Consider the following 51,571-nt stretch of genomic DNA (forward strand, 5'->3'; position numbering starts at 1 on the left):
CAACGCAGAGTTACAGAGAAAATTCCATCAAGAAAATCATACTGTCCTAAGAAGCATGGACAAAGGAACAGCTACACTAACAAATCTCAATTGCTTCAAGGAATTTAGTGTCCATGTAAACTGCAGGACTGACAGCCCTGGGCGCTGAATGTATCCACAGAATGGGTGTGTTGGGGTCCGAGCAGAGTGGGTGTCCATATAGTGCCCCACCCAGGATGCATCTTCGTTCCAGAGTTAACCCACGTGACCTGCCTTCAAGTCACTTCCCTCACGTTAGCTCCTCGTGTGGGAGTGTGGCCCGGCTACAGAATAACAGTTTAGTTGGGTTAGTGTGCATGTCCACACTCCAGAGAGGCTGTGGCAGCAGCTGAAAAGGTGATCTCGCTCGAGGTCTGCCCAGCTCCGCTGGTCATGCCAGCCACTCGCATCACAGCACGAATGGAAGGGGTTTGGTGTGTTGGGGTAGGGGAATGACTGAGTTACAATACCGGGCAACGGTCCCCAAACTGTCTCAACTCATTCCAGAGGGGGCACCTCTGCAGGAGAGAAGAGAATTCATCCCTTAGGGCAATTCAGACCTCGAGGAGACTGCCAGCTGGGGTGATGTACACCCCTGTCCATGGGTCCATGGACTCAGAGCATCCACTCATGTGTTTCTAGTTCTGTCTAGAGTGCTCAGCATCTGAATATATCTTCACCCAGACCACAGAGGAAAGAGTGGTACCCACTTTCAACCTGGGATAGCCTCTGTGTCCCACTCCCAGTCACCTGAGCCACCCAGCCTCCCTTTTGGAGTAGTGAGTTAATGTAATGTTTAATGTTAGCTCCCCCCAACATTGTTTTTTATCTTTATTTGCTTAAAAATATAAATAGAAAAAAAATCATTTCACTGGTGTTTGTGAACTGACATCCACGTAGCACTCAGGGGGCCAGCCATGCTTAGATCCCAGCTGTATGCCGTACAACATCTGTTTACCGTAACCAGCTCTGATCTCCCGCTCTGTCCTGTGCTATTGTTTACATCTGACCTTACCATATGAAAGAACACAGTCACCCGCAAAACACAGGTGTATTTGCTGCCGCCCAGCCAGGTAGCCTCCTTTTCCTGTGGAACAATGCAAGTGGTCAAGGGGGTGGAGAGGGAGTCTTTGGTGAGGATAAGGCTTCAGGATAGAACAGTAAGAGCAGTCGCCGGTCATGCCGGATTCTACTGAGAGACACCTGTAAGGCTATTGCTCAGGAAGTTAAAAGTGGGCATGGTGCTGCTGAGCAATCGGAGGAAGGGAACAGAAGGGAAGGAGCCAAGACGTGGATAAGGAGAAGTAAAGTGGCCCTTACATTGCAGAGTGCTATGCAGAGATGGGCCCAGGCTCCGAATTCGGAGTTGGATTTTAAGCTCCTTCCCTCTCCAAAGTGTGAGGATGTTCTGATCAGAGGCATTGGTTTAGTCCCTTGTAGAAATTGGGACCAGCTCCAGCAATTGGAACCGGGTTCTGCTACTCATGCCCCCTGAAAGGTTGGGCGTATTCAGATCCAGAGTTTTGGTTCGAGCTCTTCTCTGAGGCAGGCTAAGTATTTAAGTCTTTTTGCCTGGAATTGTCAAAAAGGCCAAAAGGAGCGAAATGTTCATATCCCATGGACTTCCAATGGTAGCTGGGCACCTGTCTCCCTTCAGCCCCTTTGAAAACCCCAGCCTTCATCTCTCTGTGTCCAAGTTTCCCTGCTGCACCTTTGTAAGGAGCTTTGAGAGCTAGGGATGAAAATCATTACTTTCACTCATTCATATTTCTATTTCATCCTCTCGTCACTGCTGTTTGTAGCTGCTAGTCTCAGCAATCGCACAGCCCTGCTTGTATAGTACATTTCTAGTGACCCATTCGGGAAAGGAACATAGGATTCCTTCATCCGGCTGTTGGGTGTGAGCAATTCTCTCTCCACAAGAGCAGCTTACATGCTTGCTGGTCTCCCTGGCTGACTTGTATTGGCAGAAAAAAGATGTCTCGGTTATGGTGGGATCTCCTGTGGATCTTACCTGAGCACAGTGATGTTTGTGGGGAAAATGTCTAGTTCTGACACCTCCTCCTGGCTCACAGGCCAAGGAAGAGAAGAAATGGCAAGACTCTCATGGCTGCGTTAGGAAGCTCTCTGGGGTCATGACATGAAACACACAGAACATGTCATTCTGGCTGAAATTTTGCCCCATTCTGTAGGTGCACAGGGCCTTATTCAGCCAAACTGCTGTAACTGCATTGTGCCAGGGGGCTGTGCACCCTCTGCAAGCAGAGTGGGGGTGGCGGTGGGGGTTTGGGACAGACTGAGGCAGGGTTGGCTGGAGAGAGAACAAGGGAGTGGCTCCTGGATCTGTACCAGACACACTGACCAGAACCCAGAGGAGAAGTGGCATGCAGGAGATGCAGATGTTACTACAACCTTGCAGCTGGGGCTCAGTCCCTGAGAGAGAAGGTTCCTTCTCCTTGACCTACTAGAGCGAAATCCACTGATTCAAGCTCTCTGCAGGGGTCAAAGATTTTGTCCTAAATTAGGCTTCCTGTGCTCAGGCAAGGACTACCCTGTACTGCAATATCTACTGCCCCTAGCTTTATTTGAGAGTCCCTTACAACACCAACTTTCTGTGTTCATTCTGCTAGGACCATGATTCTGAGAACTCTGGCCCCGATCCAGCAAAACACTCATGCATATGCTTAACTTAAAGCATGTGAGTGGCCCTATTGAAATCAATGGGACTTAAGCATGTGGTTAAGTGCTTTGCTAAAATGGGGCCACAGCGCTTAGCACATTGCAGGATCTAGTCTGTAGTCCTCTGTGTGACAAGTTATCTCCCATTCTAGGTCATCTGTAGGATCTGTCACAGGCATGTTTTCAATGTAATAAATGCACAGGGTTTAAATATACAGATATTCCTTATGAGTGCTCACTCTTCATAACCCTTGTACCATTTGACATTGAGTTTAATAGTCATCTTAAAAGGAAACAAACCTTGCTAGACACCCACCCAGACTAGAACTGCTGCTGAAATGCCAGCGTGCTGGGTTTGTTTTTCCATTGAAGCAGAATGGCAAGAACTCGGATAATGTCTGAAGTGAAAGTCTCTGTGGGGTGAGAAAGAACCGAGTCAGCTGTTCAGGGCTCCCCGCTCGGTGAGTTGTCTGTACTCCCCGGGTTCCAGCACGCGCTACTGCCATCTGCATTGTGGTTCTGCCAGTGCCTCTCGAGTACATTACAGGAGCTGACGTGGTGGTATTGGAAGCAATCGTGGACTTCGCTGCTATCTCCTGCACACTCCATCATTTGTCCTCTTAGAGCTTCTCTCTCATAAATCTTTATCTTGGAGCCCTTCTGCTGCAGTGGCAAAAAGAGAAGAAAGAAAATAAAAAAGGGTGCCTGGACCTTTCCTGATACTTGGAAGCTATGCAGACCTGATCCAAAAGCCCATTGATATAAATAAAGAGACTCCCATTGATTTCAATGAGCTTTGGATCAGGGTCTAGAGTCTTGGTAAGGAAATATCCGTCAAAAGAAGAATTTAAGTCAAAAGCAGTCTGGCCCAATGGGTAGGACACTTGAATGGGAGGCAGAAAACCTGGCTTCTTTTCTCAGTTCTGCGACTGACCTCCTGAGAGGTTTTGGAGAAGTCACGCTCCGTGCCTCAGTTTCCCCACCTGGAAAATGGAAATGGTGAAACCCTCCTTGGTAAAGCACATTGAGGTATACGGCTGTGACGCACCATGTAAGAGTTAAGTGCTCTTATTACTATTATTAAGGTGATAAAAGAGGAAAGTAACTGAAGCACGAGAGATGTCTAAATATGACAGATGGGGGAAAGAGCCATCAAACACATTTTTTTCCCCCAGCTGAATCTGAATTTGTGAAACTTCCATGAAATGAATAGGAAAAATGGAGATTAATTTTTGCACGCAACAGTTTCCGCTGTCGGAATGTCTGTGAAATTGAAAAGCTCCTTTTGCTTAAAAAAAAAAAAATGGCACAGGTGAACTTTCAACCGGAAATGAAAGCAAATGGTGAGGGTGCTGGATCCAAGGTCACAGAACAAATGAGTGTCAAAACTGGGATTAGAATGCACGAGTCCTGACTGTGAGCTATGGTTAATCCACTAGATCCTAGGGAAATACTGAGACCTCACTGAGCCTCACTTTATCCATCTGTAAAATGGAAATGCAACTCAAGCGTGTTGCAAGGGATAACCTAGGCATGCAAGAATGATTCAAGGTCTGAAAAACACACCTTGCAATGGGAGACTTAAGGTACTCTGCCCTTTTATCTCATCAAAGGTTAAAATTGTCTTGGTCAAGGTAGATATGTAACTATACACAGACAGGTGATATCTGATATTCAAGGGCTCTTTAATCTAACAGACAAAGGCATCACCCTGAAGGTAGTGACAGGGCTGGGAATGAAACCCAGGGGTACTGAGCCCCAATCTAGTGCTTTATCCATGAGACCACACTGTGTTAAAATCACATAGGTACTTAAGTGCTTTGCTCCATAGGGATGAATTTAGGAATGTGCTTAAATGGTTTATTGAATCAGGGCCCTAGTTTGGAGTAAAGTATGTCCCATAAAATAGTCCATTATAGAATAGCGGGAGTCACAGCCTTAAGGATTTCAGGCCTTCATTCCATCTCTCTCGCAAAGATATATAATCTTTGCTCTAAGGAGAGGAACCCAATTAAATTTTTAGAGCCTTAATTCCTACAGGTTTCAGAGTAGCAGGCGTGTTAGTCTGTATTTGCAAAAAGAAAAGGAGTACTAGTGGCACCTTAGAGACTAACCAATTTATCTGAGCATAAGCTTTCATGAGCTACAGCTCACTTCATCGGATGCATTCAATGGAAAATAAAGTGAGGAGATTTATATGCACCCAGAACATGAAAAAATGGGTGTTATCATACACACTGTAAGGATAACACCCATTTTTTCATGTTCTGTGTGTATATAAATCTCACTTTATTTTCCACTGAATGCATCCGATGAAGTGAGCTGTAGCTCACGAAAGCTTATGCTCAGATAAATTGGTTAGTCTCTAAGGTGCCACTAGTACTCCTTTTCTTTTTGTTAATTCCTACAGGGGACTGGACTAGATGACCTTTGAGGTCCCTTCCAGTTCTATCATTCTATAAGAAACCTTCCTTCAAAAATGTGTAACCTCTTTTCTGTGTGCTCCTATTTGCCGTGTGTCTGAGAAATAAACTCAGGCACTTGTACAGGAAATGAACCTCTGTTTTATTGACACAGCTTTAGCAGTTGGCTTCTGAGAGTGTAAGTGTTTGATTTACCTCTCAATGAATTTTGTATAGGAAAGCGGTGATACTCTGGACTTCTCCTTCACTAGATAAATTCTGCTGATATGGATTGATCTTTAACAATCTTTTGCGTTGCCGATATTCTATTGATGACATTATTGTTCAAATACAATAAAAATATAGTTTAAAGATTCAAAAAAACCCAGCTCTTATTCACTCTGAAAGACCTCATGGAGTGTAATACCACAGCTACAAAGGAAGTGGGACTTGCTTATAATTGATGACAGAAGTGATTATTTTTATTAAGACTATTTGAAAGTCTTTGGGCCATCCAGTGTATCCCAGTGGAAAATCCAGCCCTTTGATTTGTTTATTTTTTCATTAATGTCTATTTAACTACAATGGGAAAAAAGCTCGCTTTGTTAGGAATTCAGCTCCTACATCTCTTCAGTTAAGGGCGAGAAAGCTCCCAACCCACATTTCTGAGTCACCCAAGGAATGGTGAAAAATGAAACAAGACTCAACTGTCCCGATATTTCTGAGGGGGGGGAAGGCAAGGGAAAAAAAACCTTTAAAAAACCTTGAGGGCTCCTTTATGGACCACAAAGTAGCAAAAAAGGGCACAAACCCATTCCCCCTTGGTTTGCATGTAACCTTTAAAGGGAGACACCTTTATACAAGCCTGAATAAGATGTGCCACCCACAAGGTCAGTGTGTGTTGTTCCCGCTTCAATTAGCTGATCCACATCAGAGAGGAAGGGCTTGTTTACGTGAACACTTACTGTGCGGCAAGCCGGGCTGCAAATCCATAGTGCTTTAGCATGCTGGGCACTAACTGACTGTGTGGACCCTGCTACCTCACACTAAAAGTTCCCATTGGTACAGTGGTGGTTCAAGCCGCTGTACCGCAGTGCATGTTAGGGATTTGCCAGCACGCAGCGAGGCGCTACATCACCAGTTAGCATGGGAAAGGCTGGAGTGCTGTACATTCATACCCCAGATTGCTGCACACTACATGTTTGCCCCAAAAGCTACTCTCACTGTTACCTAATGGAGTTCCTCCTTTAGTTCAAGCGGTAGAGGGTCATTCTCTTAGTGGTGAAGGTTCTGAGTTCAGTCCCTGCTGTCACTAGAGAGGGGACAGTATTGATCTATTTAAACAAGCTGTCCCAGGCCTAAAACTTTGTTGTGAACTAACGGGCAGTGACAGACCCAGCATTCCTACAAGATCCCTTCTGCTCAGTCTGTGTGTGGTGTGGGTGTAGGAGTAGTAGATCCCCACAGTCAGCCGGGATAGTTAAAGCAGCACAACTTGTTTGTGTAGAGATCCTAATACACCCCCCTGCTAGGAAGTTATCCTGCTACTCGGTGGAAATTCATCTCCATCCTGTCACCCCTAGTTATATCCCCCTTCTACCACCAAAACTCTCCCAACCTGATATTTCTAATATTTGTACAGTGTTCTCATATGCCCCTTACCCTTAGCAGTTGCTTCACTCAGCATAAGTAGCTCTTTGCAGTTTTCCTTATATATTAATCCATCCTGCTCCTGGATCATTTTTATTGCACACCTCTGGACTCCCTCCAGCTTCTTGCTCTGGTTTTGATCCTGCCTCATTGACTTCAATGGAGCTTGGTCACTGAATTCAATGGTGGCAGGACGGAACCCCATCTGACTGGGAATCCGGGGACAACAGCCCTGTGGGTTAGGCACACTGCTCTTGTGTTGTTACTTTTAGTTCTGTTCTGATGAGGTTGAGTCCTAAAACAGAATCTGAGGTCCTGGGAAGTCCCCCCTGTTTGGCATCTTTTATTATAAGGGACTAGTCCTGCAAACACTCCCGAGCATAGCACTTGCTGCTGTGCATGGTCCCACTGCAGCAAATGCATAGCAAAACACCTGGTAAGAAGGGCTTGATTGTTCCCTAAGCTGCACAAGGGGATAAGGGCTGGTATGATCCTCTTAGACTGGAGCTCAGGGGAAAGGACTGTCTTGGCTCTGCCCCCTACCGCATACTGAGCAGCAGAACTGGACAGGCCTGAGGGGAATAAACTCCATCCCCAAAAGGGGGGTACTAAGTGAACCCCAACTCTAGCTAGGAGGAAGCAGGAAAGGTACTTCTTGGGTGGTGCAGCTATGTGCTGTCCCTTACATGGGCTGAACCCAAAGGCTCCATCTTGCCCCACGTCCTCAGCTCTTAGTGAGCCCATCCTTGCGTTTTAAGTCACCTTTTCAATACTCTTATAAGGGGGTTCTCTAGGGTCTGGCCTGGTGTAAGTTAGAGCAGCCCCAGGGCTGTAATTTATACCCCATGGGTCATGGGAACAGAGAATAACAGGAGCACAGTATACTTCAATACACCCCCTTCTTCTCTCAGGAATGCTCCCTGATCCCCTCTCTCCATCTTCAATCCCGCGCACTGGGGACCAGGAAGGGAGCAGAGGTAGAACCCCACAGCCATTCAGAACGAATGTTCATGAGGGTGGGTTCCAGTCAACCAATGCACATGTAGTCACTTGGAACCCAGTGTCACCCACACTTCTTTCTTTCTTCTAGCTACACAAAACTATTATGCACTGCTGAAGACTCACAGGTGGCCAACAGCCCTGTTCAATTTATTGCTCAGGTACGCTGTAATTGGTTTATACCAGGAGCATCCTCACAACTGGCTTCCTTCAGGAAAGCCAGGCCCACATACAGATTGTATTGCACTCTGTAATGTATTAGTTTGAGATCGTGCCTAATTCTCTGATAGAATTACTACTGTTTGAAATAAATGACAGCTGACTTACTGATGCGATAACACGGCAGGACTTGATGGAATCACTGAGGCCCATCCATTGCTGGAAGTCAGAATATTCACCCTTATTGAGAAAGTACTGCTGTCCCATGTAATTGGGTTGTTCATAGATCATGAAGCAGCCACTTTCTACCCGGATGGAATTACAGTGGCTCAGCTGGAACTGCAGATCAGGACAGTCACTGGTGCTTTCATAGGAGTGGCCCTGGAAGTTCTTGTCCTCATAGAAGATGATCTAGAGAGAGGGAATAGACCATCAGAGCTGTGTTACAGAGAATTCTGTGTGGGTTGGACCATTGTGGTGTTAGCTGGTGTAGTGCCTTGCTTTGGTTCAGCTCATGTTGATATTGCTCACTGTGAAGAAGGGTCATTGGTTGGGTAGATAGCTATAATATTGGACATGGCTTAAAGTATGGTCCCTCCATGTCAGTGGAGGCAGGTAGAGAACAGGTGACCAGTGCTTAATTTGTGCCAAGGCTTGCCAGGGGTGAGCCTCGGCACCTCGAGGCTTGGCAGTTCGTAGTCCCGGCACCTCTGGGCTTGCTGCATCAGTTGTGAATGTAAAAAAATTGCTTGAGCTCCAGCGCCTAATTGTTGAGCACCAGCACCTCTTTCATTGCAATTAGGCACTGTAGGTGAGCAACTTGAGAAAGGAACAGACCACATTACTGTGTATTAATAACAATCCTTGGCTGGTTGATTGACAGGATAGTATCAGTGTTGGGTAACTCCAGTGGGAGTTTTCTGTGTGTGTGTGTCTTTCCCTTTCTCTCCTGATGGGGCATAGCAAGAAAGTAGCAGCTGATATAGGTGGGACAGAAGAGTTCCTCCTTAAAAGTCAGGACCAGATCCTCAGCTGGTCTCAATTGGTATAGTTCTGTTGACTTCAGCAGAGCTGCCCTGGTTAACACCAGCTGTGGATCTGAAAGATGAGGAATATAGTAATAAGATGTGTGCGTGGGGCGGAAAACAATCATCAGCTACCAAAAGGGGCTTTAAAAAGTGTATGTGTGCGTGGTGGGAAGGGAATGGAAGTATAATAAAAAATTACCTTTGCTGTCCTGACAAATCACCTGACTGACTTTCTCTTCTGCAGTTACTGCACTGATAGCTTAATGCAGCTTAAATACCCAAACTGGAAGCCCTTCGTCTGCATATTGTATTGTCATTTGGCTTTGGTCACTGCTTTTCACCGGGAGCTCAGGTTCATTCATACGCGCTTCCACAATCTGCTTCTTTCTGTTTGCCACAGACAGGTTTTCTAGTTCTTTGTGCCTTTTGAATACTCATTGTGTATCTGGAGCTCGGTAATCCTGCTATAGATGGAATGGGTTGGTCAGCAAGTGGAGTTAAGAGAGAGAAACAGAGAGGGTTGTGAAAGGTTAAGAATTTAAGACAGAGCAATAACAGACAAAGGTGAAAAAACCCTCAGTGATGGTTACAAGGCACAGTAGATTAGAACCCATTCCAAGATATATTTTAGATACACCATAATTCACACAGTAAACACATTAGGGCAGTAAGTTTCTGGCTAAGCAAAGCTTATTTTGTATGTAGAGACAGTTCATATCTGGGCCTCACAGATTCCGAAGCTCAGGAGTGTTTGGATCAAGGGTTTTGATAATACAGACTTTCAAAATTCTGATTGAGGTTCGCTGCAGATTTCAAAAGGCCCCCAAAGCCTGGGGTATTTAAATCTGGGGTTTTGGTTTAGATCCATGTCTAATGACTTGATTATTAGCAAAATATTCACTATGACGTTAAAAAGGCCTGAAATGTGATTAGTATAATTAGGGAGTGAACGTCTGTCTTTTCTCCTGCTGATAATAGCCCACCTTAATCGATTGGTCTCGTTAAGAGTTGGTATGGCAACCCCCATTTTTTCATGTTCTCTGTAGATATATATATATCTTCCTACTGTATTTTCCACTGCATGAATCTGATGAAGTGGCCTTTAGCCCACGGAAGCTTATGCTCAAATAAATTTGTTAGTCTCTAAGATGCCACAAGTACACCTCGTTCTTTCTGTCATTTTTAACTTTTGCATCATGCTAATACCGCTACTATACCTGTAGAGAAAAGTGAAGCAGCTGTTATAAACGATCAAGGTTATGGTGAAGAATTTATGAGCTAGTTAAGACAAAAAAATTTCTAGGGAGCCCACATTTCTCTCTCTCTCCACATAGAGAGAGAGATTGAAAACTATTCCCAAGAGTATCAGACCATTCTCAAGCTCCCAGAGCAGGATGCAGATATTTATTTCCAGGCTCATTTGTTTGGCCAGAGAAATAAATTTAATAAATTCTCCCGGGAAGGTATGAAAAATTAGGGGAAATTTTTTGTTTTCTAGAATTGCCAGATTCCCTGATTTAAAACCTGACTGTGAGCAGAGTAAAACCAGTGCTCTGTGTGTGTGTGTATTGTTCCTTATACATGATTTTGTGAGATTAGGAAAATGTATTATTCCATTCTTCTATCAGGGAAAACCCACAGATCCATGAAAATGCGTCTTCCCTTGCTGGCAGCTCCTGTGAGGCAGAACCAGACTAGTCAGTCAAAGTAGAGAGGGTATGACCACACCTCTGGAGATTCAACTAGTTTATGATACTTCCAAAGCTACTTCATTAACCTTCAATAGATCAGACATAAGTTAGGGGTTTGTTACAGGAGTTAGTGGGTGAGATTCTGTGGCCTGCGTTGTGCAGGAGGTCAGACTAGATGATCATAATGGTCCCTTCTAACCTTAAAATCTATGATTCTATGATTCTGTGATTAACCTAATTCCTTGAACCATTAACCAACAGGTCAGTGACCATAGCCAAAAATACACACAAACACGTTCCTACCAGCAGACAGAGATATACTGTGTACCAAAGAGAGAAAGGAGTAAAGATGCAGTACTGTAATCCTTCCCTCAGAATAGTAATATTTGTGCCAGATGGGATGGATCTGCAGACTTTCCTGCTCGAAGAAAGGAAATTTCCAGGTAAGTTGAGATAAATTCCTATTTTTCTTTGTAAGGAAAGCTCACAGATCCAGGACAATGAGATATCCCATAGCACTGTGTAACCGGGGGAGGAAACAAAGGATGAATAGCGATCTGCAATGTGAAGGAGATAGATTTTCTGTTTTAAATGGGTGAGGACAGCTTGAGGAATCATCCTTCCAAAGGCAGGGCCTGATCAGGCCTGCACATTTAATTTGTGAAGGCGTGGACAGATGATCAAGTGGCCATTCAACATCTCTCTTTGTATGTTACTCTTCGGACAAGAGGCTGTCCGGGTGCTGAATGAATGGACAAGAAAGTTTAAGGTGAAGAAAGGCTTCTGGATTTGCGAATTTCTGAAACGCACCATGGACATCTACTCATTGAAACTTTTTGTGTCTTTGTTTTTGTTTTTTCCCCCTCTCATTTGATGATGGACAGGTGGTTACAGAGCAAATGGAGCTAAAGATTTTCTGGATTGCTTAGTGATTCAGTGTAGATTTTTAGAGCTCACCAGACATCCAGAGCATGCCAGGGCTTTTCAGAAGGTGTCTTGCATGTGAACAAAAGGAGAGAAGAATAAATTCTTGTTACCTGCAGAACATAGTGTTTATCAGGGGGAGACAGGCGGCGTTAGCTCTTAGAACAACTTTGCTACCAGGAGAGATGCAATACTGCTGTTCTGCTGATAAGGGGGAGTTCCCCATGTTGTGTAGGGTTGACATGCAAGGCAGCCAAGAGACCATCTGATGTCCAGATGAAATTGAATCCTGTGCTCATTTGCTCCTAGATTTTAGGTCAGAAGGGACCGTCATGATCCTCTAGTCTGAGAACCATCGTGATCCTCTAGTCTGAGGACCACTGTGATCCTCTAGTCTGACTTCTTCAACATCGGAGGCCACAGAACCTCACCCACCCACTCCTATAATAGACCCCTAACCTTTGTCTCTATGGAAATGGCTGCGCTTCGGCATTTGAGAGTCTGGGGCTTTAGACTCATATTAAGACTTTGCTGGGAGAATTCCAAAATATACATGTTACAGGCAGCTTGGAGGGCCAAGTGGCCTAGTGGTTAGAGCGCATGGCTCTTAGACCCCTGCTTGGTTGAGGAGCCTCAGTCTTTAAGGCCAGGCAGGCAGGCTAGTGCTCCTTCACCTCAGGTAGGAAGGCGGCTAGCTGTTGCCTTTTCACCAGTCAGCCCCGAACTGAGCCAGGCTCTCTTCTTTTCTCCCTGCCCCCAGCCTGGCATTGGCCGCAGGTATAGTGGGGTGGGGCTAACTGGGCCCAAAGGCTCTCTTTAACCCCTGCTGATTCTGGCATCCTGTGGCCCTTTGAGTAGCTACCTTCTAGCCACTGAGAGAGGGAATGTGGCGACTCCTTTTGGTACCAGCACTAGAGGAGGACAGGGAAGATGGGGCCCATGGCTTCAGGGAAATGAGAAACTTCTGGAGAGGACACGTGGAATCTAACCCAGTGCAGCGTATCGATGTTGTAGACCAACATTCTGATCAGAAACATCAGAGCCGTGATAGATATGACAGGAGAACTGTCTGTGCGTTGCAGCCACCGGCCTCTGAATCCTGTCCTCCGGTAGGAACGTCTTTCTGGAAGTTCTGAATTATAACTGCCGCAGATTTGCACAAAGTACATGTTAAAACAAGTGAGATTTTCCAGCTGTGATACATATGCTGTAGTGCTTGTAGCCTGCAACATGTTGCACGTGTGCACTTAGATGCAACACTCCCGTGCTTGATACAATTACAGTGAAATTGTGCAGCTATGTGATTACTGCCCAATTACCTCAGATGCCTTTTATAACCTGTATAATCTTAAGGGCCTTTTAAACAATGATGAAACTATTGTACCATTAAATGCTTGAAATGCTGTGTTTGCTCAGGGCAATGATCGCACACTGATTTTAGATGTCTTTAGCCATTACATAAATTGGGCTCTCTTTTGTGCTAATGCAATAAACAAGCATCTAGTGATGTGGGAGCAGTTTTACCATCTTTTTCTGCCACTTGCATGCTGTCTTTTGCTCACCCACATGTAGTGATGGCTGGGGAGGAGGCAGAGAGCCCTACTGGCACAGGTGGGTGAAGGGAAGAGCTATTCCCAGTTGCCAGGGGATTGGGAGGAGTGCAGTTAGTATAAACATCCCTATCTGGGATGTTTTTAACAAGTAATCAACTGAGGAGAGGAAGGAGGGAGTGAAAATGGTGACTGAACGGGGCTATAAGGATGCTGCATGGAGACACACTTCCATCTGCTACTGTAGCTACCTCCGACAGCCCATAAACAGTCATCGTGGTGCACATTCAGGACCTGGAATAAAGGTCCCTAAGCCCCTGCATACGAACCTGCATAAACGGGATGGACGGGTTAAATATACCACCCAAACGTACCAGCTGAGGTCTCCTCATCAGCATTTCCTGTCACTGCTTGGCTTCCCAGCTGGATCTCTGGCATGTTGAGAAGGTCCGAGATGCCTCAAGACCTCTCCTCTGGTCTAGTTCTGGGGGTGTTTGAAGCTCAGGCAATGAGCGGGGCCTGGCCAATGACTCAGATTTGCTGCGGGGGGGGAAGGGTAGAAATGAGGGGAAGGGGCCAGGCCAGTTCCCTGGGATGTAGTGATTTACTTATTATCCATGGAATCAAAAACAGTTTGCTGGAAATGTGGACCATTTCATATTGAGTAACCCTTCTCATAACTGGATTATTATATAAAGGAGGGTTAAAGCTAGGACCGTCTTTTTGTTCTGTGTAGCACAATGGGGTGCTGGTCTCTAACTGGGGTTTCTAGGAGCTACAGTCATACGAATAAATAATAATATTTGGAGGTGGGTCTGAATCAAAATATTAAATCTGAACAAACCCAAACTCCAATCTTCACTTTGCAGCTCAGAACCGCCTCCGTCTATGCTGGGCCCAAATCACCCTGGTTTAACTCAATGGAGATACACCAGGGATTAAGTTGTTCCTTTGTTTCTAATTACACTGTTGGTGTTTTGTCCGTAGGTTTTGTTTTTGTTTAAATTGTGGTCTTGGTTGTAAGCTACTGATCAAGTCAAACAATGATGAACATTGCCATTGTAATCAGTCCCTGTTAGGGGTCACTGGTGCAAGGCATTCAGTAGCCCTTAGTGAATGAGCGGGTTACAGCACTCAGCTGGGGCTCTAGGGCAGGGCAGACTGCAGGGGTCTAATGCCCAGATCCCTTGGCCTGCCCGTGAGAGAGTGTGGAGCCAGAAGGGTTTCCTAGCTTTCAAACTCGGGGGCTGAAGGGTGGAAGGAGGCTAAACGTTCAGCAGTGAGGAGATCGAGTTTGGGGGCAGGGGCGTCCCTGGAAAGAAGCAGTCTGCATGTGGCTGTGAGTCCGGCAGGGCCGGCCTCAGGGAAAGTGGCAAACTTTCTTTGGCACCCTTCAAGTCTTGTTCCCGGAGCAGCAGGCGGAACAGTGGCAGTCGCACTGCAAGTGTCATGCAGCCGAGATGACAGAGAGGGGACCCATGTGAGCACCTGCCTCCTGCCCCACAGCCCCCTTTATCCCCTCTCCCTGCCTCCCGGATGGGCATGGCCCTTCTGCAGCCTCTTGATCAGAGCGCCCACCCCCCTTTCCCCCCACACGGCACCTTGGACGATCACCCACGTCACCCACCCGTAAGGTTGGCCCTGGAGTCTGGTGAGCCCTGAGAGAAGCAGCGGGCTGGAAAACGGCTGCTTCTTGGGGCAGGACATGGGTGCCTTCCCTGTGTGCAGTTCATACCCAGACTGTTCAGGGAAATGGGACCTGTGTACCTTTTGTAAATAGACAAGTTACATATAGAAACTATCTGTGCCCCATGTCACTGATTTCTCATCCAAATGGAAACTACCCTGCCAGGCCCCATATTTCCGCTATGTCTTCCAAAGGGCCAACGATAGCCAAGCTTTGCCAGTAGTTAACAAAATAGCTCACAATTTCACTTCATAATCTGAAAGTCCCCAACTTCTGAAGCCTTATCCCAATGTGTAGCTCTTACGAGAAGGGGGAATAGAACAGCTTGGAGGTCATTCCCACAAAACGTCTGCTGCTCCAACATGGCACTAAGAAGCATAGCTTTCAGAGTGTCAGACTAAAGCTAATGTGGCTATGCCTATCCGTTCTGCAATTGCATCTTAATTTGCGGGGTAGATGTACCGGAAGAGAAATACACCGAAAAATCCCCTGGCACTTCTAGCAGGCCTGGGGCGTAGCTTCCTCCCAGGGTTGTGGTTAGTTCATATTTTTAAAACCCTTGACACTACAGAAAAGCAAAGCATGACCTCTGATCTTACAGTCAGATCCATGCAGGCCTGTGCAGAACCCCATTGACCTCAGTGAGACTGCAGATGGGCACAGAGATTTTCCACTGCTATTTGATTGCAGGGTTAGGGTCTTTATCTTATATTTTTATTTTACTGAGAAATGAACAACAGAGCGATGTGTAAGCTCCAACAAGGTTTATTATATGATACCAATCACATTACAAATGCTGGTTGCCAAGAAGAGAGGTGTAACTGATAAACATGGTATAAATCAATCAGAAATGCTTTGTCGTAGTCCAGTTTGTGTGTCTCAGGACTATAAATCCCAGCATACAACGGGCAGGACTAGAAAGCTGCTTGCAAAAGAACTATGGGCTCAACTCAGCCACCCTTACTTACCCTGAGCAGTGCCATTGATTTCATGGGGCTGCTCCTGAAGTAAGGTACAGGTCACAGTGAGAGCAGGTTCAGAATATGGCCCATTGACTCTATGTTACAGGACTGAAAAGTCGTGCTGGGAAGAGTCGTTCAGAACATCCTGAAGCTGAACGTTCACGTCTCTTCCGATAAGAACTGAAAACCATTTTGCAAAGGGCAGAATCATGCAGCTATTTATGTGAATCTCACTCGGCAGATCAAATTCCATTTCAGCAATTTGGCTGTAGCTGTGTTTTGCCTATTTGTTTTCTGAGCTTGAATCTGGGTTTAATCCGGGTCACTGATTTCCGTGGAACTACTTGTGTTTTGCCGGTGAGCCAGATTGGACCCTGTCACTTAAGTGCTTGATCCAAAGACTCCCATGGACTTTAATGAGCTTTGGATCGGGGCCTTAAACACTGAAGGGCAGTTGGGAACCTAACTTCCATTAGGTTACTTTGAACGTCCCAACCCGAAAGAGCAACAAATTATTTAAATAGTATTACCCCAATGAAGAGACGCGTTTACAGCATGGAAATGAGTGCTGCCTAGGAAACATACGCTGTTGGCCTAAAGGAACCAACTATGGCGGTCATGGCTCCCCAGTCAGTGACTCCCCAGTACTCCCTGGGTCTCAGGAGGTACTGCCATGCTCTGTAGTTTGGCTGCCCACAGAAAATCCGGTTTCCTTCAAAAACATGACAGGACTGGATGTCCCTGGGATGAAATTCGTCACAGAGAGAAGGATAGTCACAGAAGGATTCGGTCATCCTGCCTCCCACGTCATTTGTCTCATAGACTCGTATCCTTCTGGGAAGACAAACACAAACACAGGTGTATAGCACACGAGCAACAGCTCTATATGATCATAGGTTGCTTGCTGCTTTATTGACATTAATGATACATAAATGTATGACAACTTGTGTTCAGTTAGCAGAAAAAGGGCCTGATTCACCACTGCTCCGACAGTTTTACACAACTCCAGTGATTTCAGTAGAGTTCCAGTGGTGTAAGGATAGTGTAAGCAGTGGGGAATCAAGCCTAGGGTGTGTAAATTATACCTAGCTTTAGCAAGTGAAGGATGAAAGCAAGTGGTAAGTGACAGCTGGACTGCCATAAGGGTCATATGCACCAGCATTGCCAGCGTTACTGTTCTTCAGTGGATAGGGCACTAGAATGGTGCTCAGGAGAGCTGGGTTCTGTTCTTGACTCTGCTACTAACCTGCCAGGTGGCCATGGGCAGATTGCCGTAACGCTCTGTGCCTCAGTTTCCCTTCCCACCCTTTGTCTCTATAGTTTGTAAGCTCTGCTTCAGCCCTGTCTCTCACTATGTGTTTGTATGGTGTCTAGCTGCATGGTGAGACCCTCACTGGTTAGGGCCTTATATATCAAAATGTATTATGTTGAGGGCGTCTGTTTCTCAGAGTTTATTAATTTCATTTTGGGGGGTTTATTTTTAGCAATTTTTGAGTTTTATCTGGCTGTCCAAAAAGGTCTCTCTTTGTATCCACTGTAATGAGGAATGTATATTATATATATTGTTCATTACAGTAATGAATAATCTCTTCTTAATGTTCCCTAGTGAGCTTTAACATAGCACTTTTTCGAACAGCACTACATTAAAGTACACTGGGGAACCTTTAGTGCACACTACATGATCCAATTAATGTGCAACTCGCTGGTGCGCCATAGAAATGAAACCCCCCATAGTCCGCATTACTGCTCCATGTAGGCAAGCCCTTAGATACAAGTTGTCATAAATATAAAGGAAGGGTAAACACCTTTAAAATCCCTCCTGGCCAGAGGAAAAACCGTTTCACCTGTAAAAGGTTAAGAAGAAGAAGGATAACCTCGCTGGCACCTGACCAAAATGACTAATGAGGAGACAAGATACTTTCAAAAGCTGGAGGGATTGAGAAACAAAGTCCATGTGTGTGTGTGTGATGCATTTGCCAGGAACAGAAAGGAATGGAGTCTTAGAACTTAGTAAGTAATCTAGCTAGATATGCGTTAGATTCTGTTTGTTTAAATGGCTGAGAAAATAAGCTGTGCTGAATGGAATGGATATTCCTGTTTTTGTGTCTTTTTGTAACTTAAGGTTTTGCCTAGAGGGATTCTCTATGTTTTGAATCTAATTACCCTGTAAGGTATTTACCATTCTGATTTTACAGAGGTGATTCTTTTACTTTTTCTTCTATTAAAATTCTTCTTTTAAGAACCTGATTGCTTTTTCATTGTTTTTAAGATCCAAGGGTTTGGGTCTGTGTTCACCTATGTAAATTGGTGAGGATTTTTATCAAGCCTTCCCCAGGAAAGGGGGTGTAGGGTTTGGGGAGGATTGTGGGGGAAAGACGTTTCCAAGTGGGCTCTTTCCCGGTTATATATCTGTTAGATGCTTGGTGGTGGCAGCAATACAGTCCATGGGAAAAAGGAAAATAGTTTGTACCTTGGGGAAGTTTTAACCTAAGCTGGTAAAAATAAGCTTAGGAGGTTTTCATGCAGGTCCCCACATCTGTACCCTAGAGTTCAGAGTGGGGAAGGAACCTTGACACAAGTAAACCTTTCTGGTGTTTTTCCAGTGTTTACTGGATAAACATCTGTTTCATTTTTTTATTGGGAGTGTTTTATCAGTGTTTATTGGTTAAAACCGAAAATCAGAATCCCTAATTATATTCTTGCCTCAGCGCTTGGATATCTATAAACAGATTGGCGTTAATTTATCAACTAGTAATTCTGCTTTTCATAAGAAATAGTGAATACCTATTCTCTCAAAAATACCAGAATTGCTATCTCACCTAACAACCTCCCCCTTATATATCTGAAAGAAAAATATATGTTCATTATCTCTCTAGGAGAAAACGCAACACATTGAGCTAAGAACATAGACCGATATTTTAAATATTTCACCTTAATTTTTCCCTCTTCCCTACTGCTCTTAGTTTCTTTCTACCTCTGCTAATCATTTTTATTTTAACTCTGTAACTGTCTAAAGCATTTTGGGATACAATTTGTACGAAAGATGATGTACAAAATCAAAGCCTGATCATACTCCCATTGAAATCAATGGTAAGAACTCTGACTGTCTTCAATGATTGAAGGATCAGACCCCGAGTTTGTATTTTAGGCCTGGATTCTGCAAAAGGTAAGGCCTAAGCTACACACACAGACCTCCCAACCATCCCACATTTTGCAGGAGTGTTCTGCTTTGATTCCTCCCCAACCTCCACTCCTGTCCCAGTTGAAGTGACTCCTGTCCCAGTTGAAGTTTCCTGCATTTTGGGACAGATGTTGGGAGGGGGGTAGTTGGCCCGACACCCCTCTGTGTCCATCTACAGAGAGGTATATGGGCCAAACCTGAGTGGCAGTGCATCCTGCTTTAGTCTCTCGAGATGATGGGAAGTATGCAGGCAGGTTCCTGTACCAGGATAACTATGGCAGGTTAGCGGGGTGATTTTTTTACCAATATAGTTTTCCAGGTGCAACCACGAGTGTAGACAGCTATACTGGTATAAAGGTGCTTTATATCAGTTCAGCCTATTCCCCTTTTTGTGACTTTAAGCACCTTTATACCAGTATACCTACCTCCAAAGGAGCGGGGTTGTACTGCTTTAATTATATCCTTGTACATCTTTCGTGCATAGACAACGCCTTACTCACATGAGTAACCTTCACCTTGGCATTTGCAGGACTGGGGCTTCAGGTTCCGACTGAGCACGCTTGCTCCACTCCAGCAAAGCATTTAAACATGTGTTCAGGATTTAAACACCTTTACAAATCTATTTGGGCTTCTGTTTCCCATCCCCCGCTTTGGCCATCCCTTTATCCAGATTGTAAATTCTTTGTGGCAAGGACTGTCTCTTACAGCACCTAGCACAATAGATCCCTCAACTTGTCTGATGGTTCTAGTGCTACTCTAGTACAACAAATAATAATCATCACCTATAGAAAGGACAGTGAACTTACTGGTGTGATTATGCAACAGGACTTGACAGAGTCATTGAACCCCATCCACTGCTGGTAATTTGTATATTCCCCCTTTTTCAGGAAGTACTGATGTCCTATGTAATGGGGGCGCTCATAGATCATCCAGCAGCCACTTTCCACCTGGATTGAGTTGCAGCGGTTAAGGTGAGCATGCATATCCGGCTGGTCAGCAGTGACTGCATAGGAGCGGCCCTGGAAGTCTCTGTCCTCATAGAATATGATCTGGGTTGAAATAACAAAGCAAATCTAATAACGTTTTAAAGCATTTGTTTAAAAAATTGGCTTTTAGCTTCTGGCTCCCATAAGGTCTGATCTGAAAAACCTATTGAAATCAGTGGAAAGGCTTCCATTGTTCTCAGTGGGCTTTGGATCAGGCCTAGAAAACATCCAGGATTAATACTGAAGCACTGATATACATTTTCCTATCAGGGGCACAGCTAGTTAAATGTGATTGGTTCAGCGGATGATGAGCAGAGCAGATGTCTTCAGATCTCACTCTAAGGATTCTAATGAGCTGACGTTCTCCAGCGCTTTGAGTTGGCAAGTGGAGATTGTGTGCTGCACCTCTAGGAGTCCAAGAAGAGAAGGAGCATGAGCCACTTTTGCACGGCTCGGGTTTTTGGCTGGTTGGCATTCTGAAACAGTGTAACTTAGGCAGGTCAGGAACCGCTTTAAGCTAGTGAACAGGAGAGGCTAACAGGGGAGATTGGCGAGGGAGTTCTTCAAGTGAAGGAGGAGCGATGATGTGACCCTTGGGGTAAGTTTATTGTCTGTAGTGTCTGTGTTTGTGTTTGTGATGTGCTTGCTGCTTGACTGAAATATACCATATGATATGTTTGTTTGGGGGACCGTCTGCTGAACCTAGTGGCAAGACTGAGAGCTTCTTAATGAGGCTTTGATCCCTCAGCCCTTTAGCACCCACCAACCCTTAACCAGGGGATGGGCTATTCAGGAAGACCAGGGCTTTAAAAAGCCCACTCCTAAACAACCAGAGGAGGTAGCGACCAGGAGCAGCTAACAGGGGAGTTTTGTGAGGGGGAGTGTGTGTGTGGGGGGGCTAGATACACTTAACATTCTTTAAACTTAAAGCCAAAAACACCTCCCGATAAAAACAAAACATCAACAAAGGAAGGAGCTGCAGGAGTAAAAAGAGAATTCAGGCAGAAGTCCAGCAACAGAGTGGGGGGCTATCCAGTTTATTGCACCCAATGCAGCATGCAGGATTATCTGCCCTATGGGCAGGTGGAGTACGTGTGCATTTGGTGCAAGGAGCTCCTGGCCTACAGAGACTGTGTACGGGCTTTGGAGACCAGGGTGGCTGAACTGGAGGAGCTAAGGGTGACAGGAGAGGTACATAGATGAGACTTTCTGGGACACAGTAGAATGGTCCCACCCTCGGTCTGACAGCCTCTGTGCTGTTGAGGAGGATGAAAGTCTCAGGGAAGGAAAACATCCAACTGGAGCGGAGGGAAATGGTCCCATAGTTGGGACCCTCCTTCCAGATGATGCTCTCTCTAATACGTCAGTCACTTGAATAGCCTTATGCTAGTCGCAGCAATTTCCAAGTAGGAGTTAAATGTAGTTTTTTTGTGTGACATCAGTTGATACTTAAAAAAATAAATAAGGAGAATATTCAGACACATTCCCATATTGCAATACGCAAACTGCAGCACCTTCTGATAATATGACTCCAAAGAATGGTGTGCCTGTTTGTGAAATACAACCCTCTTTAAAAAGTCAGAAAATAAAACACCAACCAAATAGAAAAAAATAAACCTAAAATAAAGATTTTGTACATACCAAATATCTTTGTATTTGGCTGTTAGTAAGCACATAAGATTTTAATATTTCCTTTTTTAATCCAGTTATCGCACACTTGTGTGTATGTTTTCATTTCTTTCTGTTAATCTATTACTAGGCTGACATACTCTGTATAGGTACACACACACACACATAAAATAATATAATGGTATACTGTATTTCAACACAGTATTTACTCATTTTTTTTCTTACCTTTGCCATGTTAGCCAGAGCTTAGCTGCAAGACCTCAATACTCTGGGAGGTTCAACAGTCCTTTATATAGACAACACAGCGCTGGCTCCACATGAATTGGACAAAAGGGAATTTTTTGTCCAGTAAAGAGAATTCCTCATTCTTTTTCCCCTCGTCATCAACATTATTCTTTGTAAAGAATTGTTATGGCCTTTTGTTTACTGGGTGCCAAGTGTATTGTTATGTAAATAACAAAGGGACCAGGTTAATGTGTATGTCAGTCAATATTGCCATTATTTCACTGACGTGAACAAGTTCAAGAGAAAATGCTGGTAAACTGCTGCTGCAGGATTGTTTCATAATCTTTATTCTCAATCTCTCATTGTTCCCTAAGGCAAAGGCATTTTAAAATTTCCATGGGCTCTCTGACACTGAAAAGCAGCCCTGGTATTATGCTAATAAAATGCCCATTGACTTCAGTAGGCTTTGGATATCAGGGGAAAAAATGTTTTTTCTTAGGTTTTGTGGGCTATACTGTATTTATTGTGGTAAATTATGCACACTCAAAAAAAGCCTGTGTGTAGTAATGGATGCTTAAATCAATTGGTTATTCACAACTGAGAGTGAAAATTTAAACATTTGAAGTTCCATAGGCAGAGATTTTATCTGCCACTGGATAGAAAATAGTCCCATTTAGTCTCATCTGTTAAGAGTTCATATATATTACCACAGAAATGTAGCACTTTTTATATAATTTTCTGTGCACAGAAAAAGGTTGTCCCAGTTGAGCATAGAATTTCCTGGTAGGTTTTCACATTTTTACGTTTCATAAGAACGTAAGAATGGCCATACGGGACAGACCAAAGGTCCATCTAGACCAGTATCCTGTCTCTGAACAGTGGCCGATGCCAGGTGTCCCAGGGGGAATGAACAGAACAGGTAATCATCAAGTGATCCATCCCCTGTTGCCCATTCCTAGCTTCTGGCAAACAGAGGCTGGGAACACCATCCTTTAACTGGGTTGTTTGGGATTGGCCACATGGTTTGATTCTGGTTGCTTGATTAGTATCATACACGATTGTTATTACTCCTTTTACACCTTTGTATAGTGGTAGCACTTAAAGGTGTGCAGGGTGATCAACAGAAGCCACTCTGGCCATTTCTCAGCGGGACAGGCCAGAGTTAAGGTGTTCCGTGAGCTAGTTAAAAAATCACTGTGGCTCCCATCCTGCACTGGGCTCCACTGGCAAGGACACCAGTTTCTATTCCATGTCCCACTGAAGTTAATGGGACTCAGCATAGCATAGGGAGCTGTGTCACCAAACCAATACCAAATCTGTGTTCTGTGCTTTTCCATTCAGATGAGTGATTATACATGCTTGTATTAATATAACTGGACTGATACCAAGTTCTTGAGAACCCATAAACTACCGGTTGTATTTGATTACTTGCTCCTTTAAAGGGAAACATAGGCAGCTCAGGGCCAAAGCTGCCCTATTATTCCAGGGTGTCTCACTGACTCTGTGGCACATATGGCAATTTCCTTTACTATTCTGGACACACCGGATTGAATTAAGGTTAAGTATTTTATGTATTATCGTGGGGTTGAATGTAATGCTTCGAGTTCGGAGATGTGGCTAATGTAAACCCTGGAAAGCGTTATGTGATTCAAAGGCCTATTTAAAACAATGTCGGACAACCCAAGCTAAGTGAAAAGAAAAGGAGTACTCGTGGCACCTTAGAGACTAACAAATTTATTTGAGCATAAGCTTTCTTGAGCTACAGCTCACTTCTTTTTGTGGATACAGACTAACAGGGCTGCTATTCTGCAAGCTAAGTGTGGTTCCTAGGAAATACCTGCGGAGAGGTGAATGCAAATTACCTTCTCTGGTTATGAAAAGATGCAGCCTTTTGAAGCTTTGCCCGAAGGAGGGGATCATTGTCTGGCTGAGTACCTATTCAGGGTCTCTGCAGATCAAAGACCCAAGCTGTATAAAGGAGTGACTCACAGATGCATGGGGGGTATTTGTTCTGAGCTAACAGCTGTTCTGAACTTGTGGTGGGGTTTGAAGGATGGATCGCCTGCCAAAGCCCTTATTGGAACTGGGGTGATCACTTATTGGCATACGTGTAGGTTCTTTTCTCAGTAAGGCTTTCAGCTTAAGAATAGATGTGCTTGCTCAGGAAGGGCTCTGTGGTAGCGTATACCTATGGGCAATTATGGTCTGCTGAGGCGGTCTGACTTGCTGGGGAACTCAAAGTGTAGGCAAAGAATTGTGCAGCCTGGAAAAATGTTGGTCAGGAGGGAGAGAGACATGTGTGTCTACCCAAGAGAGGGGATGGCTGAGGAGCTGGGAACCTAGAATGGCTGCCGTTGCTGGACCACAAGGAAGAAATGCAGGTGCAGTTGCACTAAGCTGCAACAGACCCTTTTTTCTCTCTCTATTCCTCTCCCTTTCCCTCCACTCAGACCATCAACCTCCAGTCGGGCCTACACATATTCTCGTCACTTATGGTACAAGAGCATTCTCATCCACAGCTGCTGCTGCATGGGATGCTCCTCTTGCATCTTTCCACCTCATTGACTTGCTCTCTCATTTCAAATCCTACCTAAAACAGACATGTTCTCATTTGCCAATGCCTTGTCATTGCTTTCTCCTTGTGCTACTCTTCTTTTGAACTCTACATTTGCATTATGTACCGTAACTCTGTAATGCAGTCTCAGATACGGGGACAGTTCCTCAGCTGGTGTATGCTGGTATAGCTCTAGTGATTTCACTAGTGTACTGCAGCTGAGCACCGAGCCACCAGTCTGCATGTGAAGGATGCTCTACAAAATAAATGGTTTTATATCTTTGTTAGTGGAACTATAGTCCTGACTCCATCCAGTGGTGTTGGAGCACCAATAGTCTGACCCTGCCAGTTCTCCCCCAGCTAAGTAACTGCAATTTGTCAATGTACTTATCTGGGCAAAGGTTTGCAGGCTTGTGCCTTTATTGCCTAACATCCGGAGTTTTTGAAGCAGAGCTGAACATTTGAAAAATGGTATGTGCTCTATTGTCTTCTCTGGGATCACATTTCCTTTGTGAAATCTCCCTGTTCCTAGGGTTTCACTGCTTATACAATGGAGCAGGAATGTGCTTCTGCTGGAACTGAGTGCTCAGTGGAGAAACAAATGTGCACGCCTGGAACGGGCTGGCTTGCCCCTTGAAGGGCTAGAGGCCTGGGCCCAGCCAGCCCTAGTTACTCAGGAGGTACACCTGAGCAGGGATGAGCTGAATCCCCTGCAGGAAGCTACCAAGAGAGTATTCCCAGGGAGAGCAGAGGCTGCTGGGTATGAAGAGGGTCTAGAAGGGAAACCTGGAACCTGAGGAGTGAGGCATGGACAGGAAAGGCCTGGGAGTGATCTGTGGTAAGTGGATGGACGCAAGACCTTCATTTTTAATGTGTGTTAATTTCATAACCCCGAGCCCAAGCAGGGGTGTGAATGAACACATGGGGTTATGAGTTACTGAAGAGACCCCTTGGAGGGGGAAATGCAGGCAGGGGGCTGCTTGAAGGTTGCCATGAGGCTTTGTGGGACATGGCCCCTGGATGACAGTGTAGATTCATTTAAATTCATAAGCCAGTTTGGGTTCTGGGTGTGTTTCCTTTCTGCACATATTTGAGGTCAACTTTGGCTAGCAAAATGATTTATGGAAAAGTACACTGTATGTTCAAATAACGTTGCACTGTCGGTGTAAAAGGGTCAGCAGCCTTCTGAGTGCCCCTCATGGTCAGAGGTCGCTCGGTAGCACCTGGCCTCAATTTCCTCTTCGTCAGAGCCCCTTATGAACTCCACACAGTCTCTCTGCCAATCACAGCTCTTCTTGAGGTCTGGGTTGTTGGGATAATTGAAATAAGAAATACAAAATGGAGTCTGTGACATGTGACTTCGGAACTCCATCCTTGTTTACCTCAGGGGCACTGACTCTAAGCTAGCCCTAACTGGTCAGGACTGGATTTTCCCGCCCAAATCCCTGAAGGTTCTATCACCTCAGACTTGCTTGGCATTGCTATTTGGAACAGTCCAATTTTTCCCGCCTGAACATCTAGAAAAGACTGACCCCTGTGTGGATGCGGGGCTGTCCATCTGAGCGGCAGCCTGTGCACGGTGCGGTACGGGTCTCATCGTGGTTCCGACCATATCGACGAGCGTGACACCTATCCCGAAGACACTGGAGAAGACCTTCAACACTTACCTTACCCTGCTGTTCCATCTCCGGAGAGCTTCTCTTCCGTGGAGATCACCATCCATCCGTTGGACTCCTCAGAGTTCCTCCTGGACGGCTTTCCACTAGCCCGATAGTTGAGGTCCTGAGCACCACCACCGCACACAATTCAGCACCTAGATTAAGTAGGAAGAAATCAATCTCTGTTATAGGGTACTGAGGAGGAATTTATCTGGGGCTGGGCTTTATCTGAGTCCTCCATGGGAGGCATTTATCTGGGTCTAGGCTTTATGCCCCATTGGAAGTCACTGTCACTATTGCTATTGGTTGTGATACTGGTTTGTGTTTGTGGTTTTCCCCCTTCCCTATTAATTGTACTCTTATCGCTAATACACATCTCTTTGCTTTCACCTTACTTACCTGTCTCCTCTCCATTATACACCACACCATACCTGGGGTATTGGTCCACTGGGTGATTAGATACCAGAGTGGGTCATATCTAGGGTGACCACATGCTAAATACAAAATATCGGGACCGCTGCAGGGGGAGCGCCTTTTCAATTGTTACACTCACCCGGCACGTTCGGCGGCAGGAAATAAATCTTGCTGGCGAAGAAAGAAGTACCTGCTGCCGAAATGCCTCCGAAGCCCGTCAGCGACTGAAGTACCTGCCGCCGAAGTGCCACCGAAGACCCAGACGTGTCGGTGAGTGTAAAAAGCGCTCCCCCTGCCTGTCACCGCCACCTAAGGAAAAAAAAAAAAGAAGACACTCCTTAAACAAAATATCGGGACCGTACTTCAGTCGGGACGTGGGACAAACTGCTCAATATCGGGACAGTCCTGATTTTGTCAGGACGTCTGGTCACCCTAGTCTTATCTGCACTTCTGAGAAAAAGTGGTATCCATTTTCTTTCCCTCTACCCCACCTGGTTTATTCTAAGAGTTACCTTTCCCTCCCTTTAAGGCAACAGGGGGCTTGGGGTTTTCTTAATTAATACACAGTTCCCAAAACAACCCCCCCAAAAAAATCTTCCACCCGCCCTTCTTCCCTTAGGCACTGTCCTATCCTGCTCTCGGGGAGAAACTTTCAACAAAACTTTCAACTGGGTCTTCCCAGCCCCCAATCTCTTCCTCAGGAGCCCCTCTCTTCCTGCGGCTTTCACTCGGCAGTTCTTTTTCTAGCTCAGCTGTTGCTGAATTTGCCCTCTAACTCTTTATAGCCTAGGTGTAGCCCTGTCCCTTAACTGGCTCAACTAGGAGTGCCTGCTCCGGCACAGAGGTGCTGGTCTTATTTTAATCACATTCCAGATGAATGTTATGTAGGACCCACAGAATGTGTCCTCAGGGAAGCAAGAAAGGGAACCTCTTCTGTGCCGTATAGCAGGGATCTGCAAGGGAGCAGGGTGAAGTCAGCTATGCAGGTGAGTGGGGAATCAGCATGTTGACCTTAGGAGCAAGAGACAGGATCTAAATGAATTTAGTGAGACCCTAACGTGCTCTGGGTGGGTCTCTCCCACTAGTCAGGAAGTATCCATGCCCTATGGAATTCTGTTCATTCCAATGGCATTCCCGGCGCTGAGGTTAGTGTGGCAGTTGAGTGCTTCAGATCCTGGTAGGGATGATGTGCAATGGGACAAAACATGTGTAAATGATGCTGGAGGCCATTAGGGACGTATTATAAATTGAATAGTACAACAGAAACATCATGGTCTGTTAGGACTCTGGGGACCTGGTGCTCCACTACATTACCCTGCTTTCAAACCAGCGTTAAGTCCACTGATGTCACGATACTCCAGTGATGAGCGGAGAATCACGCTGAACACAAATCGCATAAGTAATAAATTTGGCCTTCAGTCTACTATGATATTGAAGGCTGGGTTTTCAACAGACAGAGGTAGCTACACTATGAAATGCACCGAACTTGTACATCTGCAATGGTACACACATGTGCCATGATTGTATGTATGTAAATTAAATAACTATACATACAAACAAATACTTGGATGCCCAAGTACCTGTTGGTGCATGCCACACCACACTCTGTGCAAGGTGGGCTACTTCTGCTGACAGGCAAAGGAGGAGCTGCCTTATTTTTATTCTAACTAAGGATTTCAGGAACACCAAACACTTTGCGTCAGACTGTTGGTGAGCTCAGTTAACTGTTTCATGCAAATTAACATTAAAAATGCTACAGTATGAAGTTAGGGGCCAGATTTTCAGCGGGTCAAAACTGAGCAAATGTCCATGCATTTGTACATACCCACTTTGCACACACAGTCATGCTGTGTATGTGTGCACAATTCTAGAACTATTTGTACACACAAATATACCTAAGCAATAAGAATATCCTTGCCACAATGTCTTACCACTCAGTCTAGTGCTGGGTAATAAAACACATTTATACACACACATACACACACAAACACACACACACACACACACACACACACACACACACTTTCTTTCCTACTGTGGCTGCCTCATTCTTATTCCCCAAATCAAGACTTTTTCAGTCACTCCTTTAAACAAACCATAAACCTCACATGTACAGGTCTCAGAAGGAGATGCATGCCCCTTAGGAGAGCAGAATACTGAAGATTAAATGTGCTGTGTAAATCTGAAAGAATTTTGCCCAAAACTTGTTTTCAGAGGGTGAGCCAGAGTGTCTATTTCCGATACCGACTTCTCTGCCCACTTTGTAGTTATATGACATCTCTTCAAGGATCTCAATGCACTTACAAACATGAATGAGTACAGCCCATCAACACTCTTCATGGAGCTGAGAATTACTATTGATGGAGAAACTAAACGTAGAGTACCCCACTTGCCCTTGGTCACAAGGGAAGTCTATGACAGATCTGGGGAGAGAATCAGAACTCCTAATGCCCTCTCTTGTTGGCTAATCACATACAAACCTTCTGCTCTGGGGCCCAGAAGTGCACCCAGGACAGCAAAAAACTCCCACAGTTTTCCTGGCTCACAGCAAGGGTATTTTTTTTGGTAGGCCAAAACAAAAAGAAACAAACAAACAAAAACCACTTTGGTCTCTTCATGCTCCTTAATCATCACTGTACAGATCAGGGAAGTCGACTTTGTGTTTGAACTGGTAAATTTCATATTAGTTTTGCAAGACTGGTTTAGTAAATGCCCAAACACCCTCTGTTATATTTGGCATTTATATAATACAGTTACTATAGATGCGCAATACTCTACATCTCTAAACAAGCAAAACTAGGTATCCCATCCCTTATCACTCTGGGATGAGTAGTTGACATAACATCTCTCTGTTCTGGCTGGGTACAAAATCTAGGGCTGGATTTGCATCAGCTGATCAAATGGAACACTGTTCTGGCCAATGGCAGACACCACCTCATTCTTTGCTGTACTGAGATGCATGGCATTTATTCCTTGAACTTCTCTACCTAGCTTGTGTATGTTTTATATGTTCATTGTTACCAGTGAAAGGGTGAGAAGTGAATCAGTCATCAATGGCATGTTAGAGACAAACTTACGATCCATGGATACAAGACACGTTGAACACTGTCAGTGAAGAAATGTGCGTGTTAGGTCCAGTGGTGAGCTGGAGCCGGTTCGCACGAACCGGTTGTTAAATTCTGAAGCAGTTTTAGAACCGGTTGTTAACCCGCTTCCCTGCAGGGGGCACTGAGGCTTTGATGGGCTCCGGCCGGAAAGTGATGTAATTCCTCCTCCTGTCACTGGGGGCGCTGCGCTGCGGGAGCTATGTGGGCTGCTGCCTGGCCCTGGGTACGACCCCTGTTGCTGCTGCTGCTCCCCCAACCCCTGGCCCTGGGGCTCCCGCTGCTGCCTGGTGGGTCCCCAGCTGCTCTGCTGGGCCTGGGCTGCGTCCTGCTGCTCGGGCTGCTCCGAGCTGCTCTCCCCGTGAGTACCCACTACCGTGTCTGCAGCCAGCCCCTGTCTCCAGCCACCCCTGCACCCCCTGCCCGCAGCCACCCCTGCACCCTCTGCCTGCAGCCAGCCCCTGCCGCACCCCCTGCCCTTCCCGCAGCCAGCCCCTGCCTCCAGCCACCCCCGCACTCCCCAGCCGCAGCCAGCCCCTACCGCACTCCCTGCCCTGCCTGAAGCCAGCCACACACCCCCTGCCCACAGTCAGCCCATGCCGCACCCCCTGCCCTGCCCTGTCTCCAGCCAGCCCCTGCCACACCACCTGCCCTGCCTGCAGCCAGCCCCGCACCCCCTGCCCACAGCCAGCCCATGCCGTACCCCCTGCCCTGTCTCCAGCCAGCCCCTGCCGCACCCCATGCCCTGCCCTGTCTCCAGCCAGCCCCTGCCACACCACCTGCCCTGCCTGCAGCCAGTCCCGCACCCCCTGCCTGCAGCCAGCCCATGCTGCACCCCCTGCCCTGTCTCCAGCCAGCCCCTGCCACACCACCTGCCCTGCCTGCAGCCAGTCCCGCACCCCCTGCCTGCAGCCAGCCCATGCCGCACCCCCTGCCCTGTCTCCAGCCAGCCCCTGCCACACCACCTGCCCTGCCTGCAGCCAGTCCCGCACCCCCTGCCTGCAGCCAGCCCATGCCGCACCCCCTGCCCTGTCTCCAGCCAACCCCTGCCACACGCACCCTTTGCCCGAAGCTAGCCAGCCCCACACCCCCTGTCTCCAGCCAACCCCTGCCGCACCCCCCTACAGCCCTGCCCGAAGCCAGCCAGCCCCACACCCCCTGTCTCCAGCCAGCCCCGCACCCCCCTGCCCTGCCTGCAGCCAGCCCCTACCTCCAGCCAGCCCCACACCCCCTTGCTTCCAGCCAACCCCACACTCTCCTGTCTCCAGCCAGCTCCGCACCCCCTGCCCTGCCCGCAGCCGGCCCCCACCCCCTGCCTCCAGCTAGCCCTGCCCCATGCCCCTGTCTGCAGCTGGCCCCATGTCCACTGGTGCCCTGCAGTTCCCAGGGCACTAACCCCGCACACCTGCTTCAATGAGGGGGGCAGGGAGCAGCTGGGACCCACACATGTGCACACCCTAGGGTGACCAGACAGCAAGTGTGAAAAATCAGGACAGGGGGTGGGGGGTAATAGGAGCCTATATAAGAAAAAGACCCCAAAATCGGGACTGTCCCTATAAAATCCGGATATCTGGTCACCCTAGCACACCCCCAGGGAGTGGTGGGAACCCACACATGTGAAACGGAGCTCATTTCTGTTCAGGCCCATCTTTTTAAAAAAGAACTTTAGGTAGGGTTAACATACACCCGTATTTTCCCAGGAGGAATTTTTAAAATTTAAAAATTCCTCCCGGACGGCGATTTAAGAACCAAAAAGCCTGACCCGTCCGGGAAAATACGGACGTATGGTAACCCTAGTGCTACAAAAAATACATACTGGGGCACATCCCTTAAATCAGAACTTTTTATAGGAAACATGTTTTATTGTTAACATTTTGGCAGCTCATCACTGGTTAGGTCCTATAGCGGTGTAGAATTTGCATGTTTTTCTCAGGTTTTATTTGAATATCTGCTATGTGGTTTTTTTTAAAAAACAAAAAGCTACCAGCTAAGGCCCTAATTCAGCAAAGCACTTAAGCACATGTTTAATTAATCATTTCAGCATGTGATTAATCCCATTGATATTCAGTAAAGTTATGCACATGTGTAGTGTATAAGGAATTGTGTGGTATCACTTTTCAATACTTTCAATACTTTCAGTTTCCACGGTATGCATCCGATGAAGTGAGCTGTAGCTCACGAAAGCTCATGCTCAAATAAATTGGTTAGTCTCTAAGGTGCCACAAGTACTCCTTTTCTTTTTGCAAATACAGACTAACACGGCTGTTACTCTGAAACCTTTTCAATACTTTGTGAGCCCTCTAGTGGCCATAAGAAGACCCCTTCCAGAGTAGCAGTGTATACATGGAGCTAAGTCTACATGTTGGTGTGTAGCTATAAACATGGTTATCCGGACCCCACTGTACTCATGCGGTCCCTTCATATTACGTACATTGTATAGGGAGCACAAGACACAACAACATGATTAAGTGCTCTGCTGAATCAAGCCTTAAATGAATGATGGTGGGCATTAAAATGTAGCATAAGTTTTACAGTGTTGTTGTAATTTACTGTTTCTTGTAAATTATATACAGCATGCTATGGGGCTGAGGTGACTACTATATGCAGACATAATTACATTAATTATAACTCATTTGAAATAGAATTTTCTCAGTCAGAACAGGGATAGCATGCTGTTACTAATCCAGAATGCACACTTCTTTCTTTGCATAATGACTGCCTGGCTATTGAGGATTTGGGCCAGATCCTCAACTGGTGTAGGTTAGCATGGCTGTATTGAAACCAATGGAATTATGTTCACCATTCAGACCACAGCAGCTCCCAGTCCTCCTGAGCCAGGCTGTCCCCTCTGCCCTGCTCTGTGGAGATGGAGTACAGGGGTGGGGGGAGGGGGAGGGAGACATCCTGACATCAGCACCCTCCTCCCTCCCCCACCTCCCGCTCTGCAGAGCCAGCAGGAGGGTCCCAGGAGCAGCTGCAGGATGGAGCAACGTGGGGGGAGGGGCACCTGAACAAATGCTGCCGGCTATACGTGCTCTGCTATCAGCTGGGTGGCTCTTAAATCTCTCCTGCATGGCCGCCCAAGCGCGCAGCTTACATGGAATACAGATTGTGGCATAATGATGGCTCATGGGTCCAGTAGACTGTTAGACTGAATTTGTGGACTTAAGTCCTGTCTATATGGGCTTGGTTTTGTGCTGCTGTAATGTTTGACCGTAGAGGTTTGTGCTGGTACAATTAGATAGATGTAGTTACACTGGTGCAAATTTTCCTTGTCTAGATAAGCCCTTAATGTCAAGTTTTGTATTGGCTTGAAGTTGGTAACCAGCTAATGACAATTTCTTATATAGAGCTTTTCGCGAATAGATCTCAAAGTGCTTCACTGTCTTTAATGTATTTATCCTCATAATACACTTGTGAGGGAGGTGTTGGAATTTTCTCCCAGACCTCTTTCCACTTGGCTTCCTAAATTCGACTCCAGACTTTGTCAGTCAGGTATATTTATTTGGCATACAGAAACATTACACTTTGTTGATTAGACTCAAAAGCAGAGTAGTGGTGAATATAGGCTACGTCTCATACGTATCCAAAGTTACACAGAAACTCTCTCCCTTTATATACACTTACACATTTTATTTTGTAAGCAGGGGCTGAATGAATGCTTCCCTGATAGCTATCTGGGAGGGGGAGAGACTTGGGTGTGTTTATGTTAATACAGTTTGCTCCTTCTCTGATTACATATTCAGCAAAAAGCGATCAACTTTGGCTGGTGTTGGGTACCTTACTACTGAATGTACGGGTAGTGAAATATGATTACCAATGTTGTAATTATTGTAGGAATACAGGAAAGCTGGATTGTGCTGAACCTGTCCCAAATGACTGTGCTTAACCTATCACCCTCAGTTGAAAGAACCTCATTAAGTCAGGGGCTCGAATGTCAGACCCCTCTTAAAGTAAGATGGGTGGAGATAGATATCACCAGGTAGAAGACTGCACACCCTCAAGGGTTCTCCATAGAGTGGTTTAACCTTTTCCTCCCCACTGTTCAAAAAATAGAGCTAAATAGGCTTAATCAGGAGCCTCTTTGTTAGGTTAAACGCCCAATCAGAACTGAAATCACTTAAGATGGTGCAGTGTTTCTGCCCAGCCTCCAAAGAGCTAAAAATTACTGAGACTGATGTGCAGAAGTCACAGCAGAGAGGCAGGTGGCAGAAGAAGGCAACTGACAGTCAGCTGGTGAACGAGTGGCTGGTGCGGTGGAGAGGTGCAATGAGCGGCCAGCAGAGTGGCTGGTGGAGAGGTGCAGTGGGAGCAGTGAGCAGGTGGCTGGCAGAAGCAGCGATGCAGGCTTCCAGCATGAGCAGTCAGCAGGGTGGCTGGCAGAGAGGGGTGGCGAGCGAGTGCCCAAGTGGCGGAGCAAGTGAGGAACCTCTTTACCCCACCGAGGGGAGGAGGTGAACTCTGCAGATGTACCTCTGAACTCTGGGTCTGCACTGACCAGGGACAGCAACTGTGAGGTGGGGAGCAGAGAAGGGTTGGGTATGTGAAAGGGACTTTTGGGTTGCTGGTCTTAAGAACCTGAGGGGAAAAGGACACTGCCCAACCTATCATTTGAACACACCCCTTATAATTCTTCAGCTTTAACAGCCACTGCCTTAATGGCCAAACAGGACAATTTGTTTAAACTGGTAGGCTGATTCTGTTTTGCCTCCAGTGGTGGGGTGCAGAATATTTTCCCATTCGTTTTTACAAAACTTACTTACACAGGTAGTTTTTATTGTGCAGCTGGCATCTGGCATGTTCTGAATGATTGGGGAGTGAGGAATTACCGACTGTTTCTGAACCTCTCGACCGTCTCCACACCATTCACATCAGGACATGCGATGTCGTAACCCTCCACCACTTCATGGTTGCAAATTAACAAGACAAAAAGAGGAAACCATTTTGTGCTTTTTAATTTTTATTGAGGTTTATGAGTGTTGAGCTGACTTTTGTGAACCCAGCTATGCCTTTTACTTCCCAGGACTATGAAGAATACAGAGGGGTCAGGTCAATCCTACCTGAAGCATGGACTGTACCACTTTGCCTTTGGGAAATGCTTGCAGGGAGCCTGATCCTGGATGATGACTTTAGATCACACATGATGCTCAGTCAGGTCTCCTTTGGCATTGAACCATGCCTTGGTTTTTTATATGTCCTCTTCCTTTCTTACCACCACACTCCTCTATATCTGCATCTGCAAGTCCTGTACCAGGCTTCCGACAGGACCACTATAGCCAGATGGGCTGGAACTGGGCTAATTATATCCTTCCGCATTCTCATTAGTCTCCCCATCAGGCCTCGTTGGGGGGGAAAAGGCTATGGATTTGCGTCCCTAGCTCTGATGTGCATTAGTACCAGCGGTAACACTTCATCCCAATTGCTGTCTGTTGCAGTATCTTTTTTAATTTTTAAGCTTGGATTTGATGATGGTCCTATTTATTTGCACAACCTGTCCTGCTGTTGCTGGCTGACGGGGAATGGGAACCTTTTGATCTAGGTCCAGTTGGGTCCATAATTCTTTGACAACAGACCCCACAAATCCACTCCCATTGTCTGAGTCAATAACCTTAGTGCCCCTGCAGAACACATTGCCCACCAATTATTTCCCTCTCGTTATGGCAGTCACATATTAAGTGTGGAAGGCTTCCTGCTCCTAATGTGAGAAAGCATTGACAACAACTAGCACATACTTGTTACCCTCTGGTGTTAAGGGCAGCTCCAAAGTGTAGTAGATTTGAACTTGTTTCCATGGACCTCTCTGTGCTTGTCTCAGAAAAGCTATTTTTATGTTCTTTGTTAGCTGGATTGTCTAGTACAGATTAGACCAGCACCAAGGTGTTCCTTCAAGTCTCTTTGCCATTGGGGCCATGTCTTTGGTCTCTGCCTCTTTGGAGTGATCACACACAGTGGACCTGTGCAACCATAAGAGCAGATCTTTCTGCATATTTTGTGGTGCCACCCATACTGAACCTTTCTTTAATTTAAACATGGGAGTTCTTGCTATATTGCTAAGTTTTGACCTTGTACATTCATGTTTTGGCTGCAGGCTTGCTCCCAAAGTGGTCTTAACTTCACATCCCGTTTTTGAATGCTTTGTAGCTGCCTTAGCCCTGCAGCACTGCCCACTGGAGTTGCCTGAGGTAAGCGCCTCCCGGCCGGAGCCCATACCTCCAGCCTCAGCTCTGAGCCCCCTCTTGCACCCCAACTCCCTCCCGGAGCCCGCACCCCTCCTGCTCCCCAGGCCCTTGCCCCAGCTTGGTGAAAGTGAGTGAGGGTGGGAGAGAGTGGGGAATGGAGTGAGCGGGGGTGGGGCCTCAGAAAAGGGGCAGGGAAGAGGCAGGGCTAGGGTGTTTGGTTTTGTGCTATTAGAAAGTTGGCAACCCTAAGTGTTTGGCCATTTTTTGTTTTTTTACTTTAATTGTTGTTAAACCTCTTTTAAGTGTATATATAATATAACATAGTGGCTAATGCCATCTGTATACTGAATGTCTTGTTGCCATTGCTCTTTTCATAAGAATATACATAAGAACGGCCCTACTAGGTCAGACCAAAGGTTCATCTAGCCCAGAATCCTGTCTGCCGGACAGCGGACAGTGCCATGTGCCTCTGTATTTAATCTTGTCCCAGTATACACCTTGATAACCGTACTAACAGGTTAGTCTTTCTACAACGGTGACCTTCACTACTGCCCATGAAAAGAGTCAAGGATCAGAACTTCTCTTATTGTATATAACAGTCTCTGTGGCTCCAAAGTGCCTCTGCTGCTGGTAAGGCTGGGGAGCTGTCTCCACGGCTCCTTCTCCATTAGCCCGGCGAGCCCTCTGAATGGCTCCCCACCAAAAGAGACAGGAACAGCACTATGGGGCCCTTCCCTCCCCAAGAAGTGGGAGCAAGGGCCCTCTGCCCTCAGGGAGAACAGGGGTCCTTTGTCCCTCCCACCCTGAGATGAAGGAGTAGGGTAACTTCCAGGACTTACCTTTGAGCCAGGGTGTATCTGCAGGATGCGTGGACTGGGCCAGGGGTGCTCTTCTCTTCCTGCTTCCCACAGTCCTCTGCTGGGCTGGTTTTGGTGGCTCCTACAGTTAACCCCACACTGAGGTCCATGGGGCTGTTCAACCTTATCAGAGCTATTGTTTCAAGCTGCCTGCAGACTTGAGCAGACATCTCTGAATTTGTTCTACCTGGGTCATGTTTTCAAGCTTTGCTTTACACACACACACACAACCCCCATCCCCGGGCCAGAAGCCACAACTTTAGTTACACACTGGATGTTCCAGATGATTCCAGGAGCTGGGGCCCTCAACCCAGACGTGTAGTGCCTATGGCTAGTTAATCCTGCCCTGCCCTGGATTGGTGCTCAGGTAACTCTGGCCTGAGGCTCGGCCCCTGGTTGGGGGGATGACTGGCGCTGCCTCTCAACTGGGAGGGGGATGTGGCTCATTCCTGTAATCAGCTGGGTGCCCAAATCTGCTTGCTCCGTGCCTGGTGGCTGGGGGGGGCGGCTCTGGCGGTTGCTCCCTGGTGGTGTTTCCAGGGCCCTCTGGCCAGGGAGTAAAGTCTGGAGCTCAGTCCAGGACCCCTCTAGCCCTAGCTCCAAATCTATGGCCATGGCTGGGCTGGAGGATTATGATCCAGACTACAGCTGTATGGTTACAGTCCTCCTGTCCGCTGCTCTATGGTCCGAGTCCTGGATGTTTCACTCTATGATTCAGCTCCTACTACGTGTCTTGTACTGCATATGGTGTAAGGTCTGCAAAACCATGGAGCTGATTGGGACAGAGCCTTGTGCTCCCGTACTCCCTTGTGTGGCTGCCCAGGCCTGAGCCCTGTGTTTGGCGTTGGGTCCTTTGTGCTGGAAGTAGCTATATAATGCTGTGGGAGGGCAGGGAAAGATGAGGGACAACTTTTGGTTCAGAAGATGATACCATAGCCCAAGATAAGCCTTGACGTTCCCCTTAGTACACTTACAACAGCATGCTGAGAGCACAGTGGCTGTTAAAGCATTTTATTCATTGAGACCCTTCCAGGCAAAAGGCGTCTTGATTCAGTAAAGATCAGTGGCACGTCTCAAAGAGCCGACTTTGCCACTCATAGAGCCCCACTCGCTGAATCTCCTATACTCCCCTGGCCTCAGCAGGTATTGGCGACCTCTGTAATTTGGCAATTCGTAAAGGATCCAGTGCCCATCCAGCACAGAACAAGAGAGCATCTCGTGGGCACGTAGCTGGTCCATGACTTGCGGAGAGTCCTCGGTTAACTCTACCATGTTGCCTCTGTGATCCTCCTTCTCATAGATCTTTATCCTGTAGGTGCCCCTGTGCTATGACAGAAAATGAGACAGGGTAATAGAGTGACCGCAGCAGGCTGGCTGCCTGTAATCCCGGGCCCTGAGTCAGCCCCTGTGCCCTGCTCCAGTGATGCAAAGGGCATCCCTGCAATGTCCCCCCAGCCATCCTGGAGAGACTACCTCTAGAAGAAAGAAAACAGTTCTCATTTTCAGTCTTGGGTATCTCTGCTGAACATGATCAAACAAGTGCCTTATGATTGTGGTTTGGGCAATTTTGTCATTTAAAAAAAAAAAAAAGAGAAGCAAAATCGAACTCACAGGTGGGATCATCCGGCAGGACTTAATGGAGGTGCTGAAACCCTCAGACTGCATATCAGGATAATCTCCCCGTTTCAGAAAGAACTGCTGTCCCTGGAAGTTGGGACGTTCATAGAGCATGAAGCAGCCACTTTCCACACGGACAGAGTTACAGCGGCTGAGCTGACTTTGCAAATCCGGACGGTCGCTACTGCACTCAACGGAGCGGCCCTGGAAGTTTCTGTCCTCGAAAAGGATGATCTAGTGTGAGAAAAAATCAGCAGAGTTTTCAGTAACATCCTATACAGTGTGACTGTCCTAGCATTCCAATTTCTCTCCGTTCAGCACAGTAAGCATGAAATGTCTGGACCTTCCTTTTTACTGACTGTGGTGATAAAAATGATACACTCCTTTGATTTCAGTGAGATTGATCCTCATTTACATCATTGTAAGAGCAAAATTGGGCTCTGAGTGTTTAATATATAGGGATTAGTACAGATGCTAATTCCCTTAAGTCTGCATTCTTTATTCTCTTCTGCTACTGGTATAGATCAGGAGTAACTCCTATGACATAACAGAATAAGGCTATGTCTACACTGTGCACCTCACAGCACTGCGGTTGTGCCGCTACATCTGCACCATTGTCAGGTACGCAGTGTCTCTTTGTCGCCAGGAGAGAGCTCTCAAGACGAAAAATTAAAACCATCCACAACGAGGGGCAGTAGGTTCGTCAGTGGGAGAGCGTCTGCTGCCGATGAATTGTCCATGCCAGCTTTTCTTGTCATTAAAACTTTTGTCGCTCAGAGGTGTGTGTGTGTGTGTGGTGGGAAACAAACAAACCCTGAAAGACAAAAGTTTTGATGACGAAAGTGCAGTGCAGACATCGCCTAACTCTGATGTAAATGAGAGAATCAGGTCCCTGGCTTCAGACTGACATACCGAACAATCCAGTCCAGACAGGTTTCTCTTACCTTTTCCATCGTAGCTGGATTCAGGCTGCAAACCACAGTATTCCAGACGGGCAACTGCCTTTTTATACCTCACAACCAGTGCTAAGTGTGCACACGTTAACAAAAGTCTTTTCTCTGTTCATAGAGCCAACTCATGACTCTGGGGTCTCATTCACTCTTTGTACTAGTGTCCATAGCTTTTGTGTAGCAGGGAACAGGTTTTATTCCTATTGTTACCAGTGAGCATTTCTGGGCCCTGGATCTGTCAGCTCAGCCATTTTTGCATTGAAGACAACATAGCTCAGGAAAAGAGAGAAACTTCTGGCGGAGTGACAGAGGGGACTGGATGTTGATGCCATCACAATCCTTTTCTATAGAGTCTCTGCAGTTGCATTGTTATTAGTGAATGCAGAAGTGGTACAATAAAGACAGAAGAGGGTTCAAACTCCAAAATAGAAAGTAGGGAATATAAAAACAGAAATGTGTATTCCCCCCGCCCCCAAATAAAAAAGGAAAAAGGGCTTAGGTAGACATCATGTGTATTTTAGCCATTCAGTAGCTTTGGGGTCAGCAATATGGAATCTGGAACAGCCTCCTGAGAGATTAGCATGAGCTGAGCAGCCGTTCAGTAGGTGTGCAATGTCCACCTGCAGCCACACAGGGCTGTTCTGAGTCCCCAGGTGTAGTCACTTGCCACACACCCCATCCCCCCCTCATCTCAAATGGTTGTTTCCACCATACATAGTGTGGGAGCCCGAGGCCAGGCAGTCTTCCATCAGGCTGAATGAGGAGAAGGAGTTTCTCGCGCCTTGTCTACACTACAGAGTTTTGTCGACAAAAGTTAGGCCCTTTACTTAAAGGGTTTTCATTAAATCACTGTTACATGTCGTCATTATGGTCATTGTGTTGGCAGAGCCCATCCACACTAGCAGCTCTTGCATCAATACAGAGCAGTACACTGTGGGTAGCTATCCCATTGTGCAACTGGCCGTGGGTTTTGGGAAGGGTTTACAATGCCCCATGGGGCAGGCACAGCGTCACATGATGCAGGTTTCCCAATCCCATTGTTTCATGGGCAGCCTACTAGATTGCCAGCTGCTTTTCAGCTGAAGTGTATGTGGCATAGTAAGGGGACAGGGTGTGGCAGGGAGCGTGTGTGTGAGAGAGACAGAAACAGAGTGTGTGTTGGGGGACAGTGTGAGAGATTGTGTGTGTGTGTGGGGGGAGGAGTGTGTTGGCATGCTGTCGCTCTCAATTCAGACAGCAGCCTGAGCAATCAATCCTGGCTCTGCACAGCACAGCAATTTTTCTCCCCTCCAACCCCCGCAGAAGCAGCTTGCTTTTTCTGCCTGCCAATTCCACATTAATGGTTCTGTGATTCCCTCCGAGTTCTCCCACAGCCTCCCCAGCTGCTGGGAGCGGCATCCTCAGCAGCTCTGTGAGCTCTCCACGCTGAGGAATGTCAAAGCTTGCACATGCCTGCAGGGCAGCCGAGTTCAAAACAGTGAGCAGAGTGGTCACGGTGGGCATTGTGGGATACTGGGGGAGGCCAGTTATGGCAACATAATGAACAGCAGCGTCTACACTGACATTTTGTTGCTTTAACTTTGCTGTAAAAAGCTCCATGTCTATTGTCCATGTGGTTTTATTGTTTCGGCAAAACAACAGAGATTTGCCGACAAAAGTAGCTTATGGTGTGGACACACCTCCGCTGTTTTGTCGGCAAAAGCTGATGTGCCAGTGGCGAGGCACGTCCTGTCAATGGCTCCAGAAGCAGGGGAGCCAGAGCACCATGCCCCCCACTTTTTAACATTGGTGCAGTTTCAGAGGGAAGGGGCGGTGTTGCCCACCAAATTACAAGCTTCGGGGAGGTGCAGAGCTGCACAGGTGGGAGCTGTGCTATGTGGCGGGGGGAGCACGTGGTAACTCGTTGTTCCTCGGGAAATTAGAATATAAAATATTCATCTCGCTACAGAAATTATTTCCCAACTATTGCGGAGTAACATTACTTTTATAATGGAGCCTCATGGGTGCAGCATAGTCTTGGATTGAACCTATGTACTTATGTCCTGTCTCTATGGGGTTGTTTTTACACTGCTGCAGTGTGTTTGATTTAGAGGTTTGTGCTGGTACAATTAGATTGATGTGTTGGACTGGTGCAAATTTTTATCATCTAGGTAAGCCCGTAATGTCAAGTTCTGAATTGATTTGATTGAAATGCCAATTTCTTTTATAGAGCTCTTCCTCAATAGATCTCAAAGTGCTTCACCATCTTTAAGTTATTTATTCTCAAAAGACCCTTGTGAGGTAGGTGTTGTGATTTTCTCTGAGACCCCTTTCCACTCTTCTTCCCAACAACTCAGTTCAACTCCAGGCTTTGTCATTCAGTTATCTTTATTTGGCATACAGCAACACTTCACTGAGTTGACAAAACTCAAATGTGAGGCGGTGGATGTAGTGTGACAGTTTGTACCCCCATTTGTACTCCTTTTATTGGACCATGATAAATTTCATACAAAGCATGCCTTATGAGGTATCATTCAAAAACGCATAATTTACTGATCATCATTGTCCTAGTAAAATGTGTATGGCAGCATTGTATGTAAAGTTTTAAGATTCTACTGTGTTATGTTAGAAAGAGCAGCCACAAACCACTTCTTCTGAAACAAAAGCCAAACTGACGCCTCAGCCAGGTGTCAACAAGATCAAATGGACAATCACTTACGTGGCCATTCTTGGCAGGAAAGAGGGTGTGAGTGAAAATCTATATTTTGACAAAGGAAAAGTTTGAGGGTCCCATCCAAACAGACTTTGTCTCCTGGACTTCAGCTGGCGATGGAGAGGGAACTATAAAGGGGGGAACAGACACCCCAAAATACTCCTCACTTTCTCTCTGCTCACAGCATCAACAACACCTGAAGGACAAGGAAAGTGACACTGGATTGGGGCAGGGGTCCAGTCTGAAAAGAAATCCAGCCAGTAAGACTGCTATAGTATGTAATGAGAGAGACCTTTGCTTTGAATTCATTTAGCTTATTAAGTTTTTCTTTTTATTTCTTTGTAACCAATTCTGACTTTTATGCCTCTTTAAAATCTATCTTTCTGTAGTAAATAAACTTGTCCTATTGTTTTTTTTAAACTAGAGTGTTTGCACTGAAGTGTTTGGGAAACTCCATTTGAGATAAGAGCATTTGTACGTATACTTTTCTATTAATAAAATGGTGGACTTTATATGAGCTTGTATTGTCCAGGAGGATGCTGAGTACAAAACACAAATTTCTGGGGGAAGTCTGGGACCAGGAGTTTGCTGGTTTTGCTCTGCAGTGTAATTAAGGAGTGGCTGGCTGTAGCACTCATGTTTTATAGCTGGGGCTAATTTAGATGCTGGAGCCTGTGTGAGTAGACCAGGAGTGGTTGCTTTCACAGAGAAGCAGTGTAAAAGGCACCCCAGGTTGGAGAACTGAGGGGACACATCTGTTCAACAGTCCAGATTGTACCCTGGGTAATGTCATTGTAGGGCACATGACATATCTATCCAAAGATGCACAGAAACTCTCTCCCTTTATATACATTTACACATTTTATTTCATTTACTTTATGTTGCATGACATACGCTGGGAGTGGCTCACTTACTTTGTAGGAGCCAATCCCCAAACAGCATGCTCTGTCCATGATTGACCTACTCTTTACCTCATGTTTTCATTCCTGACTTATTGTGTCCATTATTATTTTGTTCATAGTAAATGGTTCCCTGGGTGTCCCTCTCTTAGCTAGCTGAGAAACATTGTCTCTTAGCTTACAGACCCATTTACTTTTCTTAGCACAAAATATTCCATTTTTAGCCTGCTGATATATTTACCTTCTGAATCCTGTCTTCCAAAAGACTTCAGAGGAGCCAGGTCAATCCTGTGTTAAACACGGACTGTATCATTTTGCTTTTGGGAAAGGCTGGCAGGGAGCATGATCCCAGGTGATCACTTTAGATCCCTCTGGATGCTCAGTTAGGTCTCCTTTGGCATTGAACCATGCCTTGGTTTTTTTACGTCCGCTTACTTTCTTACCACCACACTCCTCTGTATCTGCAAAATCTGCATCTGCAAGTCCTGTACCAGGCTTCTGACAGGGCACTGTAGCTAGATGGGCTAGAACTGGGTTAATTATATCCCTCCATACTCTCACTGGTCTTCCCATCAAGACGTCATTGTGGGAAAAGCTTGTGGATTTGCATTCCATACCTCCGATGCACATTAGTACCTGTGGTAACGCTTTAGTAAGGATTTCAGTAAGGCTTTTGAAATAGTTCCACACAGGAAATTATTAGTTAAATTGGAGAAGATTGGGATTAATATGAGAATTGTAAGGTGAATAAGGAGCTGGTTAAAGGGGAGACTACAATGGGACATACTGAAAGGCGAACTGTCAGGCTGGAGTGAGGTTACTAGTGGAGTTCTTCAGGGAAGATAGTTTGGCTGACATGCAGTTTTTAATAAAGATTAGATGCCGGATGTCAGAGGGGCTACTTGGGAAGGAGCACAGGATTGTGGGAAATGCCCACCAGATAACTGGTCTGGAGGGAGCCTCATAACCTGGAGGGGATGACTATATAGTGCCCTAGCCAGAGAGTGGAGTCATGAAGTCAGACAGAGCACCCGAGTCATGAAGAGAGAGAGCGAGATGGGTCACAGTGTGAGTACCCAATGGAAGGTGGCATTTGCTCCCAGAAGTGGGACCAAGGGCCATCTAGCCTCAAGGACAAGAGGGGTCATTTGACCCTCCCATCCTGAGATGAAGGGATAGAGGTAGGGTGGCTCCCAGGACGTGCCCTTGAGCCTGGGTGTATCTGTTTGGATGGGTGGACTGGGCCAGGGGTGCTCTTCTCTTCCTGCCTCCCACAGTCCTCTGCTGGGCTGCTGTTGGTGGATCCTACAGTTTGGGTGCATGCTGGGGTGCATGGGGCTGTTCAGCCCCCTCTAAGTTATTTTTTCAGGCTGTCTGCAGATTTGGGCAGATGTCTCTGAATTGGTTGCACCTGGGTCATATTTTCAGGCTTTGATTTACACCCCCTGGGACAGGAACCTCAGCTTTGGTTACACACAGGAAGTGCCAGTGTAATCCGATGATTCCAGGAGCTCGGGACCTCGTGTGTAGTGCCTATGGCTAGTTAATCCTGCCCTGCCTTGGATCGGTGCTCAGGTAACTCTGGCCTGAGGCTCGGCTGGGGAGAGAGCTGTGATTGGAGCTGTCTCTCAGCTGGGAGGGGGATGTGGCTCATTCCTGCCATCAGCTGGGTGCCCAATTCTGCCTGCTCCATGCCTGGTGGATGAGGGGGCTGAACAACTGCTGCTCCCTGGTGATGCTCCCAGGACCCCTTTAGCCGTAGCTCCAAATCTGTGGCCATGGGTGGGCTGGAGGATTATGATCTAGACTACAGCTGTATGGTTACAGTCCTCCCGTCCGTCTCTCTGTGGGCCAAGTCCTGGATGTTTCACTCTATGGTTCAGCTCTTACGATGTGCCTTGCACTGCATTCTGGGTAACGCCCGCACACCCATGGAAGTGATTGGGAGGGAGCATTATACACCTGTACATCCTTGTGTGGCTGCCTAGGTCTGAGCCCTGTGTTTGGCGTTGGGTCCTTTGTGCTGGAAGTAGCTATGCAATGCTGGGGAAAATGAGGGAGAACTTTTGGATCACAAGATGAAACCGTAGCCCAAGAACACAAGACAAGCCTCGTCATTCCCCTTAGTACACTTACAACAGCACGCTGAGAGCACGATGGTTGTTAAAGCATTTTATTCATTGAGACCCTTCCAGGCAAAAGGTGTCTTGATTCAGCAAAGATCAGTGGCACGTCTCAAAGAGCCGACTTTGCCACTCATAGAGCCCCACTCCCTGAATCTCCTGTACTGCCCTGCCCTCAGCAGGTGTTGGCGCCCTCTGTAATTTGGCAATTCGTAAAGGATCCAGTGCCCGTTTAGCACAGAACAAGAGAGCATCTCGGGGGAGCGTAGCTGGTCTATGACTTGCTGAGAGTCCTTGGTTAACTCTACCATCTTGCCTCTGTGATCCTCCTTCTCATAGATCTTTATCCTGTAGGTGCCCCTGTGCTATTTAAGAAAGTGAAACAAGGTGATAGAGTGACCGCAGCAGGCTGGCTGCCTGTGATCCTGGGCCCTGAGTCAGCTCTCTGCACTGCTCCAGTGACGCAAAGGGCGCTTAAAACTGCCTCTGGTCCCCAGAGGAGGGGAATCCTTGAATGCTGCAAAGGCAGCGCATCCACCCCTTTGACTGAGACCTACGCCAGCCGTGGCTCCCACCCTTAGGCTACGCTAAGTTCTGCTGGGGGGTGTTTCAGGCTTCAGCAGGCCCAGAATCAAGGAAACAGAAAAGTCACTTTGTTCTAAAGAGTCTCAGAAAATATTGGGCCCAATTCTCCCCTCACACTGGTGGAACTCTGTGGCCTTCAGGGAGTTACTCCTTATTTTACAGCAGTGGGAGGGGAGTGGGCCCAGTGTATCTCCAAATCCCCAGAAGTTACAGAAACATTTTTCCTTCTTAACTCAAAGTATGTCGTCCTTTACTGTCCATATTCTTAACCACAGGACAGCTGCACCCAGGCCCGGAACAGGCACTTGTAGTGGAAGGTATCCTATCCTATCCCTGCAATGTCCCCCCAGCCCTCCTGGAGGGATGACCACTAGGAGGAAGAAAGCAGTTCTCGTTTACAGTCCTCGGTAGCTTGGCTTAAAATGATCAAGCAAGTTCCTTATGATGGTGGCTTGAGCAACGTTGCCATTTTTTAAAAGCAAAATGGAACTCACAGTTGGGATCATCCGGCAGGACTTAATGGAGGTGCTGAAACCCTCAGACTGCATGTCAGGATAATCTCCCCGTTTCAGAAAGAACTGCTGCCCCTGGAAGTTGGGACGTTCACAGAGCATGAAGCAGTCACTTTCCACGTGGACGGAGTTACAGCGGCTAAGCTGACTTTGAAATTCCGGACAGTCGCTGCAGCACTCAACGGAGCGGCCCTAGAAGTTTCTGTCCTTGAAAAGAATGATCTGGTGCGAGAAACAAACGGCAGAGTTTTCAGTAACATCCTATACTGTGTGACTGCGTCCTGGCATTCCAATTTCTCTCCACTAAGCATGAAATGTCTGAGCCTTACATTTTACTCACAGTGATGATAAATTGATATACTCCTTTGACTTCAGTGGAATTGATTCTCATTTACACAAGTGTAAGCGAAAGCAGAATTGGGCTCTGAGAGAATAATATACAGGGGCTAATAGAGGCAGTAGGTCCCCTCGCTCTGCATTCTTGATTCTCCTCTCCTACTGGGATAGGCGAGGAGTAGTTCCTTTGACATCAAGAGACTAACTCTGATGTAAATGAGAGGAGAATCAGGTCCCTGGCTTCAGCCTGGCATACCAAACGATCCAGTCCAGACAGGTTTCTCTTACCTTTTCCATCGTAGCTGGATTCAGGCTGCAAGACATAGTACTTCAGCCGGGCAACTGCCTTTTTATACCTCACAACCAGTTCTAAGTGTGCAAACGTTAAGAAAAGTCTTTTCTCTGCTAATAGAGCCAAATCATGACTCCGGGGTCTCATTCATTCTTTTTACCAGTGTCCATAGCTTTTGTGTAGTGGGGAACAGGTTTTATTCCTATTATTACCAGTGAGCAGTTCTGGGCCCTGGATCTGTCATCTCTGCCATTTTTATATTGAAGACAACGTAGTTCAGGAAAAGAGAGAAACTTCTGGCTCAGTGACAGAGGGGACTGGATGTCGATGCCATCACAATCCTTTTCGATAGTCTCTGCAGTTGCATTGTTATTAGTGGATGCAGAAGTGGTACAGTAAAGACAGAAGACGGTTCAAATGACAAAATAGAAAGTAGGGAGAAAAAAACAGAAATTTGTACATCAAAAAAAAGTATGTAAAAAAAAAAAAGTCGAAAAGGCTTAGGTAGACATCACGTGTGTTTTAGCCATTCAATAGCTTTGGGGTCAGTAGTATGGAGTCTGGAATGTCCTCCTGCGTGACCAGCATGGGATGAACACCTGTTCACTAGGTGTGCAGCATCCACCCCCATCCGGGAAACTAAAGGCCTGTTAGTTTAATCTCAATTGCATGCAAGGTCTTGGAACAAATTTTGAAAGAGAAAGTAGTTAAGGACATAAAGGTAATTGGGAAAAAAAATAACATGTGGCTTTACAAAAGGTAGATCATGCCAGATCAACCTGATTTCCTTCTTTGAGAAGAAGACTGACTTTTGATACAAATGAAATGCAGTAGGTCTAATCTATCTACTCTAGTTTACCTGGATTTTAGTAAGGCTTTTGATATAGATCCACATGGGAAATTATAAGTTAAATTGGAGAAGATGGGGATTAATATGAGAACTGAAAGATGGATAAGGAACTAGTTAAAGGGAAGACTACAATGGGACATACTGAAAGGCGAACTATCAGGCTAGAGTGAGGTTACTAAAGGAGTTCTTCAGGGAAGAAAGTTTTGTTGACATGCAGTTTTTTTAAAGATTAGATGCCGGGTGTTAGAGGGGCTACTTGGGAAGGAGCACAGGATGTGGGAAATCCCAACCAGATAACTGGTCTGGAGGGAGCCTGATAATCTGGAAGGGGTGACTATACAGTGCCCGAGCCAGAGAGTGGAGTCATGAAGTCAGACAGAGCACCCGAGTCATGAAGAGAGAGAACAAGATGGGTCATAGCATGAGTACCTGTTGGAAGGTGGCATTTGCTCCCAGAAGTGGGAGCAAGGGCCCTCTAGCCTCAGGGACAACAGGGGTCATTTGACCCTCAGACCTTGAGATGGAAGGATAAAGGTAGGATAGCTCCCAGGGCCTGCCCTTGAGCCTGGGTGTATCTGTTTGGATGGGTGGACTGGGCCAGGGGTGCTCTTCTCTTCCTGCCTCCCACAGTCCTCTGCTGGGCTGCTGTTGGTGGCTCCTACAGTTAATCGCACACTGAGGTGCATGGGGCTGTTCAGCCCTCTCTAAGTTATTGTTTCAGGCTGGCTGCAGACTTGGGCAGACGTCTCTGAATTAGTTGAACCTGGGTCATATTCTCAAGCTTTGATTTACACCCCCTGGGACAGGAACCTCAGCTTTTGTTACACACAGGAAATGCCAGTGTAATCCGATGATTCCAGAAGCTGTGGCCCTCAACCCAGGACTGTAGTGCCTATGGCTAGTTAATCCTGCCCTACCCTGGATCGGTGCTCAGATAAATCTGACCTAAGGCTCGGCTGGGGAGAGAGCTGTGATTGGCACTGCCTCTCGGCTGGGAGGAGGATGTGGCTCATTTCTGCCATCAGCTGGGTGCCCAGTTCCGCCTGCTCCATGCCTGGTGGATGAGGGGGCTCTGGCTGCTGCTCCCTGGTGATGCTCCCAGGACCCCTTTAGCCGTAGCTCCAAATCTGTGGCCATGGGTGGGCTGGAGGATTATGATCTAGACTACAGCTGTATGGTTACAGTCCTCCCGTCCGTCTCTCTGTGGGCCAAGTCCTGGATTTTTCACTCTGTGGTTCAGCTCTTACGACGTGCCCTGCACTGCATTCTGGGTAATGTCCGCACACCCATGGAAGTGATTGGGAGGGAGCCTCATACACCTGTACATCCTTGTGTGGCTGCCTAGGTCTGAGCCCTGTGTTTGGCATTGGGTCCTTTGTGCTGGAAGTAGCTATGCAATGCTGGGGAAAGGTAGGGAAAAATGAGGGAGAACTTTTGGATCACAAGATGAAACCGTAGCCCAAGAACACAAGACAAGCCTCGTCATTCCCCTTAGTACACTTACAACAGCACGCTGAGAGCACAATGGCTGTTAAAGCATTTTATTCATTGAGACCCTTCCAGGCAAAAGGCATCTTGATTCAGTAAAGATCAGTGGCACGTCTCAAAGAGCCGACTTTGCCACTCATAGAGCCCCACTCACTGAATCTCCTGTACTGCCCTGGCCTCAGCAGGTATTGGCGGCCTCTGTAATTTGGCAATTCGTAAAGGATCCAGTGTCCGTCCAGCACAGAACAAGAGAGCATCTCGTGGGCGCGTAGCTGGTCCATGACTTGTGGAGAGTCCTCGGTTAACTCTACCATCTTGCCTCTGTGATCCTCCTTCTCATAGATCTTTATCCTGTAGGTGCCCCTGTGCTATTTAAGAAAGTGAAACAAGGTGATAGAGTGACCGCAGCAGGCTGGCTGCCTGTGATCCTGGGCCCTGAGTCAGCTCTCTGCACTGCTCCAGTGACGCAAAGGGCACTTAAAACTGCCTCTGGTCCCCAGAGGAGGGGAATCCTTGAATGCTGCAAAGGCAGCGCATCCACCCCTTTGACTGAGACCTACGCCAGCCGTGGCTCCCACCCATAGGCTACACTAAGCTGTAGGATACACTAAGTTCTGCTGGGGGGCATTTCAGACTTCAGCAGGCCCAAAATCAAAGAAACAGAAAAGTGACTTTGTTCTAATGAGTCACAGAAAATATTGGGCCCAATTCTCCCCTCACACTGGTGGAACTCTGTGGCCTTCAGGGAGTTACTCCTTATTTTACAGCAGTGGGAGGGGAGTGGGCCCAGTGTATCTCCAAATCCCCAGAAGTTACAGAAACATTTTTCCTTCTTAGCTCAAAGTATGTCATCCTTTACTGTCCATATTCTTAACCACAGGACAGCTGCACCCAGGCCTGGAACAGGCACTTGTAGTGCAAGGTATCCTATCCTATCCCTGCAATTTCCCCGCAGCCCTCCTGGAGGGATGACCACTAGGAGGAAGAAAGCAGTTCTCGTTTACAGTCCTCGGTAGCTCGGCTGAAAATGATCAAGCAAGTTCCTTATGATGGTGGCTTGAGCAACGTTGCCATTTTTTAAAAGCAAAATGGAACTCACAGTTGGGATCATCCGGCAGGACTTAATGGAGGTGCTGAAACCCTCAGACTGCATGTCAGGATAATCTCCCCGTTTCAGAAAGAACTGCTGTCCCTGGAAGTTGGGACGTTCATAGAGCATGAAGCAGCCATTTTCCACGCGGACGGAGTTACAGCGGCTGAGCTGACTTTGCAAATCCGGACGGTCGCTGCTGCACTCAACGGAGCGGCCCTGGAAGTTTCTGTCCTCGAAAAGGATGATCTGGTGCGAAACACAAACAGCAGAGTTTTCAGTAACATCCTATACTGTGTGACAGCGTCTGGCATTCCAATTTTTCTCCGTCCAGCACACTAAGCCTGAAGTGTATGGGCCTTACATTTTACTCACAGTGATGATAAATTGATATACTCCTTTGACTTCAGTGGAATTGATCCTCATTTACACAAGTGTAAGCGATAGCAGAATTAGACTCTCTAAGAATAATATACAGGGGCTAATAGAGGCAGTAGGTCCCCTCGCTCTGCATTCTTGATTCTCCTCTCCTACTGGGATAGGCCAGGAGTAACTCCTTTGACATTAAGAGACTAACTCTGATGTAAATGAGAGGAGAATCAGGTCCCTGGCTTCAGCCTGGCATACCAAACAATCCAATCCAGACAGGTTTCTCTTACCTTTTCCATTGTAGCTGGTTTCAGGCTGCAAACCATAGTACTCTAGCCAGGCAACTGCCTTTTTATACCTCACAACCAGTGCTAAGTGTGCACAAGTTAACAAAAGTCTTTTCTCTGTTCATAGAGCCAACTCATGACTCTGGGGGCTCATTCACTCTTTGTACTAGTGTCCATAATTTTTGTGTAGCAGTGAACAGGTTTGATTCCTATTGTTACCGGTGACCAGTTCCGGGCCCTGGATCTGTCAGCTCAGCCATTTTTACATTGAAGACAACATAGTTCAGGAAAAGGGAGAAACTTCTGGCGGAGTGACAGAGGGGACTGGATGTTGATGCCATCACAATCCTTTTCTATAGAGTCTCTGCAGTTGCATTGTTGTTAATGAATGCAGAAGTGGTACAATAAAGATGGAAGAGGGTTCAAACAACAAAATAGAAAGTAGGGAGATAAAAACAGAAATGTGTACATCAAAAATAATGTCAAAAGGTCTTAGGTAGACATCACACGTGTTTTAGCCATTCAATAGCTTTGCGGTCAGCAGTATGGAGTTTGGAACGTCCTCCTGAGAGACCAGCACGAGATGATCAGCTGTTCAGTAGGTGTGCCGTGTCCACGTCTACCCGCAGCCTCACAGGGCTGTTCTGAGTCCCCAGGTGTGGTCATTTCCAGCACACGTCTTCACCCCCCACCTCAAATGGTTGTTTCTACCATACATAGTGTGGGAGCCCAAGGCCAGGCAGTCTTCCATCAGGCTGAATGGGGAGAAGGAGTTTCTCGAGCCTTGTCTACACTACAGAGTTTTGTCGACAAAAGTTAGGCCATTTAATTAAAGGGCTTTCATGAAACCACTGTTGCATGTCCTCATTATGATCCTTGTGTCAGCAGAGCCCATCCACAGTAGCAGCTCTTTCACCAATACAGAGCAGTGCACTGTGGGTATCT

At 46.6% G+C, this 51,571-nt stretch overlaps 3 protein-coding genes and 2 pseudogenes across 3 annotated transcripts; all 5 read right to left on the minus strand.

Moving 5' to 3' along the window:
• Positions 1 to 3,133: 3,133 nt before the first annotated feature.
• Positions 3,134 to 13,375, minus strand: LOC144271857 (gamma-crystallin 2-like; annotated as a pseudogene).
• Positions 13,376 to 16,321: 2,946 nt separating this feature from the next.
• On the minus strand, positions 16,322 to 21,779 carry LOC144271858 (gamma-crystallin C-like). The gene is made up of 3 exons (XM_077829469.1): positions 21,771 to 21,779; positions 19,726 to 19,979; positions 16,322 to 16,583 (listed from the first exon to the last, which is right to left on the minus strand). Exons 1-3 carry the CDS (start codon positions 21,777 to 21,779, stop codon positions 16,322 to 16,324), a joined length of 525 nt encoding a protein of 174 aa, XP_077685595.1.
• Positions 21,780 to 37,586: 15,807 nt separating this feature from the next.
• On the minus strand, positions 37,587 to 39,106 carry LOC144271859 (gamma-crystallin B-like). Its single transcript, XM_077829470.1, has 3 exons — positions 39,098 to 39,106; positions 38,148 to 38,387; positions 37,587 to 37,862 (listed from the first exon to the last, which is right to left on the minus strand). The coding sequence occupies exons 1-3, from the start codon at positions 39,104 to 39,106 to the stop codon at positions 37,587 to 37,589; spliced, it is 525 nt and encodes a 174-aa protein (XP_077685596.1).
• A 5,800-nt stretch (positions 39,107 to 44,906) lies between these two features.
• LOC144271860 (gamma-crystallin C-like) lies at positions 44,907 to 46,547 on the minus strand (annotated as a pseudogene).
• A 2,425-nt stretch (positions 46,548 to 48,972) lies between these two features.
• LOC144271861 (gamma-crystallin C-like) lies at positions 48,973 to 50,665 on the minus strand. The gene is made up of 3 exons (XM_077829471.1): positions 50,630 to 50,665; positions 49,980 to 50,219; positions 48,973 to 49,248 (listed from the first exon to the last, which is right to left on the minus strand). The coding sequence occupies exons 1-3, from the start codon at positions 50,663 to 50,665 to the stop codon at positions 48,973 to 48,975; spliced, it is 552 nt and encodes a 183-aa protein (XP_077685597.1).
• Between the last annotated feature and the right edge of the window lie 906 nt (positions 50,666 to 51,571).

This window comes from Eretmochelys imbricata, chromosome 11, assembly GCF_965152235.1.
Source record: "Eretmochelys imbricata isolate rEreImb1 chromosome 11, rEreImb1.hap1, whole genome shotgun sequence".
Lineage (NCBI taxonomy): Eukaryota > Metazoa > Chordata > Testudines > Cheloniidae > Eretmochelys > Eretmochelys imbricata.

Excerpts from the sequence above, each read along its gene's own strand:
- LOC144271858 (XM_077829469.1), bottom strand. Across the intron at positions 16,584-19,725 it reads ATCACACCAGTAAGTTCACT|AAGGATACGAGTCTATGAGA; the intron begins GTCCTTTCTATA and ends TTGTCTTCCCAG.
- LOC144271859 (XM_077829470.1), bottom strand. Across the intron at positions 37,863-38,147 it reads CCTGCCGGATGATCCCACCT|CACAGGGGCACCTACAGGAT; the intron begins GTGAGTTCGATT and ends TTTCTGTCATAG.
- LOC144271861 (XM_077829471.1), bottom strand. The coding sequence starts at position 50,665 with ATGGTTTGCAGCCTGAAACCAGCTACAATGGAAAAG. Across the intron at positions 50,220-50,629 it reads AACCAGCTACAATGGAAAAG|ATCATCCTTTTCGAGGACAG; the intron begins GTAAGAGAAACC and ends GTTTCGCACCAG. Across the intron at positions 49,249-49,979 it reads CCTGCCGGATGATCCCAACT|CACAGGGGCACCTACAGGAT; the intron begins GTGAGTTCCATT and ends TTTCTTAAATAG.